Genomic DNA, 72089 nt, shown 5'->3' with positions numbered 1-72089 from the left:
CTTTGTATCTAGATGGACAAGTTCCAAGTATCTAGATGGCAGGGTCTAACTCACTCTCTTCACTTCGCATGAGCTTCCCAGGTAGGCTGCACAGATACAAAACCCAGGGAGCAGCCCCAAGTAGTTCATTCTGCACTACTGTCATTCCAGATGCCAGATCCAAGGCCCTGATACATTTTATCTTATTGGTACAGGATGTTCACTGGACTCGCTATTTCCATTTATTCTCTCCAGACAAGCTGTCTCAAAAGATATTTTAAACCAGGGATGGTTTTATAAGCCTATAATCTCAGCACTGGCATGCTGAGACAGGAGGATTATGAGTTTGAGGCCAATGTGATGAGAGCCATCTCACAAAAGGAGGGAAAAAGAAAAGAAAGAATAATACCTTTGAAAAGTTGTAAGATGCATTGATTTACTTTTAATTTATGTTTGCAGAATGTAAGTGTGTGTGTGTGTGTGTGTGTATGTGTGTGTGTGTGTGTGTGTGTGTGTGTGTGTGTGTGTGTGTGTGTCCACAGAAGGCAGAAGGGGGCATCCAGATCCTCTAGAGTGGGAGTTACAGGTGGTTGTGAGCCACTCTACTTGGGTGCTGGAAACTGAACTCCAATTCTCTGGAAAACCAATGAGGCATCTCTTATGTCCCCACAAAAATAATCTTGAAAGCCTAAATGGAATCATATCATCTCATATCTAAATGGGGCCAATGACTTCTCTCATATCAGAGCAGCCCCTTCCAGATCTTCTAAATTTTTCCCTCTTCCCTCTGTTTATTATATCCAGGGCACATCAACTTTATTATTATCTTATGCACAAGTCCAGTTTCTTCCCACCTTAGTGGTCTTACACGTTTGTTTCTCTCTGCCCAGAATGCAATCTTCCTATAAATTCTTGTTTCATCACCAAAGTCTCTGCTCAAATTTATGTCCTAATAAAGAGGGCTCCTCACTATCTCATCACTATCTCAACTAAACCATCCTCTCCACACTGTCCCTCAACAAGCATTCCATTTCACATCACTCTGCTTCCTTTTCTTCTTGTCCTTGTCACAGCTGGAATGAAGTCGCTTGCTTCTTTATTCAAGAATGCACATATGCTCTGTGAGCCCACCCTGCTATTTTCCACTTCTATCAGGTGTCTAGGATATACCTGTTGCTCAAGCAATGTTTGTAGGTTAAATTAAACTCTTTAACTCATTGATGTGAAATTAAAGATTCATAAGGTGAAAGTCTTGTTGCCAACAAATAAACATAAACAGGAAACATATTCTGAGTTGTATCTAATGCTGTGGGAAAAGACACTTTCTTTTATTCATACCTACTTCTCCCTTCCTTTCCCCTGCCATCCCCTCCCCTTCTATTCCCTTCATTATGTTCCTTTCCATCCTCTTTTTGTTTTGTAAATAATACTTTAAATTTATTTTTGGAAAAGTTCATACATTTATACAATGTTTTTTGAATGTATACATCATCATTATCTCCCTCCAACTACCCCTAGAACTCCCATCTTCCCTCCCTCTCAACTATGTGTCCTCATTTTTTGTTATTGATTATGCCCTGAGTCTAATTAGGGGTGTCCTTATGCACATGGGTGTGGGGCCATCCACTGGATCATAGACAACCTGCAGGCAGCCGAGCCCCCAGAGAAGAGTGACTCTCCCTCCGTCAGCAACCATCCATTATTATAGCTCCTTAACCAATGAGGAAATCATTGTTGACATTTTGAATGGCTTGATCTTGCACAAGCCTTGTGCAGGTAACCACAGCTGTGTGTGCAATAGCCATGTTTTGGCCAGGAGCCAGCACTTCACAGCTCTCCTCATCTGCCAGCTGGTACATACTGTCCCCTTTGTTCTAATTTTAGGGGAACTATCTTACTGATGACATGGATATAACCAGGTAGGGGATTCTATGTTGCACAAAATAAGCCAAGCAGGTAGACTGCATTTTAGTCTTGCTAGATTGATAGACTCATTCATAAACAAGAGGGAAATAGAGAGGAATGAAAAAAATGTATCTGGCCAATCATTTCTATACTTTTGACTATCAAGTTTTGATTTTTGTAACTCTTAGGAATGATGATTTAAAATAATCCATGGTGGGGTGTGTCAGGGGTGATAAGGAAAACCTGTTTTTCATGCTCGTGCACTCAGAAGAAAGAAGGTAGACTTTACAAATGAGTAGCATTGCTCCAGGAAAGACAGAGCCCCAGTAGCTGATGGGCAATGAAATTCCAAGAGTACCACTACACTGCTTAGAATAATGTGCCACAATTACAAGAAGGAGTCTCACTAAAGTTGCTCCTAGCAAGGGGTAGATCCTCTAAGTATATTGCTTAGAGTCACAGTGGCAAAGGCAAGCAAGGTTACTATTATTACATAGCATTGTTATAAAGGTCACAGGTGTGCTATAATGGGCATGGTATTGTTTTCTCTTTGCCCCTCTTTCAAATGCCCATTCTTTAGACCATATGACCATGGGATTGTAAATCACAATGCCTTTCCTGTCCTATTCCAAAAGCATGGCTTCTCATCAAAGCCCAATACATTATGCTTTCTCATTGTTCTGGTCTCCTCTCTGTTACTGTGATAAAATGTTCTGACCAAGAGCAACTTAGAGGTGGAAAGGATTTATTTGGCTTACCCTTCCAGGTCACAGTCTATCACTGAATGAAGTCAAGCAGGAACTTGAGCAAAACCCACAGAAGCATTCTGCATGCTGGCTTGCTGTCAGCCTCATTCTTAGGTAGCTTTCTTATATAACCAAGTGCACCTACTTAGGGATGGTGCCACCCACAAGGGGCTGGGTCTCCTATATCAGTTAACAACCAAGACAATTCTCTCGTAGACATCCCACAGACCAATATTATCTGGGTAATCCCTCAGCTGTTTCTCAGATGAGTCTGGGTCTATCAAGTTGACAATAAAAGCTAACGGGGACATTCACTATCCAGTCTACATTTGATCATTTCCTCAGTATACATGAGACAAAACAGGGTCAAACAGAATACACATAAGGTAGTCATGAATTACTGGGTCCAGAGTCTCCCAGAGATACCATGAAGAAAAATCCCCACAATGAAGGCAAGAACACACAAGGAGAGCCCAGTGATGCAGAGAAAGATGAAGACATAGTAACCGATCTCTAGACTCTCAGCATCTCTATGCCAATCTGCCCAACTTAAACCAATGATTCAAGTAAGTAGTCACTACCCACCCTTCAAACCAATGGTTTGTTTGGTGACTGTGGTTTTCTATCAAATAAATTGTTATTCATGTGATAGTGCTAAATATGATAACATTGCATATTTCTTGAAGATGTATATTAAAATATTTATATTTCAGTGAAACTGTACCTGATTGATTTATAGTAACATGGCATGTTCTTAGGTGTTTTATTTTAAGTGAAGGTTATTTTAATTCAATTTTTGGTCATTGTATTTACCATGGATATATGTTTTGTCTCACAAAAGAAATTATACAAAAAAAGAGCCATTTTAAGCATATGTTGTTCATTTTCAAAGCACTATTTAAAAAAAAAAACTCTGTGTGTGTATGTGTCTGAATGCATGCTCATGCATGCGTGTGTATGTTTGTGTGCTTGTGTATGCATGTGTGGATGTGTGTGTGTGTGTGTGTGTAAGTGTGGGTATATAGAGGTCAGAGGAAACCCTCAGGTGTCAGTCTTCATCTTCCACCTTGTTTGTGACATTGTTTTGTTATGTGTAGCTGTGTGCCAAGCTAGCGGAGACTCCTGCCTTCCAGAGTCTCTCATCTCTGACAGTGGGAGCACTGACTACAGATGCTCACTTCTGTGCCCGTCTCTAAGTAATGCTCTTAATAATCCATTTTCATGGTTGTAGAACTCAAGAAGGTGATCTTCTCTCTGGTTTTAACAAACAAAGCTCAATTTCTTCAGGAAAAATAATTGTAAATCCCAATGATAAATCTCTCAGAGGACTTTGATGGCTCTGTACTTTGAAGCAACTAGTGCTCTACCCTCAATTTTATTTTTATTGTTTTTGAATGATTAATGTACAGGCATTGACTAACAATTTTGTTTGCAGAATAGGATTGCACTATTATTGATGGATTTAGAAATGGTACTTGAAGATCTATTAGAATAACTATAGAGCTTAAAACATTAAGGCAATGATGCTAAAAGAAAATAAAAACATATAAGTAAATCTGAAGCTCAACTTCAGAATAAAAATTATGTATGACTGTTTTGACACTAGATGATAAATTGTTATTGGTACAGTGCTCAGTCATTTAAAAACATCTCATTTAGATGGAGAAGCAGGACACATATAAACTTCAACCAGACCCTCTCTGCTGGCCTTTCAATCTTCCAATGAATTGGGTGTGAGGCAGATGATGGCAGTCACGTTGCTTCTAATAAAAGATTGGTTTTAAATGGACCTTCTGGCTCAATTCCATAGAGAAAATATGTACTGTGGGGAGTTGGGAAGACTCCAGAATGTTGGACTACGAGAGGATTTTTGCACATAAGCCCATGGATCATTTTAAAAATAATCAAGATTACATTAGAGACTTTCCTGAAGTGAAGATAACATTAGAAGGGGTGATGGCCTCTGTCTATCTGGGGATGTTTATTAAGATTGTATTTGATGGGTGCAGGAGATACAGGCTTACACTGAAAGTCAACAGTCTATTTCCCCCAGCGTCAGACAATAAACTGTGGAGAACAAAAACAATATAATTAATAATGGCATTAAAAATCTGTCACAATTGTCTCACCTGTGCTCCTTTCTCCCCACAGAGAGGCAAGGACACAAGGCATTTAAAAAACGTACTTGAAAGAATACTTTACCACCACCATAAATTCAGCCCTGTGTATTTTTCTTAATTCCACATTGTAATAAGGCAGGATGGCTTTAGGAAACAAGGTCAACACACACCAGAAATAGCAGGCAGGAAAGCAAGAATAGAATTTAACTTCTTATTATCTCTTATCATAAGGAATTTATTCAGATTTTTTTTCTGAAGTTCAGAGTTTTTTTTTCAACCTATAAAATCAAGAGTGGATAGAATTGATTTTTCATTTTTTTCCTCTGTGTTCTAAAAGTGGCTGGAAACTATATCCAGATGCTGGAAGTATTTCATAAACAGAATATACAGAGATGAAATGTGTTATAAAACTTCATTTAAACATATAAAGAAAAGCAAAGTATGTAACAGAAATCAAATCTATTTTTTATTCTTTTAATTGTATAAATTTATTTTAACTTCCATGTTTTGTCCAGTGACTATCATACACATGTATTGAGACACAAGGCTTGACACTGAAGGACTTTGCCTTTTTTTTCTCTCAGACTTCTCAGCTTGAGATGATGGGATGTATGTGGGGGGGGTGGTTGCTTTTCTGTGTCCACTCTTCAAAATCATTATATGAATATTAAAAATGTAATAGTGTTCCAAAGTCTGACTTACCTAAATTCCAAAGTGAGTCAGAAAAGAGCTTCCATGTGCAGGCAACACCTGCACGTGTACTTGACGTGCCTGTTTGAATGTGATGACCTTGAGTACCACGCAGTCAGGTAAGATAGAGTCCCATAATTGACCCAGTAGGGCTACAAACTATATTCATTATCTATGTATTTATAAATGATCTTTTAAAGTTCTCTGCTGTTTTTCTAAAGTAGTCTCTGTTTTTTGAAATTAAAATATAATCACACTGTTTTCCCTCTTCCCTTTTCTCCCTTATCACTTCCCATGCACACTCCTTGCTCTCTATCAAATTCATTGCCTCTATTACTTTGGTCTACAAAGTGAGTTTCCAGGAAAAGCACAAAACTACATAGAGAAACCCTGTCTCGAAAAAACAAAAACAAAAAAAAAACCTACATATATAAATATATATATATATATATATATTACATGTATTCAAGAATATATATGTACATATATATGTGTATATATATATATACACAATCTTTTCAGTCCATGTAAAGTTACTTGTATGTATTTGATTTTAGGGATGACCACTTGGTGTTGGATAGGTAATTCAGAGGCTCCTCCCTGGGGAAGACTATTTCTCCTACTTCCTGCCTTCCCTCATTGCCTGTAATTCTTGGTGTGGAGAACAGTCCCCATGAGATTTCCCCCTTCCATGGCAGCATTTCTATTGGTTTCATCCTTGTTTGGGTCTTGTTTAGGCATCCATGCTAATGTGACTTCATGAGTGTAGCTTCTCTGACATTTTTAGAAAACAAAAATCTCACAATAAACTTCCTGTTCTTCTGGCTTATACAATCTTTCTTGTCCCCTCTTCCTCTATGATCCCTGAGCTTTAAGTTCAGAAGCTGCATCATAGATGTATCAGTTGGGGCTGGGCACCACATGATTATTTGTTCTCTGCATTTTGATCAGGATTTGATTTGATTTCCTGTAATGATCTCACAGATAAATATACATCTCAGTCCTCATCAAAGAAAAGTGTCCTTGCAGCAGATGGAGGCAATTATAAATAAACTCTGCAATTTTGTTGAAGAAACCTGATGATGAATTGGACATTGTCACAGCCACAGTCTCAACCTGTGATTCTCATGAGTGGCAGAGAGGAAAATAGGTATGTCAAGGAGATACTGGACAAATGCCACCTTAACCAGTGGTCAGAATAAATATCACCAATGATGGAATGAAGTGACATTATGCCTTTCTCATAGACCTCGCTGACAAAGGCATCATCAGTTCTGTGATACTCTTGCCCAGAATACAGAATGTGAATTTAAGCACAATGAAGCAGCGGGCACAGTCAAATAAGTGGCCTGTGTGCTTCCAAGACATCACAGTCATGCAAAACAAAAGACAGTTGAGCAATGGTTGCAGGCTAAAGAATGACAAACAGACATGACAGCTAACTAGGATGTGTGAGCCCAAATTAGATTCTAGCCTGAGAACCAAAGTAGCCATAGATATTTTGGGTGCACTTGGTGAGATTTGATTATAGGCTGAGGTTTGAGCAGCTATACACGTGGGTAGTAAATCTCTGCTTATTTCAAAAACTACATTTGCGCTTAGGAAATATAAATGGAACTTTGGGGAGGTAAATGGGACCATGTCTACAACTTAGTCTCTAAATGGTCAAATGATGTAGAGAAAACAAAATGTGTGTAAAGTGCTGTGAGAGAGAGAAGAGAGAGAGAGAAAGAGAGAGAGAGAGAGAGAGAGAGAGAGAGAGAGAGAGAGAGAGAGAGGACAGAGAGGTCAGAGAGGTGGAGGGGGAGGAATAAAATAATGAGAAATAATGCAAGTGAAATTTATCAACACATTCTCAGATCACTACAAATGTATCAATATTTGGAACCAAGCTCAGTACAATCTAAGATTTATAAGAGGTGTCTGTTGTTATATATAAAATCCCTGACACCTGATAAGTACTAAAAAGAAATATTACCATGGTTATCATAAAAAAATACAATTGAAAGCTACTGAAAGGAGTCATTGGGCAAAGCTAGCTACTGACAAGTCTGACAGTCTGAGTTTTGCCCCCAAGACTCACCTGGTGGAAGGAAAAAACTGGGCCTTTAAAGTTGACCTGTAATTGCCACACATGCACCATGGTGAATACATGAACACAAAACTGAGTTCAAACTCACTTACCAAACATACACACACACACACATACACACACACACACACACACACACACACACACACACACTCATGCACACACACAAACTCACATACACACTAAAGAAATAATAATAGTAATAATAATAATAATAATAATAATTTAAAGCCAATTGAGTGAGAGGTCACATCATTATTTCACTGTGAAGTTTAAGAAACCTGAGGAAAACTGGAGCCGTGCTGACACTGTGCCTTTTAGATTATTCCAGTGCATGAATTTAACACATTAAGTAAAAGACAAGGACTCTAGCATATGAGACCAAGTCTGTGATTAAGTAAAGGGTACAATAGACATTAATTGTTTTGAATGCTTTGTAATGCTTTTAAAGCTCTTAAAAGCACTCTCATTTTAAATGATCAACTCATACAGAGTAATTGGAGTGTCGCCTTAACTCATTGAATATTACTTACATCCTTAAAGCATCTATGTCAAAGTAAGCACACGGATTTTTATGAAGCTATTTTGTAGACACTTGGGAGTTTCCTTTTTAATACCTCAATATAATTATAATTAGTTCAGAAGGCCCAGTAACACTTTGAGATAATTGTGCATAAATTAATTGCTAAAGGGCACAATTAACTTTTTATTAACGCTTGCGATAATAAACATTCAACTCAGTTTCTAATATTTCATAAATTATATTCCATATTTTAATTGTTCCTATATTAAGTTTTATTACTTAATGTCCTTGAATATTTGCCTTGGGGACCAAAGCAAACACTGTAATATGCTTAATCCAAGAGAAAACCTGCATTTAATTAGACAATGTGAGACAAGGCATTGGCTTCAGTCTCAGCTGCTGCCATAGGGCAAAGAGGAAGTGTTCTAAAACCAAATGACAAGCCCACAACAGTGCAATGCTTTCATGACACAGTATCTCTTTAATGCTCAGACTCTTGAAACACCATCCTGCCAATGATTCAATTGTGTTCAAATCAGAACTGAATGGCAAGGGCATCTCTGATGATTAATCTTTGAGAAAAGTAACTAGTGAGGCATCATAGTCATAGGGTTGTTCACCTGTGAGGCTCACAGTCGTTATTCATTAGGCTGAATACCTCTGTCCATTTGTTAAAACTGTACTTCATTCCTCCAAAGGGTATCTTCCAAGCTCCCTCTTTTGGGGATACAGCTGTCATCAGTGTATACAGTGGAGAAGGATGGCATTGCCAAGCTTAAGAAGACTTCAAGGAATCCTGCTACATGTGTTAAGAGTCACTGTACCCTCATTTCCACATGAGCCCAAATCCTTTCTTTAATGCTGCTGTTAAGGAATAAAATACAAAAGTCCTCTGCCCATAGACATCTTTGTGATTGGCTGATATAATAACTGAGTATACTTGTACATTTGGTCACAAGGTCATGTGAGCACTGTTACCAGAAGGGCACTGAGGAGCAGAGATATAGATACAGAGGTTTGGGGGCTTTTCCTCAGACACCATAAAAGAGGACTAACAGAGAGGAGAATTGAGAGAACAGGAAGGCAGAGGGAGACACTGCCAGCTGCCGCCATGACAAGCAGCATGTGAAGATGCCGGTAAGCCACGAGCCACATGGCAAGGTATAGATTTATAGAAATGGATTAATTTAAGATATAAGAACAGTTAGCAAGAAGCCTGGCACAGCCATACTGTTTGTAAGCAATATAAGTCTCTGTGTTTACTTGGTTGGGTCTGATCGACTGTGGGACTGGCGGGTGACAGAGATTTGTCCTGACTGTGGGCCAGGCAAGACTGGAAAACTCTAGCTACAAATGGTGCTCAATGTGTTGGCAAGAGTTTCCACCTAAAACCTGAGTAAAAAGATTCTAAAATGGAGCTAAAAATAGTTCCTAGTTGTCTCTCTCAAGTTAGCCGCAGCTTGCATGTTTGAGCTACTATGGTGGGTTCCTGGCGTGCGCGCTCAACCTGCAGTATGGTGGGAATGAGACCTCTGCAAGTGGTACATTAAGCTGGGCCTCTGCAAGTGGCACATTAAGCTGCATGGTAGATTTTGCCTTTGCTAGTACAAAAAAAAAAAAAAAGAGGTTTCTGGGCTACACTCTGCTTTGATAGAAGCATAGACCCACGATGGCTCCCAGAGCTGGCTGTAAACATACCACTGGCATGTTGGGAAACTGAGGTGGGCGGAGCCAGCAGCCACAGTGCTGTTTCAGTCTAAGAATGCTGCGGTTTAAAGCAATAGGTTCAAGGAATATAAAAAATAAGCCACGTAAAGATGGCTATCACACAGAGAATCTGGATTATGTTCTCTTTGATATTTGTAACTGGAGAAAAACATTTGATTGCAAAAGCTGTTGAGTTATGCCAAAATGTATATTTTAAAGGTACCTTGACTTCAAAATCTGGATGTAAGGATATGTTGCTTTGGAAAGGAGGCTCTGCTTTTGTTTCCACAGAAAGCCAGACACCATAAAAGAGGACTAACAGAGAGGAGAATTGAGAGAACAGGAAGGCAGAGGGAGACACTGCCAGCTGCCGCCATGACAAGCAGCATGTGAAGATGCCGGTAAGCCACGAGCCACATGGCAAGGTATAGATTTATAGAAATGGATTAATTTAAGATATAAGAACAGTTAGCAAGAAGCCTGGCACGGCCATACCGTTTGTAAACAATATAAGTTTCTGTGTTTACTTGGTTGGGTCTGATCGGCTGTGGGACTGGCAGGTGACAGAGATTTGTCCTAACTGTGGGCCAGGCAGGAAAACTCTAGCTACAGACACCTGAAACCTGAATCCTTCTCCACAATGTAGGCATCTGGGTTGTAGGGGGTGGGGCATCCAGACAAGGAGGTTCTGGAAGTGGATGTGATGGAGGAAATGGATCTCTGTGGAATGCAGTGAAGGTTGTAGGGGGTGGAATATCCAGACAAGGAGGTTCAGGAAGTGAATGTGATGGAGGAAATGGATCTTCAGGCACTGCAGTGAAGGAAGATGACATGGACCAGACATGAAAGTCTTACCAAAGCCAGAGACAGAGAGTTTTATTATTATTATTATTGAAAATAGATTCTTTTCTCATACAATGTATCTTTATTATAGTTTCCCCTCCCTCTACTCCTCTCAGCTCCTCCCCACCTTCCCTCCTCATTTGAGGGGTGTTGAAGTCTCCCGATTATCAGTGTGTGAGGGTCAGTATGTGATTTAAGCTGTAGTAATATTTCTTTTATAAAGTTTGGTGCCCTTGTGTTTGGGGCATAGATGTTAAGAATTGAAATGTCATCTTGGTGGATTTTTCCTTTAATGAGTGTATAGTGTCCTTCCCTATCTCTTTTGATAAATTTTGGTTTGAACTCTATTTTGTTAGATATTAAAATGGCTATACCAGCATACTTCTTAGATCCATTTGCTTGCAATATCTTTTTCCAACCCTTTACCCTAAGGTAATGTATATACTTGATGTTGAGGTATGTCTTTTGGATGCAGCAGAAAGATGCATCCTGTTTTCTCCTCCATTTTATTAGTCTGTGTCTTTTATTGGGGAATTGAGACTATTGATATTGAGAGATATCAATGGGCAGTGATTCTTGATTCCTTTTATTTTATTATTGTTGTTCATGGTGATGGGGGTGGTGGGGGTTGCATGCGTGTGTGTGTGTGTGTGTGTGTGTGTGTGTGTGTGTGTGTGTGTGTGTGTGTGCTTTTTTCTTTTGTTTTTCTAGTGTGAGATTAATTATTTCCTGTGTTTTTGTGGGTGTAGTTATCCTCCTTAGGTTGGAGTTTTCCTTCTAGCACATTTTGTAGGGCTGAATTTGTAGATAGATATTGCTTAAATTTGACTTTATCATGGAATACTCATTTTCTCTATCCATGGTGATTGAAAGTTTTACTGGGTATAGTAGTCTTTGCTAGCATCTGTGGTCTTTTAGTGTCTGTAGCACATCTGTTGGGGACTTTCTGGCTTACAGAGTCTCCACTGAGAAATCAGGTATAATTCTAATAGGTCTGCCTTTTCATGTTACTTGGTCTTTTCCCCTTGCAGCCTTTAATGTCCTTTCTTTGCCCTGTGGGTTTATTATTTTGATTATTATATTGCAAGGGGACATGCCTTTCTAGTCCAATCTACTTGGTGTTCTGTATGCTTCTTGTACATTTATAGGCATCTCCTTCTTTAAGTTAGGAAATACTCATCTATGATTTTGTTGAAGACCGAGGCCTTTGAGCTGGGTTTCTTCTCCTTCCTCTATACCTATTATTCTTAGGTTTGATCTTTCATAGTTTCTCAAGTATCCTGGATGTTTTATGTCAGTAGTCTTTTGGATTTAACATTTTCTTTGACTGATGTATCCTTTTTTTTTCTCTCGTATCTTCAACACCTTGTTTTCTGTTGGTGAAGCTAACCTCTATAGTTCCTGTTCCAATTCCCAATTCTTTTATTTCCGAAATTTCTTCAGTTTGTGTTTTCTTTATTGATTCTATTTCCATTTTCAGATCTTGAACAGTTTTCTTCATTTCCCTCAACTGTCTGAGTTCTGGATACCTTTAAGAGATGTATTCATTTCCTCCCATTTTCATTTGTGTTTTCCAGAATTTTTTAAAGGGATTTCTTCATTTCCTCTTTAAAGACCTCTCCCATCCTTATACAGTTTGTTTTAAGGTCTTTTACTTGTGGTTCAGCTATGCAGGAATATTCAGGACCTGCTGTGATAGGATAGCTTTACTGTACTGGAAACATATTACCCTGGCTCTTTTTGACTGTGTTTTTGCATCAGAGTCTAGACATCTAGGTTTGGGAAGATATGCCTAGACACTGATTTCTACTTCTGGATTTGTCTTTGCTGGGTTGGTTTTGTTCCTTGGTTTATGTTTCTTCTCTTGATTTTAGGAGAGTGTGATGGCTGTTTGCTACCTGTTTTCCTGGCCTGCTCAGCTGGTGTGTTCACAGGGATTTCCTGCAGGTGTTAGAGGTTGGGATACTGGGATGAGTTAGGAAGAAGGAAGGTTAGAAGTGAAGATCTTTGTGATCTTTTGGGAATGAGGTCAGAGAGGAAAAGGAGACAAAAGCAGGTTTCCTTCTACAGAGCTGGGAATGAGACTTGGAGGATTGGATCTCAGGAGCAGTAGGAGAGGTGCGAGTCTGCCTTTAGCCTAAGCATTGCCCTGGAAAGAGGGGCCCGTGGGTTAGAAGGGGATACCTGCTCGAGTTGGGGTCTGGGACAAAGAAACAAGTTAAGGGAGGAAGGTTAGAAGGGGAAGATCTGTGAAATTCACAGTGAAATTTGCCATGGGTATTCTGCTGCAAAGATGGGGGTGAGACTGGGGAATTGCATCTGGGGGAACAGAGAGAGTGGTGAAGTTCTGCAGGCAGTCTACCTGATTTTCCAGCAAGCATGGCCTGTGTTTTAACAGGGGGTGCCTGCTACAGTTGAGGGCTGGGATACAACCCAATGAGTGAGGGTAGGGAGGTTAGGAGGGGATGGTCTGTGGGGTCCACAGGACACGTGGTCAAAGAGAAGGAAGACTGCAGCTATTTATCTGTTGCAGCATAAGGGATAAGACTGAGGGACTATGTCTGGGGGAACAGAGGGAACAGAGGGTCTGCAGCAACACTGAGAGGACTAAGGAGACTCTATGAAGATGCTCACCAGAAAGTGTGCCACAGATATCACATACTTTGTGGGGGGAAAAGTGAGGGGGAAAAGCCTTAAAAGGGTCATGCTTATGAAAAGATTATCATTCAGTCACCTTACATGTGAAAGTCAAGTTGTGAAACTCCATGCATGTTTTATTATTTCATATGTATACAGTTTGTGATTAGAAATATTCATGTGCATTTTCAAGTTTGCAGAAAATTTCACTTCTTCAAAGAGTGATTGGGGCTATGGTGGGGGAAAATATGTAAATGGAAAATGTGTTATATTATTTTATTTTATGTTTATATTATTAATTATGTTTCATGCTTCTAAATAATTTTGGTCCAAGACAAGTATGGAACCACTTATAAGAGTTTTAAGGTTTTGATGGCCATGGTAGAAAAAAAGAAACATGTAACATTTAGCTTTCTATATACATTTTTACACATATTAACCAAGCATTAGTGCCTGAATGCGTGATCAATGTAAAACTATTGAGATGCACACACACAGTTTTAATTTAAATATGAATTTTAATATTAAATATTAACAGTTATGTTCAAAAATGGCTATGTACAATTAAAATGAATATTCCAGCTGCTTTATTTTGCATACTTTTTATTTTTAAATTTTTATGTGTGTGTGTGTGTGTGTGTGTGTGTGTGTGTGCAGAAGCATGTGAGTGTCTATGAAAACCAGAAGAAGGCATCAGATCCCCTGAAACTAGAGTTACAGGTAGTTGTGAGCTGCCCCGCGTGGGTGCTGGGAAATGAACTGTGCAAGAGTAGTGCACACTCTTAGCCATTGAGCCATCTCTCTAGTACATCTACATTTTTCCATGTCTTAAATCAGCATGTGATCTTAATCACTGAGCCCTCCCTCCATCACGTCTCTCTCTCTCTCTTTCTTTATGTTGATGGGAATATAGCTGAAACAGATCTCTTTCTCATTCAGGGATCTTATTCATTAGAGTAGATCTCTTTCCTTGTCAAGCTCCACATCATTTTGGTAACAAATAATGACATGATTTGTAATCTTTTTCAGCTTGAGTAAATGCCAGATCTAGTAAACATGTGCATTTCTCATTAATATTGATAAACAGGGAAGGCAATAAATCACAATGCCTATGCTCTGGGAACAGCATGGGGCATTAAAAAAAGTGCCACCACTATCTCTAGGAGGCAAATTGTGGGGTTGTTAGCAAGCTGAGTCTTAGAGTACATGGAAGAAAAATCGATGTCTCGGTGACAGGTAGGAAAGTTTGAAATGGGCAGATTATATTGAAGGGCAGTTCATGGCTGTCTGTAAAGAGAGAGACCTTGTGTCCTACAGGGAATGTCAACTGAGAGCCAATGTTACTCCATTTGTTTTCACTGTCTGTGATTTTAGTCACTGGTAGAAAATGACACTGAAACTAGAGAACATGCCTCCATGGAAACACATGCCCACTGAAATTCTCTTCCCTCGTGACCAGAGCAGTCTATGAACAGCCATGTTCTTCCTTCTAAGAAATACCTTCTACAGTTTGACAAATGTCCCCCACAAGCTCATATTTGGGCACCAAGTCTCCAGCTGGTTGTACTGTTTTGGGACATTGCAGTGCCTTGGGGATGTAGGGTCTTTCTAGGGGAGATGGAGTGACTATGGAGAGGCCATTAGAGGATATGCTAACTTCTTGAGTTGGGTCAAACTCCCTGCTCTCTGTTCCAGCTGTTGTGCAAGTTGTCCCATAGGAAGCTCCCACTGCCGTGGATGGAGCAGCCCCACCACCATGCTTCTCCTACTATGACTGAGATCACTCGGAAACCATGAGTCAAAGCAATACCTTCCTCTCTTACACTATTCTGGCAAAGAAATCAGTAAAACTAACCACACAGTCAATGGGATGAAGCAAAGCAGGCACTGTTTGTCATATCAACTTGAAGTTTTTCACTTTGTTCCAAACCAAAATCCTATAGTTTTTCTGAAGACCTTATGGGAAAGGAGAATGTGAGTCCTGCCTGGGTTCCTGCACTGTAAGTATCATGGCACTATACACTTACCAACTCTGCTTCTTAGTTTTAAATATCAATTTGCTATCATCTAGAATCACCAAAAAGAGAGTCTCAAAGAATTATATAGGTCAGGTTGGTCTGTGGGCATGGCTGTGGAGGATTCTCTTGACTTTTGACTGAGGTGCAAATTCCCACCCTGCACATGGGTGGCACCTTTTAATGAGCTGGACCCTGAGCTCTGTGAGAGTAGAGAAAGCTAGCTAGGTAGTCAGCTGTTAGCACACAAGGGTAGGTTCCTGTGTTCTCTGCTGTTGACTGTGGGTAGATGTGGGACTTTAAGTTCCTGCCTTGATTTCCCCACAATACAGGATTGTAACATGGACTATAAGCTAAATAAACCCCTTCCTACCTTACATTGCTTTTGGTCAGGATATTTTAACATAACAACAGAAATGGAACTAGAGCATTGAAGAATTTCGTCTGGCTCAGAATGCTTTACATCCTTGAACATACATGCACATCACATAGCACATCCAATAAACATCTGCATATATGTACTTATACTACAAAAAGCACGCAGACACACCAACACTATATGCTCATGCCTAAGCATCCTAACATATTAAACTATTTTTCTGTCTTTTAGTAAATTTCATTTTCATTCATAAATTAAGATGAAGCCCTACCCAATGTGTTAGACAAATTTAAATACCCGCACTCCTACATCTATTTTGTTTCTTTGGAATTAATATTTCCCATAGATTTTTAAGATTAGAAAATCTAGTTATGTGGATATGTATGTCTAGGTGTGGGTATGTGCTCATAAGTACAGGTACCCACAGAAGTAAAAAATGGGCATCATATCTCCTGACTGGAACAACAGGCAGTTATGAGCTACCTAATATGGGTGCTGGGAACTAATCATAGGTCCCCTGCAAAAGTAGTATGCATTCTTCATAGCCAAGCCATCTCTCCAGTCCCATAGATATTTGGTTTTTATTCTGCTAACTTATTTATTCCACTTAAAAATGTAATCATTAAGATAAAAGAAAAAATATCCTTAAGAACTGCCTCCTCATCACACATGCTACATATATGATAGGCATATAAAACACATGAAACCAAATAATATGACTTAAATTCGTATACATGCAACAATATACCACATATTTATGTACACACACACACACACACACACACACACACACACACACACACACACACACACACACAAGAAGAAACAGACAATTCAAGTTTGGATACCAAGAGCTGAAAGCACTTCTTTTTCTTCTTCCTCCTTTGTTTTTCTGAGTACAAAGAAGACGAAACCTGTCCCAAACTCACACATCAAAACCTTTCCTTTCAGGTGACTTCAGCAACATTAGCTCTTGTCCTTATGCAGGAAATCTTTGATCTTCCTGAAAGAGCCTTCCTTACTCCTGAACATGACAAGGTGGCAGAAAGTACAGCAAAAACAAGGTAAGGGCGCTTGTCATTGACGACATGACACTCTACACACTGATGTCGAAACGTGGTCCACATCCGCTCTGAAGGACTGTTCTTGTACACTGTGATTTCTTGTTTTCATCAGTATTTCTCTTTGGATCCTCAGGTGTCTCTGCTGCCGTGTGTGTTCTGCTCCTGCTGAGATACGATGTCTGTGCCTGGAAGATAGTTTTTATCTTGTGTACTAGTCTCTTTTCTCCTCACACCCCAATCCATGTGCATTTGCCTATTTCTGTGTCACTGTCTTTATATCTGAGCCAAACTTCCTGCTATATTAAAGCAGGAAGGGCTTCATTCAACAAATGACTGATACAAGGGGCTGGGCCTTCTTTTGGATGGTTGTATGACTGTCTATGCTATTGACCAAAGTCTGGTTAGCATTTTCCCTTTTACCAGGAACACACACTTGATATTTTATAGCCACATATAGTCTTTATGGTCAGGTGATACATTGGATCATGCAGAAGCAACATTCCATATATCTGGGGTGTGTTTGAAGGTTTGAAAGACTGGAGATATCACTAGGAAATACTTTTTTAAAAAATGAAGTAACTCTTATACATGAGTCATGCTAAATGAACTTCAATAAGATTGTCTTATTGAGAAGTAAAGCTTGATAAAGCCATTAGGAGAAAGGAGACAAAGAGAAAGAATTTGTCTGTGGACCAAAATGTTTTATTTTATTCACTGTGTGTGTTTGTATCTGTGCGTGTGAGCATGTATACATGTGTGCAGGTATGTGGGCTTGTAGCTGCATGTGTGCATGTGTATGGAGGCCAGGGGTCAACCTTGAGTGTTATTCCTCAGAAGCTATTCATCACCACCACCACCACTACCAGCATCATCATCATTTTTATATTGAAACAGGATATCTCACTGTGACCTAGGATTCATTGGTTAGGTTAGACAGGCAGGCCAATAAGCTCAGAGATTTACCTGTCTGTTTCCTGAACACTGGGATTATGAGAAGCTGGTATTACTTGGCATTTGACACGGATGCTGGGGGCTGGACTTAGGTCTATGTGCTTGAGTGGCAAGTACTTTAGTGACTGGGTTAGCTCCTCAGGCCCCATGGACAAACAGTTTTGGCAGAAAGAGATTTAAGAAGTTGGTTTTGCTCTCCTTACTCACCTGAGGACACTTTTACCCAGAGCATTGATGCCCTTGATCAAGTCTCATATTGTATATTTTTGTGTATGTGTGTGCATTGTTGTTATAGCTGCTGTTTGTATGTATAGTTTGTGTGAAATTGTTTGAAGTAGTATGTCATAGGGGCTGTACTTTTCATCAAATAAGGTAGAAATGTCAGCAATAAATAAATGACATGGCATGATGAAGAAGCAATGAAGAAGCCTCTGCTTCACATCCATTCCATGCCACACATCACCAGTTTGTGAGTCTCCTGGCCATTCTACTGAATACCAGAATATGCCAGTTTTTCCATGACATGCTATGGGAGACAGTTATATCCTCAGGACACACTCTGCTTCTCACACTTGGGCAAAAATTCCTCTACTAGAAAAATAAATGACCTTTCTTTTTAGAGGTCCTTTGTGCAATCAGTCAACACTTCAAAACTACAGACAGAGGTTACATGAAAATCTGCTCTGCAGGATGCTCAATCAAAAGTGGCTTCTGGGACTCTGGTTGGGCAGTTCCTTCAGAAACGTGATTGTCCTGGCAAGACCATGCTGCCTGGGCAGACTCTGGTAGGTGGGCTTTCTTCAGACATTGGATCTTCCATAACTAAATAACACAAAAAGATTTGGGGTAACAACTGCATTTTTAACCAGGAAAAAAATAAGAAAACATATTTTAATTATATAGCAATGTTATAGTTACATATTTTATATAACATGTCATTGCACATAATTGTGTATAATAACATAATATATATAATTATAGATACATAATTAGATATAAGTGAGTGAAGGGGGAAATAGAATTTCTAACAGAGCCTTTTAGCTCTGGTTAGCTACACAGGTTTCAATTACCCTGACAGGTGTATGAAAGCCACCTGGATCCTTCTTCTGAGATTTCTACATCTCTCTGGCATGCTGGGTTGAAATCTTAACATTTTCTTCTTTTCACACGGTGCTTAAGGCCAGTTTCTTTGGTCTATTAACTGACTTGTAAGAAGGGAGAGTAAATTGTCCTTGACTGTACAAACACCCTGACTTTTTTTTCCCCATGAATACAAATGGAAGATTTTTAAAGCTTGGCAGTTTGCAAAGACACGACTCCCAAGATAAATTAAAGATCACGAAACTTTCTCTTGTTTATTATTTAAAGCTAGGTTTGGGGAGAGATAGTCCAGGTTGTAATTATGATTCTGACATTGCTTGGCAATCTTAGGCAAGCCACATAATCTCCCTTGGCACAGTTTTTTCACATTAATTAAAAAAATGTGTGAATTTGATGTAGGGAGGATAAACTAGATGACCTCAAACACTTATCTAGTCTGAACAACTGATGGGTTGATATTCCAATATGCATGGACTTAACACTCATCTTCTCCTCCTCCTGCACTTAACAGCTTATCGGTTTTATTTTTATGGGGATGATTGCTTTGCCTGCATGTATGTATATTACCACATACATGCCTGGTGCTCACAGGGTCAGAAGAAGACATTAGATCACCTAGAGCTAGAGTTAAAGATGGGTATAAGCCACCATGTAAGTGCTGGGAACTGAACTCAGGTCCTCTGAAAAAGTAGCAAATGCTCTTTACTGCCCAGCCAGCTCTTCAGGACTCCCTTCCTGCACTTCTAACCGATGCTTTTAACATGTACTCCATGTAGCAGTGCACAGTAGTAATGACTTGATCATCTTGACATTCTGCTTTGGATGTCTATTTTCCCAGTACCTTGTTCATGTGAAGCCAAGGTCTAAATCTCTGCTGCCTTTGACATCATTACATTCCAAATTTCAAGCATAGCTTATACCACAAAGTGATCCTAAATATGAAATTATTCAACGAATATGAGTAATTGCTTAGTAGTATTAAATAATTAAAATGTATTTACTTGTGGTTCTTAATTTGTGTTTGAGGAAAAAAAAAAGTGTTTGGCCTTACCCATAGGCAGCTCACGGGGACACAATTCAAAGAGACCCTTCAGTGCTTCCTGCCTCAGTATATAAACACGGGAGCCGTAGAATTCCCCAACATGGTATCCCAGAGTTAATTAACAGCTTTTAGTCCTCAAGTACCACTTGTAAGAATGCAAATATCTTTGTAGGACAGAATGGGAGGCACTTATCAGAAAGTGGTAACGTAGACCCGAACGTGATAATGACTCGGGGAAAGGAGCTCTGCAGAACTTTTTTTTCTACTTTTATTGATTCTTTGTGGATTTCATATCATGCATACCGATTCCACTCATCTCCCCCTCCCATCCGCTGCCCTCCACCCTTGCAACCTCACCCCCAAAATTTAAAAGAAAAACCAAAAACAAAGCAAAGCAAAACAAACAGAAACAAAAAAAAAAAAAAACAAACAAAACAAAGAAGGGGGGATTTCATCTTGGAAATGTGGCCTTGAGTTACACCATTAACCCTTTAGTCCTTTCATCTGCCCATGCAAGTGTTCGTTGCCATGCGTCATTGGTCTGGCTCAAGGTCTCTGGAATCTGCTACACTATCAATAATGGGCTCTCATGGGGTCTCCTCTTGGACATCCTGTTGTTGTCCTATGTCATGGGAATCCTGCAGGTTTCGGTCTGTAAGTTCATCCCCTTCACCTGTTCCAACAATTTATAGATGAGGTGGATATTGGGGTAGGACCACTCATAGTCCTGGTTCTGGGCCTGGGTGGTGGCTGGGCTGGTCAGCCTGCCAGCTTTCCCCCATTGTCACCACTCAGCTGAGCCCTCCAGCACTGCCTTGGGCAGCCCACCCAATGCAGCCTGCAGCAAGGAGTGGGCCAGTTCTCTTTCTCTCAGGTCCTCTGGTCTGGCTCAGGTGGTAGTGTAGGCCCCTGGTTCAATATAGCCCCAGGGGCAGCTTGGCCATCAAACACCAACGTGGAGCCAGGTGGTATCCACGACCCCTAGCATTGGCATGGCCTTCAGTGGTCTCAGGAGCTATAGACATCAACACAGACCCTGGCTACTGTAGAGCCATGGACCCAGCATGGTCCTCAGCAGTAATCCTGGCCTGGATGACATCCGGGCTTCAGTTGACAATGCTGACCACTCAACTTGGCATGACCCTGGTGGTGGCACAGCCCTCCAGTACCAACATGGTCACAGGTTCTGGCCTAGATCCTGGGCATCCATGAGGTCTTTGGTGGCACCATGGGCCTATGGACATCAACACAGATCCTGGCTATGGTAGGACCAGGGACCCAGACATGCTCCTTGGTAGCGGCTGGGACTGGATGCCTCCATGGCCCCAGGTGGGAGTGCAGGCCACTCAGATAGGCACGGCCCTCAAGGCAGCATGGCCCTCGGGCACCTAGCCAGCCCCAGGTGGCAGCCCAGACCACAGGCCTCTGCACAGCCCTCAGTGTTGACAGGAGCCAAAGACACCAACTCGTGCCTCCTCAGCTGCTTCAGAGCCTCAGACCATGATTGGCCCTTGACAATAGCCCGGACATCACCTTGGACTCAGGTGGCAAGCATGCCATTCCCATAAGCCTGTTTCTCAGCACCTGCACCTCTTCAGACCTGCCTCTCCCCCCAGTCCATGAACCACTGCACTACTCTGTCTCTCTCTTCTCCCTCCCTACCCTATACTACCTCACCGTAATGGTGTCTGACTGCCCAGCATCATTGGCACCAGGTGGCACTTGGTTAAGTGGTACCCCTGCCACACACATGGCATGGCACAGAGCTGTTGCCTTATTGTGGATCTGAGCATGGCACAGAGCTGTTTCTGAAGATCTCTTGTTTCCTTCTCTCTCTTGTTTGTCTTCTGTATTCCAAAGGATTGTTAGAGCCTGGCCCTCAGGAGGCTTTAAGGGCTGCTGGGGAATAGACATGTTTAAATTGCAATACAAGCGAAATAGATTTTGCTCCAATGGTAATAAGAGAGAGGATTCTGAGCCAAATGGGATTGAGTGGGGTCTGCGAACATGGAGTCAGTTTGCCCTGAATGGCAGACTCCATTGTGGAAGAGGTCAGATGGATTTTTATAGTCACAGAACAAAAGAAAGTCATCAACCAATCATTCTCCAAATACATTGGCATGGGCATCAGAGTACAGCAAATAGGGACAGTCTCTCGTTTAGCTGTCAAATGCCATCTGATGGTATTCTTAGCTTGGAGTTGGTGGATGCTAACTCTGCAAACATTTCAAGTTTTAGCTAAAATTTTCAAAGATAGGTCAGATATGGATGCTTGTAGTTAATGGTTAAGGAGAAGGCAAAAGACAGTCTGAGGTGACTTTGGCTCCCAAAAGACAGCATTTCATCATTTCACCATGAAAAAATTCAAGTCATCAGCCTGCAACATCATCAGCACAGATATAAACCTTTTAGGGAACCTTAGTTCACACAAGCAAGAGAGTCTATTCCATAATGATCTGTACTGGGCTAGGGAAACACAGGGGATGTCCTTACAGTGGCCAGGGAAAGCTTCCTCAGGCAGTGGCATCTCATAGAGAACCAGTGAAAGCCAAAGGCATGATGAGGAGAGACACTGTTCCACTTAAAAATGAAGTACCTCTGTAGAAAGGGAGACACAGGCAAAAATGTTAAGTCCACGTCGTGAAGTATGAACAGCTGTGGAAATAAGGGAGGAGGGACACATGATGGGTGGCTTAAGCAGGGGCCAGTTTGCTTAGGTCCTTGTAACCTACAGAAAACATGACCAGATAAAGAATACCATCTCGGATCAAAGAGAATTCCTCACAGGGTTTTTGACAGTGGAGGTGACAGATATGGGACAGCTGTTTGAAAATTCTCTGTGGACTCCATGCAAAGCAGTAATGTCTTGGGGGAAATGAATGGATCAGGAGCTACCATCAACAATTCTTTTTTTTTTTTTTTTTTAGAGACAGGTAAGAGTTGAAAACGGTAAGACTACCTTAGTGGGCAGGGTAATGAAGGGAAGAGGAGGTATTTGGCAGTCAGGAGGGGCGGGGCTTGGTGATTCAGATAATTTGGAATGAATGACAGGCTTGGAGCAGGGTGTGATTTTAAGACCATTTGTTGATGCAGAAAATACCCAAAGGAAATAAATCAAGTGTCTGGAAGACACTGGTAAAAATGTGTTTTGAATGTGTTGGTTTTTAAATGCAAACAGTGGATTTTTAAATATTCTATTATACTTCTTTATTTAGTGTGTGTATATGCATATCTGTGGATGAACATTGCCAAGGCATTCAAGCAGAGGTCAAAATGTAACTTTTGGGAGTCCACTCTCTCCTTCCACCATGTGGGTTCAGAGGATCAAACTCAGGTCATCAGGTTTGGAATCAAGTGCCTTTACCTGCTGTACCATCTCACCTGCCCCCAAAGTTTTATATTTGAGTGGTGGGCAGGAAAAAACAGATTAGAAGTTTGGGATGATGGTAGGTGAAGGGATAGTACCCTTAAAGACACATTTATATCATCTTTATTGGATGCTTTGATTAATGTCTCAGGGTTCTATTGCTGTGAAGAGACACTGTGACCACAGCAACTCTTATAAAGGAAAGTATTTAACTGGGCTGGCTTGTAGGTTCAGAGATTTAGTCCATTATCATCATGGCAGAAAGCATGGTAGCATGTGGGCAGACATGGTGCTGGAGGCGTAGCTCAGAGTTCTATATCTGGATTGGCAGGCAGCTAGAAGAGAGGGAGAGAAAAGCTAGGCCTGGCTGGAGCATCTGAAACCTCAGAGTCCAACCCCAGTGACACACCTACTCCAACAAGGCCACACCTATTCAAATAAGGCCACACCTTCTAATAGTGCCACTCCCTATGGGCCTATGGAGGCCAATTTCATTCAAATCACCACAATTAAGCTATAGTTTATTCTCACACTTCAGTGTTCAGATGATAACTATTTATGCAGCATCAACAGGAATCAAGAGAGGGAGGCTGAGAGAGCCTAGAGAGCCCTGGCCTGTAAGCCATGGGGAGAAAAAGCATCTGACCAGAGAGATTATGAAGAATAACTAGCAAGCTAAGGGGAGATCCACAAGCAAAGCAAATGCTCACCTTGTAAGGACAGCAAAGAGACCATTGATTTATGGAACATGCTTTGGGGCTGACCACAGGGATCCACACTTTCTGGCCTCTTTTCCTCTCACTTCAGAGCTCCAAGGTAATGCCCAAGCTTTAACGCTGGATGAAATACAAGCACTGCCTCAGGTCCTCTGTGGAGGCCCAGGTAGTAAATACTCTAGGCTCTGCTGGTCATACACACAGTCCCTGTTGCAACTATATATCTTTGCCTTACTGTCTCAGAAGCAGCTGTAGATAACACACAGAGGAATGTAGTCCTGTAAAACATTACTTACCAAAGCAAGCTGAGATTAGATTTGACCCATAGGCAATAGTTTGTAAAACTTTGGTAACAGTGTATTCTCTGAAATCACAAATGATAATTGATAGAATTGCAGCAGACTCTGTGCCCAGCTCTTTTTATTTTTTCTATTCTTTGACATTTTTTACTGAACTAGAAATGCAATGATAAAGACCAAGCAACTGATTATTAGTACAGAGACACCATCTCAACCTCCAACCTGACTTGATGTTTATGACACGAAGAGTGACAAACCCGGGCTTTCCCACAAATGTACCAGCTTTTAACTTTCTGTTTGCTTGTTCTAGGATTCCACCCAGAATCTTCTCTTCCACTTGATTCCTACGTTCTCTCACTTGTGGTGATTTCTAGGTCTTTATTTTTCATGACGCAGACATATTTGGAGAGGATTGGTTACTTATTTTGTATGACATCTCTCAAATGGGTGAGCATGGTGAATTGAAGCAATCGTATAGAAATGAGCACACTGTAATCTAAAGAAGGTGTCTGTGACATCAGTGGGAACAGGATTTGACCATCTTCCCCCAGGTGGTATGAACTTGACATCTTGGTTAGGATGAATTTCTTCACATTAAGATTGCTGTGTGGTTAATTTTGGTCAGTGACACAAGCTAGAGGGCCCTAGAAAGAGAGTACCTCAGTTGAGTCATTGCTTAAAACAGATTGGCCCGTGGGCTTGTCTGTGGTGCATATTGATTGAAGCAAGAAGGCCCAGCCCACTGTGGGCAGTGCCAACCCTAGGCAGGCAGTCCCAGACTGTATAATGAAGCAGACTGAGCAGCAGGCCAGGGGAAGCAAGCCATAAACAGCTCAGTTCCTGCCTCCAGGTTGGACTGTAACCTGTAAGCCAGATAAACCCTTTCCTCCCCTAATTGTTTTGCATCTGTATTTTATCACAGCAACAAAGAAGAAAACTAGGACAAACACGAGTTTTGCTTTTGCCATTAATACATATTTCCAGGAAGACACTTTAAGATCTACACAATTAACCTACCCTACCTTAAACTTTGACCCACTGTCCAGCAGTAAAATGATTGTTGCTTATAGTAATTATCACCATGGTGTTTGAACTTTTCCTTTAATGTTGAAAAGATGGTAGGACTTATGAGAAAAATAAGGTTCCCATGTCTACACAACATGGTTGCCAGAATGCAAATGAAAAATGTAATTGCTTCATGTGGAAATAAGGCTCAAAACCCAGGCAGGCAGGCAGTAGGAGGCCACCATCATGGAGATTAGTTGCTTAGAAGTGCTGGAAAGCCTGTGCTTAGAGCAAGGTTGGCAGATGCTGAGACAATGCAGGTGAAGCACTGTCCCCAAGGTGTCCTGGAAGGCCATGCAAGCTGCCAAGGCGGAGAGGAGCATAGGCTGCCTTTGGCAAAGGTCATTTAAATGCATATTTGAGAGGTTCTATGGAGACTACGCCTTTCTCCTTCACTCACTGTAACCTTGCCTGTGTAATGTGAAGACTCTCTTGTCACCACTTTGCAATGTGTGCGGAGAGGCTGTGATGAAAAGCAGAAGACAGAAAAGAATGAATGAAAGGAATGAGGTGTGTGGGTGCATCTAGAAAAGGTGGAGCCACCCAGACCTGAAGCTAATGGTGGTTATGCCAGAAAACCACCCCCGATCTGTGTGGAACACTGTGCAAAGTATGTGACCTTAACTTGGAGCTCGATATTTATTGGCACCTACTGAATACAGTCTGGGGGCTATTTCACAGGACAAGTGTGTAACTTACTAATATCATAAACCACTTAGAAATGATCTGGGTTTTGTTTTTGTTTCCCTTTCTTTCCTTCTTCCTCCCTTCCTTTCTTTTCCTTCCTTCCTTCCTTCCTTCCTTCCTTTCTTTCTTTTCTTCTTTCTTTCTTTTTATTTTTCTGAGATAGGGTTTCTTTTAGTAGCCCTTGCTGTCTTGGCACTTGCTCTGTAGACCAGACTGGCCTTGAACTCAGAGATCTGCTTACCAGTGTCTCCAGAGTGCTGGGATTAAAAGCATGTAAAAAAAAGATCTGTTTTAAGGTGATGTATGTTCTTTTAAGTCTGCAGAGTAGAGAGACATAGAGTCAAATAAAAAGAGATTGATTCAATGGAAAGAAATGTGTTGTGTTTCGAGTAAGAATAAATGCATTATCTGAAGATACACCCTGAAAATAAAATGGAATTCTTTTTACCCTAATTTACTTTTAGTTTTATAAATGTTTTACAAAGAACGATGGAGAGATGGCTCATGGTGAAGAGTGCTAGCTTCATAAGCATCAGGACCTGAGTGCAGAGACCCACTGCCCTTATAAAAAGCTAGATGTGGCTACACACCCACCTGTTGTCAGTGTAGGGCATTGACAGGAGAATTTCTGGAGTTTGCCAGTTGACCAAAGAACACTGGAAATCTCTGGGTACACTGAGAGACCTTGTCTCAGAGTAATGAGTCAGAGAGTGATAGAGGAGGGCACACAAAGACCACCTCTGGCCTCCACCTATGTGGACACTGGTATACACATACCCGAACACAAATACACATGACCCACACATACACCACACACAGAGACAAAACCAAAAACCAAAACAAGAGTATTAACATGTAGATATGTGTGAAATCTACATGCAACTATTTTTTAAAGGTTTCCACTTCTTACATCCATTGTGGTTTGACCTGAGATTTTTTTTTTTTTGTTGTTCTTTTTTTTTTTTTTTTTTTTTTTTTTTATTAATTTATTTTGCAATACAATTCAGTTCTACATATCAGCCACGGATTCCCTTGTTCTCCCCCCTCCCGTCCCCCTCACCTTCCCCCCAACCCCCCCCCCCCCATTCCCATCTCCTCCAGGGCAAAGTCTTCCCCACAGACTGAGGTCAACCTGGTAGACTCAGTCCAGGTAGGTCTAGTCCCCTCCTCCCAGGCCGAGCCAAACAATCCTGCATAGGCCCCAGGTCTCAAACAGCCAACTCATGCAATGAGCACAAGATCTGGTCCCACTGCCTGGGTGCCTCCCAAACAGATCAAGCCAATCAACTGTCTCATCCATTCAGAGGGCCTGATCCAGTGGGGACCCCTCAGCCATTGGTTCATAGTTCATGTGTTTCCATTCATTTGGCTATTTGTCCCTGTGCTTTATCCAACCTTGGTCTCAACAATTCTCGCTCATATAAACCCTCCTCATTCTCGCTAATTGGACTCCCAGAGATCCACCCGGGGCCTAGTCATGGATCTCTGCATCCAGATCCCTCAGTAGTTGGATGAGGTTTCTAGCACAACAATTAGGGTGTTTGGCCATCCCATCACCAGAGTAGGTCAGTTCAGGCTGTCTCTCGACCTCTGCCAGCAGTCTGAGATTTTTTAAGACTAAGTGAGCCTGAGGAGACCACAGCTGTGTACTGTTATTTAGAGCACACATACAAGTCCCATTTGTCCTGAGCCCCTTGGTGTGTCCCTGTTCTTGCTCTGTGAAAAAGTCGGTTCAGAATTTCCATGCTGCTATAACTGCTTCCCTTGTCTGTGGGACTCAGAGTTGAAGGAAAATTCAGCTCAGGTTGATCTGTGGGAATGAGAAAGTAATACAGCTCCTGTGGTTTCAGGGAAGCAGAAAGGTATTCTATGTCAGCCATGTCTGTGTCTTCCTTCTACATCTCTGCTTTGTTCGTGTGTGTGTGTGTGTGTGTGTGTGTGTGTGTGTGTGTGTGTGTGTATACACATTGTAATCTAAGGAGGTGGAGTGATTTTACATATTACATTGCATAAGCTTAAACCTGCCAGCTCTGATAGGTGTCACTGTTTGGGATTTGATGGAGGCAATAAAAGTAGGAAAATAAAAACTTGGCACCGAGAATCTGTACAAAGGAGGCTGGATCTCACTACAAACCACCAACCATCTGATGATTTTGGAGACAGAGCAGTGAGATGGTGCAAAGTCAAGAGAAGGAAACAGCAAGATCTAGTTCTATTCAATTAATCACTGGGAGTTACTACAGTAGTTAACTTTGGATTATTTGCTGTAACATTATTTCCTAAAGGCTGTAGTGATCATCTTGTGATTTTCAGAATGTTCTATAGCACAGCCTTGAAGTTGTCCTGGAGTAAACAGTGAAAATAATTCCTGAGTGTAAAACAAATACAATAAAACAGTGATGACGTGTAAGCCTGTTTCCCACAAGCACCTGCTGATTGATATAAGCATGTATTTTCACATCTGCACTGATGGCATTATTTACAGTTTTTGTTTGAGAAGTAAGGTCTCATGTAGCTCAGTCTAGATTCTAACTTGATATGTAGCCAAGGCTAGCCTTGAACTTCTGAGCCTCGTGCCTGCACCCCCCCAACTGCTTGAACAACTGGGTGCACCATCAGGTCTAAGCTTCTTAATTTTTCAGTCACGAATGCAGATGAGCATGTTCACTTTAAGCTTACATGAATGTTCTTGGAAAAAAATGAAATTATAAGGAGGAGTTAATAGTGGTTATTCCTAACATGGCATCCTAAATTATAAAACATTTCCTCAGGCATTTCACTCACCAAGGAACCCCTATTAAAACCAACAGTGCAGCCCAGTGACAGAGATTCCTAAATGGATAAATTTGAATCCAGGTACCTTGTTTAGAACCCAAGCCCTGGCCACTTCCCAGGCAAACTCCAGATTCTGCACAGGCCAGCCTCTTTACTGCTTTGTCCTACTGAAAACCAACATTTCCCTCTTGGGTAACTCCTCAGGAACAAACAGGTCAAGTAATTAATTCCTTGTTTGCTCGCCTTTTCTGAAATCTGCTTGTAAACCTGGCTGGTTGTTTGTGCAGGGTGTGGACTGAAGGAGAGTGGTTAGGGGAGAGGATCCTAATGTCTCACAAGAGGCTCCGAAGGCATAGGGTCAAGTTTTAAAACAGCTGTCCCTCTCGAGCCCTGGGTGGTCGCTTTATTCTTGTCTTAATTGTGCTCCTCCTCCTACTGAGTCTGCTGAACATGTGACCATTCAAGAGCCGGCTCCGATCCCACGGTTGCATGTGGCCATTGGTTGTCGCTGACGTTTTCCTGGTCCTGCCCGGCCCACAGTCAGGACAAGTCTATCTCACCCGCCAGTCCCACAGCCACGTAAACACACAGAGACTTACATTTCCCAAACTGTTTGGCCCAATGGCTCAGGCTTCCCACAATCCAGTTTTCACATGTTAAATTAACCCATTTCTATAAATCTATACCTTGCCACGTGGCTCATGGCTTACCAGTACTTTACATCCTGCTCCTCATGGTGGCAGCTGGCAGTGTCTCCCTGACTCCACCTTCCTGTTCCCCCAAGTCTCCTCTCTACTAGTCCTGCCTATATTTCCTGCCTGGCAACTGGCCAATCAGCATTTTATTTATCAATCAATCATAGCAATACATTCACAGCATAGAGAACATCACACAGCAATTGGTTATAGATAAAACCTCCCTATATAACCAAACTGAAATAAACCATAAACACTAATAGTTTATGGCCCAGGAGAATTACTGTCTTGAATTTTTTTATTGAGCCAGGATCTCTGTATGTTACCAGTGACAGCTTGAAACTCACTACATAGCCCAGGTTGACCTCAAACTTATGACCCTTCTCCCTCAGCCTCCTGGATGCTAAGTGTACAATGAGAGCCACCACGCTTGGCCTTGTCTTAAAATTTTCTATTAATCTAACTGTGCTAGGTATCCCCAGTTCTATTTCTCATATCCACTTCAAGTGGTTGTGGCTCTCTATGAGATTATTTGTGCTCATTTCCGGTGGGACCAGGCTAATACGATGCATTCTTATGGTATCAATATACTAACATAGCATAATATCAAACACACCTGTAAGTGTTTGAAATTGCTTGATGAAGTCTGTAAGCCATTCTTGATAGCAGTCAGTGAGGTGACAATAGATGATAACTACACACCATGTATCTTAAAAAACTCAGAGAAGGATAATGAATATTCTTATTACATAGAAAAGATAGAATATAGGGAATGGATATGGTTAATCTGATTACAGTGAGATTCAGCTGGAAGTAGAACCTCACTGACTGTAAGCTTTGGATTTCACAGCCTGGCTCCACTTCTTCCTTTCTGAGTGCTGATGGAATGTCATCAGCCAGCTTCTTGTCTCTGCTACCATGATGTCTCTGCCTGTTACCATTTCTTCACCACCATAATGGACTCCATCCCACCAGGAGTGCTGGCAGTGTAAATAAAAAAAAGACAACAACAACAAAAATAACCAAAAACAAAAAATAAAAAAAACCCTTTACCTTGTTTCTTTTTGACAGGGATTTTATCAGAGAAATAGAAAAAGAAACCTTAAAAGACAGACAGACACAGAGATGTTACATAGTAGATAAATAGATAAATGACTGATAGATGATAGTAAATTATTGGTAGATAGATAATGGTATGTTAGTTACAGATAATATACAGCGGCACACAATAAATATAGTATTGTAACTTTCTGTGTGTATCAGAAAGTCAAAGGTTTCACTGACACGTACAGCTGTACCAAAATAAAATTCAGAGCAAATTTTTGTCTCTAGCTAGGTCTCTGTTGAGTATTTTTAAATATTTTAAAATTCATGGGAATAATCAACGCCCAGAAGAATTACATCTTTGGCAATGGAAACTTCATTGAGGGATTTTAGAGCCTCTGCAAAGTGCCACTCAAGCTTATTATTTATGAACTCTTTGCTCTTTCAAATCAAGAACAAAGCAATTAACTACAATTTCACACCTTTAGGAAGACTAGGAACACAGTCTGCCGTCTATTGTAAATTCCAGAGTGTATCCTTTCACTTAAATTTATAGTTCCATTGTGTGTTTTTTTTTTCAATCCAAGAGAACCTTCAAAATGAATCTTTCATTTTTTTTTTCAGAGTAAATGGGAAGCATGTGCCAGTTTTGTTCTTAAAACAATAAGCTTAATAGATCCCATTGTGAAGATAATTGTGAGTGTGATTCTTAAGAACACTATACACACAAGAAGACTGTGTGAGGTGTGATGATATAGTCCACTGCAGTTTGTTCAATGTGGTGATCAGAATTTTGGAAAGATGACCTCTTGATAGCAACTTACACAGTAGTTACCAAGTACTTTCTATGTTTTCAGGGCACCATGCACAATCCTCCCATCTTCCACAGTGACTGCACTATATTCACACTATATATCATCTCATCTTCTTCAGTCTTCTAACATGGAGGACAGTAAGGAACTATGTCTAGCTTGCCCAGGTGTGAAGGTTTGGGTTTGAATGTAGGTCATCTGACTATAACTAGAGCACATCAGTTCCTTTCTGCCACATTCTGTCCAACTGTAAGTAGGAATTGGGGATGGAGAAAAGCCAATCAAAGTTTATGACATCCCAGAAACCTCAGAAACTCAACGCTGTTGCCCCCAAATGGGAAGATGTTTCCTTTTGAGACTGGTGACAGAAACAATGCCCTCCATGTTCATACTTGAGAGCTGAGCAAAGAAGGAGTTAAAATTTAAGGTCTTTTTCTTATGTGCTTTGGATCTCAATAGGAAAATAAAATGTTGTCAGTTCCTTTTCTTCCTATTCCTATGCCTGCCATTGGCTCTGGACTCCTCCTTCAAAGCTATCACACATCAAATCAGACCATTTTCCTTTAGCCCCCTGCTCAAAGCTGACGAAAAGAGCAGCTCTGTACATGACCACTCTCTCAAAGCAGCTGTTGTGTTTCTGCTCGTGACTGTACAGCAAAGCCCGTGCACCCCTGGCTTCCTGTGGCTGGTCTCCAACTGTGTTGTCTACACTTCCCCTTACTCTCCCATCAGATAGTAAATTCTAATAGAAGTGTTTCTGTTCCCAGTGCTCCAACTCAACCCTAAGACTATGTAAAAACAAAAATAAACCCTAAGATTTTGCCTATTGAATCATCATGAATGATCTGTGCCAGGTACTGTTTTGATTTCTGTGTTTGTTTACAGTACTGGGGATTCAACTCGGGGCACCTCCTATGCCAGGCAAGTGCTTAACTGCAGAAATGCATCACTAGCCCTCTTCCTACTTGTTATTTTTAGATGGATATTCTTAATTGCCCAGGCTGTTTTGATCTCACTATGTAACCCAGGCTACACTTTTGTGGTCCTCCTGACTCAGCCTCCTAAATAAAATTTTGTTTTTCCTCCCTGAGACTTCAATTCTCTTCTCCTTCCCTCATCAATTATTATCTCCTTCATAAACATACCACATCTGATACATCTGTAATCTTGTAGATGCCTAGACTGAGGACCTATTTGTAAGCTCAGAGAACGTTTCTTCTTCAGATACCTGCTGCCATGCCATTGTTATCTCTGTATTTTTATTTTTAAATCCTTTTTATTTATGCTTAATTTTCATTGTTTGCTCTATCCAACTTTCCAGCATCAAATGTCTCAGTTTTCTCACCTCTGCATTGAATACAGTACTATCTCAGACATCCAGTTATTGGGGAATCAAAACTAATATAGAAAATTTTCACTTGGCTACAACTGAATAATTGATGAGGACAGGAAAAGAGAATTGAGTTCCCAGGGAGAAAAAACAAAAGCCATGAAGTCCAATTACAGCTGCCCCATATATGCAGGGGTGTGGGGCCATCCACTGGAGATGGTCAAACTACTAAGGACCACACCTGTAAAGAAAACTGACCCACCTCCAGCAGTCATCAGCTGTTGTAGTTCCTCAGCTAGAGATGGGAGCTTGTAACTCCATCCCCCTCACATGCTAGAGTATTAACTGGATTGACCTTGGCCCAAATCACATGCAGGCAAGCACAGATACGGTGAGCTGAGAGCAACGATTGTGTCATGCATGTCTCAAAGATATTGTTTCACCCTAGACCTCCTTGATGTTATCTCATAAACACTTAAGCCACAACAATTCAGCAGATAAAATGACATGGACTCAAATAAAAAGTTTGAGGTTTGCATATAAGCATAAATTATACTGCATCATGCAAATCATGCTTGTTTGTTTAAATGTACCCATCATCATACGTCCAACAGATTGATAATGAAAGTCATTCATGAATAGCTGGTTGTGAATCCTTTCTGATGAATGGAAGTAGATTATTATACCCCATGGAAACTAACCCAATTCACTGGGTACAGGACTCCTTCCCTACCAAGGTCACATCTTCAGTGGTGTTGGGGTGGTGTGCTTTGGCTGGAGAGTGAACCCAAGACCTCATGTATGCTATGATCTACTATTGATCTATATCCCATGGCCCCCATGATCATGTCTTTTTATAATACAATGCATGAACTCAAAGACAACTGACCGAAAATGATCTTTGCTTCCTGCTCCCCTTTGGTTTATCTGCATATAAAATCAAAATAACATGTGTGAACATATTGTAGCACTTTTTATAATTTATTATCTGGAGAGAAAAAATGCATGTGGACACCTTCCCATGCAGTGTTATAAAAATCAGCAAAGAGGGGCTTGTTCTTTCAAAAGAAATTGCTTCACTTATATTTGTCACTGTTTTTGAAAGAATTTGAACTTATTTTGAATAGCAACAACAAAGACATAATATTTTATTATCAAAAATAGGAACAAATGTATAAGGTTAGGAGCGTGGATAACAGTAAATATAAATCTCAAAATGTATTACTCTGTCATAGCCAAGTACTAAGCTATCAGAAAATCTAGAAGCTCAGTTGACTGTTGTTCAGGCCTGTAATTCCAGCTAGTTGGGAAGTTGAAGCAAGAAGATCACAGTTTCACAGCTCAAGGACAACCGGCATGACAGAGGATGTCCTGGCCAGCCTGGGTTCCTTAGTGAGACTCTGAAAGGTAAAAAGAGTTAGGGCTATAGCTCAGTGGCAGGGCATTTGCTTAGCATGTCTGAGGCCTTACCATTAACCCTCAGTACGGGGGAAAAAACTTAGATCAAACAGTGCTTTCCCCCTGTTTTTTTTTTTCCCATGGGTCAGGATAATAGGTATGATCTAGTTAGTCTCTGTTCATGGTCTTTTAAAGTATTAGTCAAACATCAACTGAGCTACATTCTCATCTAGATGCTGCACCAGGGAATAATTCGCTTCCTAGATCTTGCAGGATTTATGGTGGAATTCACTACCTCATGGCTGTGTGAGGTCCTGGCCTTTTCTAACTGTTGGCTAGAGGCTGCCTTCAAGCTGTAGAAGTCACCTGCGGTTCCGTAACATGGTGAGGGCATCTCAAACATGGCCATTTACCTCCAGTCAGCTGAGAAAGTCTTTCAGAATGCTGTATCACCATGGGAGTGACACCAGCATGCTTGCTACACTCTATTGGTTAAAAGCACTTCACAGATCCTTCTTGACCTCGAGGAAAGGAGGACTACACACAAGTATGAACATCTGCAGTGGGGATCATTGGGCACCACTGCCAGGTTTGTCTACCTCACTCAGTTACATGGGTAATTTACAAAAATACACTGACAGTGGTATTTTAGTATTTTTAATTAGTGGGTCAAGACAGATGTAAAATAATGTTCAAAGTCTCCATCTCATTTTCATTGTGTATTTATCTTGTTTACTTTGTGTGTCTGTGTGTGCTACCACTGAGCTACACCTCTGGCCTGTCTCGTGATATTTAGGTGGTTAAAACAACATAGCCTCCTGGAAGAGAAAGAGATAGACATTAAAAACAAAAGTGGTCTGTGTTTGCATTTCCATGTATACTCAGGTATTTTGCATTTGAGACAAAATATTTGTAAGGTCCTTTTTGCTATCTTCCTTATTTAAAAATATGTACATGTGATAGAGTGATGTGATGGTACAGTTTCTCTCTATATGAGATGGAGCCATCTTATTCCACAGCCAACACCTGTATCTGAAGGGCAGGGACTTACCTGGAAAGGAAGTGCCCTGAGTATTTAATAATTAAATACATTTAAGACTTTATTAACTTTAAGGATGTTTGAATTTCATCTGGTTTCTGTATAGAGAAGAACTATGTTTTCTTAGGAAAAAAAAAGTAATTCCTGATGAATAACATAAACAGTGAGCATGCCATTTGGAACCTTTCAAGATATATGTCTTATGTTAGATATATTGTAGATGTTGGTGACTAGAGTATCGATTGATGCTTTCAAAAATATGACTCTAGGGCTGGGGATATAGCTCAGGTGGGACAGCACTCGCCAAGAGCATAGTGAGTACTAGATTCGATCTGCAGAATAGGATAAAGTGGTGTGGTTGTTTATACTAACAATCACAGAACTGGGGAGCTAGAGGCAGGAGGATGAGGCATTCAAGTACAGAGTGAGTTCATGGCTACCAGAGATCTATAAGACCCTGTCTAAAATTTTTTAAAAAAAATCAATATGAACATTAACACAGTTTTAAAAAATTAGAGATTCAGAAAGGATTTAGCTGAGTTGTTTTGGCTCAGGATCTCCCATGAGGCCAGGGCTATAGTCTTCTGAAGGCTTGCTGTGGTTTTAGGATAGATTCACAGGTCACTTATGACTAGGGTAGTGTTCATGGTTCCTTCCTGTGTCTGTCCTTCCTGGGGCCACCTATGATATCACAGGTGGCTTTCCCTAAAGAACGTGGCCCAAGGTAGGAGGAGCAAACTAACAACACAGTTTGTTATCTTCATTTTGGAAGTGACTGGTGGCATTGCTTCTACATTAGAGATCAGACTTGGGACAATGTGAGAGCAGACAGCAAAAGATTGTGAGTCACTGGGAAACAGTTATGGATGAGCCAGGCTGGAATAAGAATCTTCATCTCATTATGTGAATTTATGTCTGATGACAGCCTAGTCTTTTAAGACCAAGTAAAATGAGGAATCTGAGTCAGCCAGTTGGATGATTCCAGCTTGAGTCAAAGCAAATTGTTTACAGCTATTCTCCTCAGCTTGAGTCAAAACAAACTTATTTATTAGCCATTCTCCTCAACAGTGGGATAATGTATGTTTCCTTTTATCACTAGAACATATTAAATTGAACCAAGTCATGGGTTTCACTAGGACATCTGCATGCATGTACGTGAGGTGCTTTCATCACACCCGTCCCCCTTGTTCCCCACTCCTGCCGCTCCCCCTCCCACTGGCACACTGTCTTATTCCCAGTAGTCCCCATCATTTCCCTGCTGCTTTCATGATTTCTTATTTGATTCCACACAGAAGATGAAACATGTGAACTTGGCTTTCTGAGTCTGGCTTGTTTTGTTTAACATGATTTCTGGTTCTATTAAATTTCCTGAAAATGAAATGCTTTAGCTTTCTTAAATGGCTGAATAATATTCAATTATATATATATATATATATATATATATATATGTGTGTGTGTGTGTGTGTGTGTGTGTGTGTGTGTGTGTGTGTGCATAATTGTGTGTGTTATTTTCTTTATCCCTTCACTTACAGGCACCTCTCTGGGTTCCATGACTAGATTATTGTCAGTAGTTTCCGAGTAAACATGAACAAACAAGTATCTCTATTTTACTCTGCCTTTAATTCCTTTGGGTAGATACCCAGGAGCACTACAGCAGGAGCCTATAATACTTCTAACATTGGTTTTCTGAGGAACTTCTACACTACTTTCTATAGAGGCTGCACCAGTTGATACTTCTGAACAGTGTGTGCAGGTGTTGTTTCCTGACATCCTCGTCAATCTTATTTGTTTAGCATTCTTGATTATGGTCAGTCTCACTGTAGTCAGATGGAATCTTGATACAGTTTTAATTTGCATTTCTCTGATTTCTAAAGATGTCGAATTTTTTTTCAAGTTTTTCTTTTTTCGTGTATCTCTTCATTTGGAAAATGAAGTTCTCCTCAGTTCCATCTTCCATTCATTTATCAGCTAATGTGTGCTTTTGCTGTTTAATTTTAAGTATTCTAAATATGAATTTCCTATCAAAAGAATAACCAGAAAGTCCTTCTTTATCCTCTATAGGTCCCCATTCTGTCCCAACTCTGGTAATTGTTTTGTTTAGTACAAAGATGTTTTTGGTTTGATGTAAAGTCATTTGTTTCTTTTGTTGTTGTTGTTTTGTTTTGTTTTTGTTGGGTTTTTTTTGTTTTTTTTTTTTTGTTGTTGTTTTGTTTTGTTTTTTGTTTTTTGTTTTTTTGTTTTTTTTTTGTTTTTTTTTTTTTTTGGTTTTCCGAGACAGGGTTTCTCTGTGTAGCTTTGTGCCTTTTCCTGGAACTCAATCTGCAGCCCGGATTGGCCTCAAACTCAAACTCACATCTGCCTGGCTCTGCCTCCCCAGTTATGGAATTAAAGGCGTGCACCATCACCACCCAGATGTAAAGTCATTTGTTAATTCAATTCTTTTTTAAATTTTTACTTATTCTTCAACATTTTCAGACATGTTTACAGTATATATTGAAAATACTCCTCTGGGGATCCCTGTTCACAACTTTCAATGTCATTCTTTTATAATCTATTTATTTATATGCTTGCTTGTTTTTAACCTGCTCAGTCCAATTAGTGCCACCCATATGTATATGAATGTAGGGTCTTCCACTGGGACAGCTGACTCTCCCAGTGGCCACACTCACCACACCTACCCAACCCCCCAGCCAAGGCTCAGGAAAAATTACAAAGAGGAAGCATTAAGAATGTAAGATCTGGGGCCGGGCGGTGGTGGCGCACGCCTTTAATCCCAGCACTCAGGAGGCAGAGGCAGGTGGATCTCTGTGAGTTCGAGGCCAGCCTGGTCTCCAAAGCGAGTACCAGGAAATGCGCAAAGCTACACAGAGAAACCCTGTCTTGAAAAAACCAAAAAAAAAAAAAAAAGAATGTAAGATCTGGAGAATAGGGAGGAGTGCTGTGAACTGCTGGCTTCTGGATATGGCATGGCTGTGGCACCCACTTATCAATTCTTTCTAGTATTTTTTGGAGTGGTTAGAGTCCCATTCCAAAAAAATAGAAAACATCACCTATACTTAGATATCAAAATATTCTCAGTACTTTCCCCTAAGAATTTCAAAGTTTGGGGTATATATTTCTTGTTGCTGTTGTTGACCACACTCTATCATCTGGTCTTCATTCCAAAATGCAAACATTTAATGTTAATTGTTAGTTATAATGTTGACCTATCCCAGTGTCTCTACTGATTTGGGCACATACGCTGTTTCCCATAATCAGAATCATGTCAAGGTACAACACTCAATTTTAACACTTTTGACATATATATGAGTTGTACTCTGTGCATTTCATAATATTTTGGGGTCATACTCATTTCCATTTTCTTGTGAAAATATAAAGATACAATTGGAAAACTATTTTATCTCCCTTACACTCTCCTTTTCTGAGTTCTGCTTGTCATGCTGTTTTATTATAGAGCATATAATATCACATTACATCATGAGACATCAGTAAATCCAGGGTTTAGTTTGGGAGCCACTAAAGTTCAACAAATTCTTGTTAAAGATTAAACAGGAATTGAGATATGAATCTATTTCTACTCTTTAATCTTGGCCTAAGTCATTTCAAAGTCATTACTACTGCCTTTCACATGCAGCCCTACCAAAATAAGTGTTATTTCCCATTGATTGCTCTGAGATAAACTATCTCCAGTATGAAAGCAGATATTAATTAATTTTTATTGAGTAATAAATATTTTATCCAACACTTTGTATTTATTCAATATTTTATATTGAATAATATAAAAGAAAAATGGAATTTCCATGTCCATTTTTGTTTTTACAAATTCCAAACATTCGGTTAAAATTTACTAGTACTTGAATAATCCAAAATGTGCCTTTGCAAACTTCAATGCTGGCTCTCAGCACACTGAGCCATTTCCATTTCTTTCCTTTAAGATTTACATTATTTTCAATTGTGTATGTGTTTGAATTGTACATGTGAGCACAGTATGTGGAGGCCAGAAAAGGTTGTCAGGTTCTCTGGAGATGGAGTTATAGGGAGTTGTGAACCACCAGACATGAGTGCTATGAACTAAAGTAGGGTCCTCTGCAAGAACAAGAAGCACTCAGCTACTGAGCCAGTTCTCCAGCCCCATTTCCATCTCTTAAAGGGGCTAACCTTTGCCCACCTCCAGACTTCTGCTCTTGTCACTTCTTCTGCTTAGCAGGATAGTGCCAAATTTCCCCAAGGTGAGATGGTCATATCAACAAGTCTTAATATAAATGCAAACTTGAGGGACTGACCATGACTGCACTCCCTGCACAGGATCCCAAACAACTTAAATTATTCTCCACAATATAACTTTCCTACCATCCATAACTATAGTATGAAATAAAAAATTAAATTCCTGCTTTTAATTTGTTCACTGGACACTGGATAGACTAAGCTTTTATGAAAGTATACAATAGTGCCACAAGTGTACTATAGTGTCACAAGCACACTATAGTGCCACAGCATTCAATAGAGTCACAAATATGGGAGGACTCTAACATTCCTGGTTTTCTCTGCATTGCTACTTTTCTGAGGAAACATTTAAAGACAGTTTTATGGAGTTTCTGTGTGTTATCGTTTACCTAAATGATCAGTCTGTCTAAATCATATCTTGGGAATAAAATCAAAGCCATTCCCAGGACAGTATTCATCACACTTACCGTCAGTGGACACACAGGGGAATAGCATGTCATCACCAGCCCTAGGACAGTGAACAGCCGCCACAGTGAAATAAGCAATTTCCTGAAACTGAAATGCAAAAGCTACTAAGCATATGTCTCTTTAAATGAAATCAGTTTGCAAAGCTGCAAGTTAAACATCTATTTCAAAAGACAGCCACATGCTGGAAAAATTCCTTGTTTTTGCTAATCCGTATGGGAACTGCTGTAGAGACTCAAGTAGGCTGGAGTGCATAGCAAGAGAGATTGGAATACGAAATCGGCATCCTTTCCTTTCCTCTCATTTGCAGCCAGTGTCTACATTCTCCTTTATACAGCCAGAACTAAAACTCTTCTTCCCCTTGTCTCCAGTGGAATGGAGTTGTGATAATCACTTGTCTCTATGTGTGTATGTGTAGGAATGTACATTAATATACAATAGAATATATATTGTGTTGGTTACTTTTCTACTGCTGTGATAAAACACCATGGCCAAGTCAATATACAAAAAGAATCATTTAATTGGGCTTCTGGATCCAGAAGTTAGAATACACGATGGTAGAGGGAAAGCATGTCAGAAGACAGCTGAGAGCCCACATCTCAAACCACAGCCAGGAGTAGAGAGAGAACATTGAGGATGGCAGAAGTCTTTTGAAACCTCAAAGTCCACCCTAGTGACACACCTCCTCCAAACAGCCAAACAAGGCCAAAGCTCCTAATTCTTCCCAAACAGTTCCAACAACTGGGGACCATGGATTCAAATATGTGAGCCTATCGGGTTCATTCTCATTCAAACCCCCATATATTTATTGCACACACACACACACACACACACACACACACACACACACACACACACACATATGTTGCACATATAGTGGCAATGTGTGTCCCGCAGTTATAGTGTTTCTTTCCCCCAATCTGTTGTAAACTCTGACAAAATTGATTGGTCATTGTCAAACACCTTAACACCTGTAACTAATAATTCCTTGGTCCTCATCAAATGCCTTGACCATTGAACCTGACAACTCTCATGATTATATAAACAACCTCAGAAAATTTTGCAGTTCATTTATATAATGTTTTTCTAAATACAGGAAATGAACTTAAGCCATCCGGTTCTATTCATATGGTTTAGAAACAACTTGTAGGTGCTGTAAGCTGGCTCAGAGGTTAAGAATGCTTACTCTTCTGTCAGAGGATCTGAATCCCAGCGGCTCACATCTGACAGTTCACAAATGTCTGTAAGTACAGCTCCAATGAATCTAACACTTCCTTTTTGACCTCTTGAGGTACATCCCCCCTCTCACACACTAGAATCATGTAAATCAATAATAAATAAAGTGAAGTAATTAATTCTAGATCTGAACACACATTATGTCAGCCTAAGAATTCCACCCTTCATTTCTTTCAACCAAAAGATACAGGCAACAAAAAATCTGATCTATCCCAATAGGATATATTAAAAGATTAATTGTGTACTTGTAATGGTAAAAAGGCAAGAACTAAATCTGCACCTTGTGTGCCACATTTACACAGACATACCCATCATAGCGACAGGCTCAGATCCTCTTTAATTCTAGCACACAGACTGAGATGAGTAAATTTCAGACAGCCCTATGAGTCACCGTCTGAACGTGATTTATGGGATGTGAATTGCTCTCCTGGAGTGACTAATGCGAAGAGCCAAAGGAATCCAAATTCTGCTGCAGGGTCTCAGCTCAAATGCTGGCTTGCAGATCCATCTCTGACTGTTAACCTGATTGATGCTCATGTGTGATGCCTATCCAAGTGATCTGGAGAGTAATTGGGGGACTGTTTATTAGATGTTCATACTTAAACAAGGAAAAAAATCTCAACTATTTCCTCATTGGTGAGTGTGCATAGATAATGTAACTTCAGGGACTTGGTATTGTATATAGATGTGTGTCCTTGCATCACATTTTGTGGAAACCATCAAAGCTAGTGAAGTCTTCTTAAATCCCTAACCAAGATTTCTGTCCATAACAAAAAAAAAAATGCTTTATTTCTCTGAGTATTTTTTTATCACTAAACAGAGCTAAATTATACCTATATCATATGGAAAGTGGTACACAGTGTATCACTGGAATAGATTATTGTAATTTATATGTATATGCTATTTACCTACCATAAGCAAGACCTAATGCAACAAAAGAAAAATTTGTAACCCATAAACCCAAAATTGAGATAATCTAGAATAAAGAATTGCATATGAATTCAACAGAATTCACACAGAGAAGAAAAATAAGTAATTACCACATATGAAAAAATGTTTGGATCAAAACCAAAACATTCCTATCAAATGTAAATAATCTGAACATGCCACTGAAGACAGACACTGAAAACAGGCTAGGAAATGGAATGTCCACCAAAATTACAGAGAAAGTGAAAGTCTGGGAAATTAGCAGACAGGGTAGATTTTGGAGGAGAGAATTTATCCGAAGACCAAGGGCCATACACTAATGATAAAACTGTAAAAATGAAAATTGCACAGAGTGACCATCAACCCTCAACCCTTATCCAGCTAATAACAAAACTCCAAAAGGCATGAAGATAAAACTCACAGAACTGCAAAGGAAGTAGATAAACTCACAATTACAACCAAAAATTTTAAATGTTTATTTATTCAGTGTGTGTGTGTGTGTGTGTGTGTGTGTGTGTGTGTGTGTGAAAGAGAGAGAGAGAGAGAGAGAGAGAGAGAGAGAGAGAGAGAGAGAGAGAGAGAGAGAGTTTTTGCCATGAAACATGAATGGTGATCAGAGGACAGTCTGTAAACTCAGATTTTCAGGTGGCACGCACCTTCACCTGCTGATCCATCTTGCTGTCCTTATATCTAAATATTTAGGCATTCTTTTCTCAACCATTGATAAAGCACACAGAAATCTGGAAGGATATAGAAGATATCCATAGCAAACTTGGCACAAATGGCATATATTAAAAAAGTGTGCTAAATATGGTGTAATACCTTATTCTCAAGTGTAAATATCTGAATAGAAATTCTACAAATATACAAAAACATCTCCTGAAATTCTAAGTAAGTTTGGTAAAGTAAGTGCAAGATCAGCAACCAGAAATTGATGGCATTTGCACACAATAGAGGCTAACAAAAATTAAAATTAAAAGCAATATCACTTATAATGATGCCAAAATTTATAATTAGGGATAAACTAACATATGTCATCAACAGAGAAATATGAAGTAAAACTGCTGTATACAGCTCTGTCTCCATTAGAATATATTTTTTAAATTGTATGTCACACACACACACACACACACACACACACACACACACACACACACGAGTGCTATGCCTATGGAGATCAGAAGAGGGCATTCAATCTCCTGGAGCTAGAGTTACCAAGGGTTGTGAGCTGTCCAACCTGGGTGCTGGGAGTTGAACTTGGATCCTCTGTAAGGAAAGGTCATGCTATTAAATGCTGTGTCATCTCTCCAGCACCTAGCATATCTAGATATTAAGACTGGGCAGCCAATTTGGAATACTGGGACCATCTTTAAAAGTGATGCATAGTCTCCTCCATCCTTCACTGCTCTTTATATGTGACAGTTATATTCATTGTAATTGTTTGCTTTTTAGTGATCCATTCAGGGAACAGGGAAATCATTACCTTCAGTTGTGTGTGCACCAACATTCCACCAAATGCGACTGTGTGCTTGCAACCCAAAGTTCACACAGATAGCCTTGACTATACTTAATAGGTCACAATATAAAACTAAAAGTTGTGAACCTTGGGAAGGGTCTGGTAGGGATATGGGGGGATTGATAGTGATGGGACAGAGATAAAAGAGGATGGGGGATAGAAAAACAAAAATACACAATGTACATATAGCAAATTGACAACAAAACTTATCAAATAAAATATTTTTTCAAAAGTGAAATCTGCATCAAAATATAACTGGGCATACTGTGGGAGACCTGCTCCCACTTTTTCTCCCAAGGTACTCTTTTTTTAAACATTTTATTTATTTATTTGTTTGTTCGTTTATTTTAAATTTTATTTTATTTTACAATACAATTCAGTTCTACATATCAGCCACGGATTCCTTTGTTCTCCCCCCTCCCGCTCCCCTCCCCTTCCCCTATGCCTGCCCCCCATTCCCACCTCCTCCAGGGCAAAGCCTTCCCCACAGACTGAGATCAACCTGGTAGACTCAGTCCAGACAGGCCCAGTCCCTTCCTCCCAGGCCGAGCCAAGCAACCCTGTATAAGCCCCAGGTTTCAAACAGCCAACTCATACAATGAGCACAGGACCCGGTCCCACTGCCTGGATGCCTCCCAAACAGATCAAGCCAATCAACTGTCTCACCCATTCAGAGGGCCTGATCCAGTGGGGACCCCTCAGCCATTGGTTCATAGTTCATGTGTTTCCATTCGTTTGGCTATTTGTCCCTGTGCTTTATCCAGCCTTGGTCTCAACAATTCTTGCTCATATAAACCCTCCTCTTTCTCACTAATTGGACTCCCGGAGCTCCACCCAGGGCCTAGCCGTGGAGGGAAAAGTGAGAAATTTCAGATAGAAGCACAGAGGAAGAGAGACAGACAGAAACACAGTATAGCCTCAGGAGGGCCTAGATCAAAACCCACGAGCCCCTTCTGTCTCTGCTAAAGGGCTTTTAAAGAAAATGTCAAGGAATAGAGCAAAAGACCTCCCCCCAGCATAGCCAAGTGCAGAACATTCCAAACACCTGGTAACCACACATGTGGTCAAGCCATCCTCTAATGCAGCCCTGCTGTGTAAAGCAAGCTCAGATCTCACTAGGGAACCTCTATGGACCCTAAAAATTCCCTCTTCTTAATTTTTTAAAGAGCCCTTCAGGGCCCTCAGATAGACTGAGGTCTGTCTTAGGTCATTCTCTTTGATTATTACTTCCATTACCCATCATAGATATATGATTTCCATCAAGCATACTCTTATTAGGTTGGAAACCATCAGGAGAAAGTTGCCTGTTCCTGACTTTCAGCCTCTGGCAGGAGTGGGTACTGAGCTTAACTCAGCTCTGGACCAGGTTCCTACTGAGCTTACAACCACCCACAGCAATCTCCATAGCTGCCACACCTCCCTGTACAGGAGTAGAGGATAATAAAGATGGCATGTCTTTTTTGGAATGGGTCTTAAGATGTCTATAACAGCTTTATCTGTGCCAAGTCCTTTTCTAAATGAATAAACTCTTGCTGCAAACTGCATCAAATAAATTACATCAAACTCAAAGATTCCCTTAGCTTATACCAAACTCTGGTTCATTAACATCAACATAATTCTAGTATGAACATTACATATTTACAACTATTATGACTATTTACTATACACATTAACAACTCTAGAAGAGATACCTTAATTGAACTATTATCATTATACATATTTATAACTCTTTAAAAGCTTAATTTATACTTCTTACAAACATAGGCATAAGGAAACTCTATAGGACTACCTTAGCAAATATCTAGAAGAGATTTCTTAACTATTTATCAAGCTTATAGAAGAGATTTCTTAACTAACATCTAGAAGATATTTCTTAACTAAACTATTAACAAGACAGGAAGTACACAAATTATTTCTAAAGTTCAAAGTTTATAGTAAAGACCAGAGTTTATAGTCAGCTTTGATATCATTCTGAGAGTTTTCTTGAGAATTTGAAACAAAAGCCTAATTTATCAATGGCTCTAAACTTAATTGAGGCTAAAATAGGGTAAAATTTCCTTTTCTCAAATTTTTAAAACTGCATTTTTTAAAAGATCACCATGAGCATTTTAAAATGATGTTAATGTTTTTATCTTATATCTTAAGCTCAACTCAATCTCATAAGCTTTTCATACCTGAAGACATCTCACAGTGTAAGGACCATTTTTCCTTGTTTTCTAAAGCTTTTGTAAGGCAAAGGACACAATCAGGCTCAGAATGGGAAAAGATCCTCACCAACTCCACATCTGACAGATGGTTTATCTCCAAAATGTATAAAGAACTCAAGAAACTAAACATCAAAATACTGAACAATCCAATAAAAAAAAATGGGCTACAGAGCTAAACAGAGAATTCTCAACAGAAGAATCTCAAATGGCCAAAAGACATTTTTGGAATTGCAATTTAAGGAATTGCTCAGCATCCTTAGTCATCAGGGAGATGTAAATCAAAATGACTCTGAGATACCATCTTACACCTGTCAGAATGGCTAAAATCAAAATCACTGAAGACAGCTTATGTTGGAAAGGATGTGGAGCAAGGGGAATACTCCTCCACTGTTGCTGGGAGTGCAAACCTGTACAGCCACTTTGGAAATCAGTATGGCAGTTTCTCAGAAAATTGGAAATCAATCTTCTTCAAGACCAAGTTATACCACTCTTGGGCATATACCCAAGTAGTGCTCAATCTTACCACAAGGACACATGCTTAACTATGTTCATAGCAGCATTATTTGTAATAGCCAGAACCTGGAAACAATCAAGATGCCCCTCAACTGAATAATGGATTAAGAAATGTGGTAAATATACACAATAGAGTACTACTCAGCAGAGAAAAACAATGACATCATGAAATTTGCAGGCAAATGGATGGAACTAGAAAATATCATCCTGAGTGAGGTAACCCAGACTCAAAAGGATAAGCATAGTATGTACTCATAAGTGGATACTAGATGTAAAGCAAAGGATAACCAGACAACAACTCAAAACTCCAGAGAAGCTAGTTAACAAGGAAGACCCAAAGAGGGATGCATGGATCACCCTGGGAAGGGGAAATAGATAAGATCTCCATGAGTAAACTGGGGATGAGGGGTGGGCAATGGAGGGTAGGGGATGGGGGATGAGAACATAAGGGAATGGGATGGTTGAGCTGGAACAGGGATGGAGTAGGAAAGCAATGAAAGAAATACCATGATAGAGGGAGATATCATGGGGATAGAGAGAAACCTGCTGCTAGGGAAGTTGCCAGGAATCCCCAACGATGACCCCAGCTTGGACTACTAGAAGTAGTGGAGAGGATGCCTGAACTGAACTGTCTTACCCTGGTAATCAGACCAGTGAATACCCTAACTGTCATCACAGAGCTTTTCTCCAATGACTGATGGAAGCAGATGCAAAGATCCACAGCCAAACACCAGTAAGAGCTCCAGGAGTCCAGTCAAAGAGAGAGAGGAGGGATTCTATGAGCAAGTGCATCAGGATCATGATGGGGAAATCTGCAGAGATGACCAAACCAAACTAGTGGGAACTCATAAAAGTTGGATCAATGGAGCCTGGATAGAACTGGACTAGGCCCTCTGCATGGCAAGACAATTGTGTAGCTTAATCTGCTTGGGGGTGGAGGGGCACTGGCGGTAGGATCAGAATCCATCCCTGGTGCATGAGCGGGCTTTTTGGAACTCACTACCTATGATGGGACACCTCGTGCAGCCTTGAGGCAGGGGGAAAGGCTTGAACTTGCCTCTACTGGATATGTCTCCCCATGGGAGGCCTTGCTTTCTTGTAGGGGGGAGTAGGGGGTGGGTTGGGAGGGGGAGGCTGGGGAGTGGGAGGAGGAAAGAGGAGAATCTTTGATTGGTGTGTAAAGTGAATGAAAAATTTCTTAATAAAAATAAATAAATAAAATGACTTGTTGATAAACAATATTAGCATTTTTATTATCTCCTGAGAGGCAAGCTTTTGATCACCTGTTTCTTATTTTTCAGGAAGCCAAACTTTCCAGCAGCATTTAGGAAAAAAACTTCACTTTCAGCTGAAAAAAGTTTTTTTCAGGCACTACCGCCATTTTGATCTGAAAAACTATGTTTCCCATGGTGCCTTTCTCTATATCTTCCCACTGTTATGAACAACCTTATGGACTATGTTTCCCATAATGCCTTTCAAATACACCACTTCCATTTTCCTTTACACAGCTAAAGTCAAGTTTCTGTTTTTAGCACAGGAAGTTTTTAAGTCAAGCGTTTTGCTTTTTTACCATGGAAGATGGAGCAACTTCTGTTCTCCCTGAGGTGGCATTAATAGGTATTTTTCTTTCCTGAAACTTTCTCTGGAGCTGACTTGTGCCTGCCCACTGACACATATTAAGGTAGGCAGTTCTGTGCCCAAAGCAAAATTCCCTTGGAGCTTGCTCTTCCACCCTTATTGGGTTGATGAAAGTACTTAAAACAAAGCTTTTTTTCACAACCCTGTCAGAGAGATTCTTTCCCAGATATATTTTTGTCTTGTCCTGGCTTGTCTCCTCCCCAGACACAGTCTCTGATGCTGGAGCTGCAGCTGCAGACAAGGCTCAGTTTTACTGCTTCCTCTGTACCAGCAGCCCCTCCCTGTCATGGAGGAATTTGCCTCACTGGGCTCTCTGCCTGCACTTTCCCAAGTGTCTATGGCTAGGTTGTAGCTGCAGGGGATTTCTGGCTGCTGTTTTCACTGGCTTGAAGGCCAGACTAGGAGAGAGGTTTTGCCCTGTTCCAAGGGGTGTGTTTTTGTTTTTTTCTTAGAGCAAACCACAGGTGGTTTTCCCATAGATGTTACTTCCAGGTGAATTAAATTTTTGCCCTTACAGAAAGAGAAAATCTCTGAGAAGCAAAGGTCTGAAAGGCTTTTTAGTTTTTTAGAGAAAGATTAAGTTTTCTTTTTTTTTTCCCCAAGAAGCTTTCAGTTTTTGAGACAGAAAGACCACCAAGTTTTCCCAAGACTTCTACTCTCTAAACTTTGGCTTCAATGGCCAAGAGGAAACTAATTCTGATGGTATGATGTTTTCATACAGTGGCAGCATCAGCAGAGTGAAAAGTTTTATTTTACCTATATCCACCTCAGGAAAAAATTCTTTCCCCTGCTGCTTGGGACTTAAACTGTTCACAGGTCAAAAGCTTTCCACAAGAATTTTTTTCTCTCCATTCTTTCTCCTCTTTGATAGTTTTTTTTTTCTCTGATTTTTTCCAGTTAGTAAATTAAGGACATAGTTCCTCTGTCTTTTTGCTTATTTTATATTTTTCTTATGCTATATTCCTGCATTCTACTTTATATTTTTTCTTCTTATTCTAAGATTTTTCTACACTATATTCCTACTCCACCTTACATTTTTTCCTTAATTTTTATAGATGAAATTTTAAGAGAGAGAGAAAAAAGAAAGTACTCTAGATAGAGAGAAATATATGCTGCAGCTTCATTAGGGCATCTTTCAGCCCCTTTCACTCCTGAAAATAGATTGCTGTCACCTTAATTTCCATAATTGGACATGCCCTAACTTTCCACAGAGCCCTCTAACTCCCCCTTCACTAAGTCCCTGGTCCCTGTTTCTGGCGCCATTGGTAGGAGACCTGCTCCCACTTTTTCTCCCAGGGTACTCTTGAGGAGGAAGAAGTAAGAAATATTTAGATAGAAATATAGGGGGAAAGAGGCAGATAGAAGCACCTCGGGATAACCTCGGGAGGGCCTGGATCAAAGTCTACCAGCCCCTTCTGTCTCTGCTAAAGAGCTTTTAAAGGAATGCCAAGGGGTGGAGCAAAAGACCTCCCCCCAGCATAGCCAAGTGCAGACCATTGCAAACACCTAGTAACCATGCACATGCTCAAGCCCTCCCCTAATGCAGCTCTGCTGTGTAAAGCAAGCTCTGATCTCACGAGGGAACCTCTGTGGACCTCAACAGCATACTACTTTTATGTGTTTATAAAGAAAAATTGAACATCTATTTGAATAAAATGTTTATGCATGAACACTCATAAAGTAGTTGCTTTATATAAAATAGTCCCAGAATAGAAAACAACTGAAATGTTGATCAGTTGGTCCATGTATGAACACACCTGATACAGCCAGACAATGTCTTACCACTCAGCAATAAAGAAAATGAACCACTGATGTAAATAACACAAATGAGTGTCATCTGTAGGTGCCTAAACTAGGTCTGCACAAGAATGGACCAATTAATAGTAAGGCATGGATAGAGGAAGGGCTTAGTGGGTCCCACCCTTCACTGCTGAATTATTTGCTACTGATAGATTGAATGAGATGGGGAGTCCTTCAGCTTTGTACCCACTGGTGACTCTACCAGGCTCCAGGGGGTAATTTCACTGGTTCAAGTTAAACTAGATGGGTCACAAAACAAAATCTAAAATCATGACTCTTGGAAGAGACTGGAGGAGATAGAGGTGAATGATGATATGGATGAAGGGAAATAAGAGAAAGTGTTTGGAGGTGGTAATCAGAATACATTATATACATGTATGAAATAGTTTAAAAATACTATAAAATGGGGGGGGCGGCACTGGAAAAATGGCTTAGCAGTTAAGAAAACTGGTTGCTCTTCCAGAGGATCTAAATTTGGTTCTCACAGCTCACATACTGTCTTACAACCATCTGTAATTCCACTTGTAGGATAGCTAACTTTCTTTTTCTGGCCTCCATGGACACCAGGCACAGTCATTCATATGTTGCACAGACACACATGCAGGCAAAGTACTCATATACATAAAAGAAACAAAAATAAATAAATCTAATGAAAATATACCACATATAGAAGCTAGAACTTCCTTCTACACACATACACACACACACACACACACACACACACACACACACACACACACACATGACTACATCTTGATACCACTTATATAAAATTCTGTAATGAAATTTATTATCAGAGAAATCCCATCAGGATTTGGCTATGGATAGAGTTATGAACAATTGAGGTGGGAACTTGGGAATTTTTTTAAATGAGCATGGAAATACAGATAGACACATACAGGTGTATCTTGGCTATGATAGCAGGATGACAGCTTCATGGGTGTATCTACAACTTGGGGTTATCAGATTGTAACGTTTCAGTTTGCACCATTTAGTGTGTCTCAAAAATTTACCCATTAAAATTGTTCTTAGAACCCTAAGAAAAGCAATGACAGCAAAACCGGTAAAAATTTATAGCCCTCAAAGTGTATATTAAGAAAAAGAGTTGCATGTTTGCCCCGATGATGAATAAACTCCATTTCTGAAATGTGATTAAAGGCAGGTCTTGCCCATGGACACTTCACAGCTCTCCTCTGTTTTGAAATGAGGTGGGTAGCTTTTCACCCAATAAGCACACAAGTCAGATTTCAGAAGGGAATTGGAGGATGTTGGTGTAGCCAGTGGCTCCTCTGGTTTCTAAGGCTCCCTATAATCAATAAGAGCTGAAATCAAGACGTTAGGCACCTGTCACGGAGTTCGACCTAAGCCAGCTTGTGCATGGCATGCAGAGAAAGGGCTGAGCTGATGACTTGGAAAAGAGTTGTTTGAATTATATTCTGTGGATCCATCTTCCCAGATCCTACGAACCCAGTCATTTGACTCAGCCAGTTTTCAGATATATTCCAAAAGTGGATACTGATCCACTGATCAGTCATGTGGTTTTAATTAAGTCACTTCACCTCTCTGAACCTTGGCTTTCTGTTCTGTAAAAGTGGATAAAATATTCTCCTATCCTGTACTTCAGCCAGTTTAATGGATCTGTCCATCTTTTGCTTGCATCCTTCAGAACACAGCAAGCTGCAATAATTCCCATTGGAAAACCTATCTGTTGAAACCACATCAACCAACCGTCGCCCCCTGTTTTACTGTCTTCTCACAAACTCCTTCAGGTTATCTCTATTTGCATCTCTCTTCTCTGCCCACGATCTGCTATGTTCACTCCAACCAGGCCATTCCCTTCATCCTCCAACGGCAGCTACCAGTGACCCAGGATCCAGAATCCAAATTCTTTGATACATTGAAGGTTAGGCACATGTAGCCTAAAACCAGATTCTGGTTTTGACTTCGTTTTATGAAAATACTCATGACCCAGAACTCTGCTAGTGGACTTGAATCTCAAGTCCCTCATACAGGTATTCCCAGGAGAATAATCAAGAGTATTCTGGAGAATTATTAAATGAGGTTTAAGATTTAACCAGTTTCTCTCACGGTGCTTTTCAGAACCTTTAAGTCATGGGAAGTCACTGAGAGTGACATGGGACACATGCAGCTCTTCTCAGAGTTTACTCACGAGCAAGTTTTACAAGATTTCTGCAGTATACAGTTGAGGATTATTTAATGGGTTATTAGTGATGATCCTGGAAGGTTGTTATAATTAACTAGAGCAATTGGGCCATTTACTTAAGTTAATTCACTAGAAAATTAAAACCCTGGGCTTTTTTGTTGACTAGATAATTTCCCAGAGAAGAAAAAAAAAAAAAAAAAGATATGAGTTCTTGCCTTGTCTTATGTCTAAATTAAGTCTGATGCTTAACCATTGCCAACACCATGCCAACCATAGTTTTGTTATTTGTATAATATGATTCTCTCTATAAAAATTCTTTACTGGTATATATGCACTGCACATCATGCTGAATTTCATGAAGACAGTTTTTTCAAGGATATCATATACTTTGATATTTTTACCCTCCCATCATTCTCACCTTTTTGATTTCCTTCCTTACCTTCTCCTATCAGTCTCCTTCCCTCCCCTAGTTTCCAGTGTGTGTGTGTGTGTGTGAGTGTGTGTGTGTGTGTGTGTGTGTGTGTGTGTGTGTGTGTGTGTGTGTGTAAATGGTTTCTCTGTCTTTAAAACATATATAATTTATAATTGAGTGGAAACATGATATTTGTCTTTCTGAGCTTGGTCATCTTTCTTCATCTGCAAATCTACTAAACTTGCTAGGGGGAACTTTCTACAAAGGTGTTCTTCATTTAACTCAATTTTAGAAAGAGCTACATGTCCCATGTCACTCGTGGTGACTAGCTGTGATTTAAAGGTTCTGAGATTCTACGTGTTCTATTTTACCTTCCTTGGGAGATCCCACTGTCCCCCTAGTCCCTTACTCTATACTTAAGCTCTGAGGCTGTATGGATGGTAGAATGCCTATTGAAGGCTTAAAATCTAGCATCTACATATAATAGGATACATGCTATATTTGTCTTTAGGGGTCTGGGTTAGCTCACTCACGATGATGTTTTATCTAGCCCCATATATTTGCCTGAAATTTTCATTGTTTAATTTTTTCAACAGATGAATAATACTCCATTGTGTAAATGTGCTACAACATCGTTATCCATTCATCTGTTGATGGACATCTAGGCTGTTTCCAATTTCCAGCTATTATGAGTAGAGCAGCAATGGACATGGATGAGTAAGTGTCTCTGTAGTAGGATGTAGAGTCCTTTGGGTTTATGCCCAAGAGTAATACAGCTGGATGTTGAGGTAAATCTAATTCCAGCATCCTGAGGAACCAGCACACTGATTTCCACAGTGGCAGCATACCAACAATGGATGAGTGTTCCCCTTACTCCGTCTTACTCATCTTTGCCTGCATGAGCCCTCATGTCACTTGTTTTATTGATCTTAGCTATTCTGACTGGTGAAAGATGAAACCTCAAAGTCATTTTGTTTGTATTCCCCTGATGGCTAAGGATGCTGAACATTTCATTAGCTGTTTCTCAGCCACCGTTTCATCTTTTGATCTCTGTTTAGCTCTATACTCCATTTTTAAATTGTTTTTTTCTTGATTCCAGGTTTTTTTTAAAGTAATTTATATATTTTAGGTATTAACCCTATATCAGATGTAAAATTGCCAAAGCTCTTTTCCTGTTCTGTAGGCTGCCACTTTGTCTGAGTGACAGTGCCTTTTGCCATGCTATTCAGTTTCATGGGGTCCCATTCATTAATTGTTATTCTTAGTGCCTGTGCTATCAGTGTCCTGATCAGAACATCTTTCCTGTGCAAGTGAGTTCAGGATTATTCCTAAGTTTATCTTCTATCAGATTCAGGGTATCTTTTGGCCTTATGTTGAGGTCCTTGGTCTATTTGGAATTGAGTTTTGTGCAAGATGACAAGTATGAATCTATTTGGCTTTTACATGCAGCCATTCAGTTTGACCATCACAATTTGTTGAAGATGTTGTCATTTTTCTCAGTGTGTATTTTTGACTTCTTTATGAAAAATCAAGTGTCCATAGATATCCATTCATATCTTGGTCTTCAATTTGATTACATTGATCAAAGTCTCTGTTTTTATGCCAATACTATGCTGTTTGTATTACTATAGCTCTGTAGTACAACTTGAAATCAGGGATGGTGATACCTCCAGCAATTCTTTTATTATTCAGTATTGTTTTAGATATCCTGTGTTGTTTGTGTTTCCACGAGAAGTTGAAAATTGTCCTTTCAATTTCTGTGAAGAATTGTGTTGGTGTTTTTATGGGGATTGCACTGACTCTGTAGATTGCTTCCTGTATGATGGCCATTTTCACTCTATTAATCCCACTGATTAGTAAGCATGGGAAATTTATCAATCTGATGTCTTCAATTTCTTTCTTCAAAGGCTTGAAGTTTTTATCTTACCAGTCTTTCACTTGCTGGTTTAAAATTATCTCAATCTATTCTTGAGGCTATTGTGAAAGGCATTCTTTCCCTGATTTCTTTTTGAGTACATGTGTCATTTGTGTATAGGAGGGAAACTGAGTTTTGTGAAATAATTTTGTATCCTGCTATTTTGCTGAAAGTGCTTATCAACAGTAGAAGTTTCCTCGTGGACTTTTTAGGAACTTTTCTGTACAAAACCATATTATCTTCAAATAAAGGTATTTTGGCTTCTTCCAAGAAGCACTACAATGCAGAAACATTTTAAATTTTAAACCTTATTTAGTCATTTCTCAGAATATTTTTCCCCTGGAAATAACTGTTTGAGGGGCTTGGGATCCAAGTCCTGAAAATGGCATAATTTCATTCTTCCTAATGGCTTGACAAAATTGCATTGTGAATATCATATTTTGTCATCCATTCATTTGTTGATGGGCATTTAAGCTCACTCCATATCATGACTCTTGTGAACAATGCCTCAATGAACATGGGTGTACAGGTGTCTCTGCTATGTGCAGACTCAGATTCATCTGTATGTTTACACAGAAATGGTGTATATCTGTGTCATATGGTAGTTTAAGTTTTTTGATTTTTTGAAAAACCTCATGCTGATTTCCTATAGCAGCTGGATCAATTTATTTTTCTGCCCATAGTATGCAAGGATTAATATCCAGAATATATAAATAACTTTTAAAATATAAAAACCTTCCACAATTATTACAAAGTAAAGCTCCATGGAATCTTTTATGCAAGGTGAATAGATGATTATTAAAAAGGGAACAGAAAATAAACAGACTTCTAAAAGCAAATGAGATGAGGCTTCTTACCTGACTGTGAGTACCTACAAGAAAGAACCAAACACAGGCAGTGTGCAAAAATGACCAAGCGGATATTACAAAGCCCAAGATAAATGAGGAAAAGACATGACCTCTGATTAACAAAGTTAAATTCAGAGAATAATAGTGTCCTGTGTGAACACTACTTCCTGGAATATTTGAAAGGACATTGCATATGCAAATCCAAAAAAGATGCTTTGAAAACTAAACCACTACTGTAGAAAAAAGACTTGCAAATTAAACACTTCATCTGGAAAAGAGCAAACATCAAAACTCCACACAAAGCAAAGACAGCTCCCCACAGCACAAAGAGGAAGAGTGAGCGTGGGGGAGATGACAAGGAAGGTAGAAAATTGTTTCAAATGGCTCATCCTTCCACTAATGGGAGTTCTAGAAAGAACAAAGACAATGAGCAAATGAAGGTTGGGAAATTTGTAAGACTGAAATGAGACATGAATAGTCAGATTGGAAAAGGCCTATTAAGCAGGAAAAAAAGCCATTCATTGATACAGTCTTGTCACAGTTCAGAAAATGGGAAGATGCTAAAAAAAAAAAGAAAAAAAAAAGTTGTCAAAGTTAAAGAAGGTGGCCACAAGGACTGAAGGTCTCCTGGGTATGAGCTTCACCATCATCATCACTAGTTGCTAGGAAACAAAAATACTTTCTTAATATTCTAAAGGAAAAAAATGATTTGCAACATAAAATTTTATACCAACAGCAGCAAGTATGGTGAAATAAAGATGTTTTCAGCTCCATAGGGATGTAGAAAACTGATCTTTCTTCACACATCTTAAGAAATGACGTAGAATCCGCAGATGGGCATACACACACTCACAAACATACATATACACATTAGTGAAGTGCACACACAGATGTACACATGCACATACACAAAAATTTCACACAAATTCACATGCATGTCTACATGCACACACATATATACACAAATATACCCATGCACACACACTCAAAAACACATGCATATCCTATCCATATGAACACACAAACATACACACATGCATTCGTGTACACATACATGTGCATGCATGCCAAGCACACAACACATACACACATATGCATGCATGCACACACATACATGCATAGACACACAATACACACACATACTTATACAAATACATGCACATAGGTGCACACACATGTGCAAACATAAACATACATGCACACATACACAAATGCATACATGTTTATGCACGGACACATACACATGCATACACACACACACACACACACACACACACATACAGGTTATTATAAGAATGGTGAGCCGGGCGGTGGTGGCGCACGCCTTTAATCCCAGCACTCGGGAGGCAGAGCCAGGCGGATCTCTGTGAGTTCGAGGCCAGCCTGGACTACCAAGTCAGTTCCAGGAAAGGCGCAAAGCCGCAAAGCTACACAGAGAAACCCTGTCTCGAAAAACCAAAAAAAAAAAAAAAAAAAAAAAGAATGGTGAATCTAGTTTCAGAGCTTACTGATAGGTAACAAGAAGATATTCACCTGGCTAGATTCGAGCAGCACCAGAGGGCCATGCTGAGAATGAGCCTGAGGTGGGGATGGATGATTTCAGCAGAAAGAAGAGATGAAAGACAAGGATCCTTTGCGCTGTGGCAAATAAGCCCCGCGTTTGTATTTCTTAAGAAAAGGTCAGTCTGAATTTCTGGAGGAGAGTCCGTTGCTCAGACACAGAGCCAACGAAACAGATGATTTTTTGTCCTTTTCTAATGATGAGAGGAAAAGACAATGCCTTTGATCTTGATCAGCCTGTGCTATGAGTGGTGCCAGGGTCATAAATTGGATTCTCTGAGAAGAAAACTAAATGCAAACATTTTAATTAGCTTGGCCTGAGCAACATTTGCATAGTCCTAATAGCATAAATGACATTTATTGATTTGTAGTGGTTAGAATCTGCCAATAGACAAACCACAGATGATGAACGTAGTCACAAAATAGGCTCCCGATTGCTATCCAAAAAAGGGAGAGTAACTAACAGAAGATGCAAAGAAGTGGAGGAGTGGAATGCAGATTGTCAGAAGCTGTGTCCCAAGTCTGCTGAAAAGTGTATGTAGCGTGACCAGGATACCTAGAAACATAGACACAAGATTATGTCCCACTGGGGATCTGAGAGAAGGGAGGAGCCACTGCTTTTTATGAGTCTTCTATGGCGTCTCTTTTATGGTTGTTTTTGTTTCTGCGGGATTCCATAATAAACTACCACAAATGGTGAGGTTTTGAAGAATAGACATACACATGGTTCTGCAGGGTAGATGCTAAAATCCAGACCTTAGAAGGTTGATTTGTTTTAGAAGTGTTAATGGAGGCTGCATCATGCCTCTCCTCTGGCTTCTTGTCAATTGATTGCTCATAATCCTTGATATTGTTGGCTTGTCTCTGTGTCACTTCAATCTTCTTTTGACTTCTTATACTGTCCCTAGTATCATGTGTGTGTGTGTGTGTGCCTCTGTGTGTGTGTGTGTGTGTGTGTGTGTGTGTGTGTGTGCACATGCACTCAGGCACACACATCTCAATTTGGTAAAGGAGCATGCTGGAATGCCTGACCACCTGCGTTTGATTCCCAGTACCCACGTGGTGGAAGCAGACAACTGATTCCCCAAACTTGTATCCTGATCTTCCCCCACATGCCATGTCATGTGTGTCTCCTGCCTCTCCCAATAAATACAGATGTGATTTAAAAACTTAACTATAGTTTTAAAAAGTTTTTTTTTGCCACATAGGGTCACCTTCTGAGGTTCTAGTTTAGTAGTTCTCAACCTGTGGGTTGCAAACCTTCTGGGGGTCAAATGAGCCTTTCACAGGGGTCACCTAAGGCTTTTAGAAAACACAGATATTAGCGTTATGATTTATGACAGTAGCAAAACTACAGTTATGAAATGAAAATGAAAATAATTTTGCAATTGCGGGCCACCACAACATGAGGAACTGTATTAAAGGGTCACAGCATTAGGAAGGTTGAGAACCACTATTCTAGGTTATAGGTCGAATGTTAAAAGGTCTTATTAATAAAAAATACCCAGAGCCAGATAACAGGGTGAAAGTTGAAATATCAGAGAAGCAGAGCAATTCATAGTCACCACCCCTTACCTCACCAACACCCCAGTCTGAAAAAGCCTCTAGTTCCTGTCTCCTCACGCCTTATAAACCTTTCTCCGTCCAGCCATCACTTTCTGGTATTAAAGGCATATGTGCTTCCCAAGCAAAGGCATGAAATCTCAAGTGCTGGGATTAAAGGTGTGTGTGTGCTACCACTGCCTGGCTCTGTTTCTCTCCTAGACTGAGTCAGTCTCATGTAGTCCAGGGTGGCTTTGAACTCACAGAGATTCAGATGGATCTCTGTTTCCTGAGTGCTAGGATTAAAGGTGTGCCACCACTGCCTGGCCTCTGTGTTTAATCTAGTGGCTTGTTCTGTCCTCTGATCTTCAGGCAAATTTTACTAGGGTACACAGTATATCACTACAGTAGGTAAACACTATTGTGCATTTGTGTGTGTATGTGTGTGTGTGTGGTGTGTGCTTGTTCCATCTTCTATTCTACCAACCTGTCACCGTTATCATATGCAAATATGAATTGATATGAATATTTGTACATGGAGAATACTTTTTAGAAAGATTCTATTTTAAATCATATGAATATGTTTGTGTGAGGATACATGCTTGTGAGTGCACAGGTGCCCACAGAGGGGGAAGAAGGGGCTGGGTCCCCCAGAACTAGAGCTACAAGCCATTTAGAGCTGCCTGCTGTGGGTTCCATGAACTGAACTCAGGTCTGCAGGAGCACCACCTGACCTTAACCACTAAACCACCTCTCTAGCCCAGAGAATGCTTACCTTGTGCTTCAAAGTGTTTTTCCAACCGTATTTTAGAAGCATGTGTGTTCACTTGGAATCATTTAACTACCCTTAGGCAAAACCACAGGGGACCAAAGGCTGACAAAGGAAACAGCCAGATACGTGTGCCTTGTGCCTTTGTCTCAGCTTTTGTTCAAAGTGTGGTCTGCTGCGTAGTTGAAAAAAAAATCTTCATGTAAAGATTGATGCCATTCATTAATTTGACATCAAAAAGTTTCTCTATATTTATAATAGGACATGCTTCCTTTTATTGACTAATTAAGAAATATATGATTCATTTTACCTCCCATTCTGCCTTCCCTGGCAGAAAAATGCCCTGCCACACTTCATAGCAAGTTATAGAAGCAATAACTGTGTGTTTGTTGGGAAACTATCTACCATCACCTCTTAACACAAATGTTTTTTGATAAGTCCCCTTGTTTAATCTATTAGGGTTTAATGGCATAAACCCAGTGTGCTAATGTGGGTAGAAATTGATCATGAGACAGAGTGAGTGGGAGAACCTCCACAGCAATAGGAATGAAGGTGACAGACAGTTTAAAGAGCCTATTAGGGGCTATATTGGAAGGATTTTGTTAATGAATGGAAGAATAAGTGGGAACTTGTAATAAAAGATGAGCAGCAGGAATTGGTCCACAAAGAAAGTGGGCACAGTTTCCTGCCAAGAGGTTTGTAAGAATGGGAGGGCTTGGCAGGAAGAGCGTTAGACAGAAAGAAGACAGTGTATGCAGGTCTAAGTATGAGAGTCTCAGAGGGAAGGAGAGAATTCCCTCTGAAACACAGAAAGGGCCTTCACTGATGGTGAGACTAAGAGACGGATAGGGAGAGAGAGCCATAAGTAGCCACCAGGAGAGGGATAGGAGCGGTGGGTTAAAAGGGCAGAGGAACATCTTCAGAAAACAACCTTCAGAGCAATCTTCCCAGAATCCCTCCTGAGGAGCCTTGGACCCATCCTTAGAACAAAGGAAAGACCTGGTTGTTTATAGCCTTTTAAGAGTGATGGGAAGCTTCATATCATGCAGTTTAGTTCAGTGTAGAGCACCGAGGGCCCACCTGGTTAGGAGCCTAAATCTATTGCTGCTGTGAAGTACAGTACAGATGCCTTACTAACTCTCTGTCAGAGAGAGCTGCAGAGAAGTGTGGCCTGATACAAACCAAGAGCTCAACATGGAAGAGCAAGAGCTCTGAGACACGTGCCTTAGCAGCCGCTGCACCTGAGAGCTGAGTGGGTACAAGGGATGGTTTGGGGGGGACGTCAAGGAGGCAAAAGGAGCCAGGTATTTCCAGGTTTTGCACGTCACAGTCAAGTCTGATTTCATTCCCAGTATATGTTTGCTCCTCAGAGAACTTGTGTACCTGCTGTGACTTAGATGTGGTTTTCCCCTCCCAAAAGTCAATTTTAATTTGATCTCCAAAGCACCAGTGCTGAGAGAGATCATTAGATCATGGTGGATCCAAACTCTGAGGGATTGATGTCATCCATCCTCACAAGAGTAGGTGAGTGACAGAAGGCAGATGTTGGGAAGCAAGGCTGTCTCTTCCCTCGCACTTCCTCCTTTTCCTGTGCGGTCCCTCCTTGTGCACTTGTGTGTGCATTCTCCTTCTTCAGCCAGAAGATGCAGCATGAGGCCCTCACCAGGAAGCGAGGAATCCAAATAGACACTTTCTCTATGAACTTGGATTTCCCCACCTCCACAAACACTAGCTCTAATGCAAACTGTTTTCCTTACAAAGTACGCACCCACAAAGCACACTAATATCTTCATTAAAAAAAGACTGTAGCATCTCACTGACAATTCTGCTCTAGGCATCAATATCTCTTTGTGGTCTAGAAACCTCTCACAGTAAATATTCAAAACAACATTTTTGCTTCTTCTTCAGCACCCTTGCCTATACCACCTTCATATCCAATAAGCTATATTGTGCATGGGCGTGTATGATTTTATGTACCCAAGTGGCTCCTGATCCCAGAATTGCGTTTGGGTCATACACATTGTGATTTCTGATGAGCGATTTCCTAAAGAGCCAAGATGGGTGTGGGGAATATGTCCCCTACAGCTTTAAATTTGAAACTTCAAATCCCAAGAGTGGCAGAAAATGTTCAGAGGACATGTCTGGAGTCAAGAAAAATATTGCAGTGCCTGACTACCACCTGACTGGACAAAAGATTTTGAATCTTTTTAATAGCTACACGTTTCAATTTTACCACATGTGAAGACAGGGCTGCAACTGACACTCTGTGTGTTTGTCCTAAAGAAGAAAGAGGGCTAGGCCAAGTTCAGAATAATGGACAAATATTAATGATTGTTGATGGTAGGACTGAACTAAGCATATGAATATTACCAACACATTTATTGTCCTTAAATTTTAATTCATCACTTTTAAACTATGCTCTAGAGCAGTGAAATTATTACTTTGATTTGTAGTATAAGTGTGAAATAGGATTTTTATTTATGTTTGACCCTAAATTAAAACCATAAACCATGTGAATTCTTCTTCCCTTTCTCCACTTCCTCCTTTTCTTCTCTTCCCTCCCTTCCTCCCTTCCTCTCTCCTTCCCTCCCTTCTTTCTTTCTTTGGAACAAATCTAGGGCCTTGTACATACAGGCAAGTGCTCTACCATTGAGCTACACCCCCAGTCAAGACATGTATTTCATCGTGTCATGTCAGAAGATTATATACTTTCAGAAATTGTTTCTGTGGTTCATTAAAATCATTTTAAAGCTCACAAATGTGTCTGTATTTTCTCCTCACTTTAATGTTTTTGGAATGACAACCCCTTAAAAATGTGTGTTCCAGTACATCTTTGCATCTGCAATATCTTTCTCACAAATAAGATTAGTACATTTTCGTATCTCTAATGACTCAAGTAAATCAAATGGAAATACTTCCAGTTGACTCAAGGACTCTTTGAAAACTTCTTTTAGCTAGTATTAAGCTCTAGAGTTAAAAACCTTCAAATATTCCAACAATTGAATTATGTGTATGGAGCCTGAAAATTGGAGCTAATTTATTTTGTTTTAAACATTGATTTATGTTTTCTTCTTTGTGTGTATATTGTTTCAGGACAGACTTCTCTGCAATGAACAGCCAGTCAGAGAGCTCATCCCTGGGAGAGGCTAAGTCTCATTCTCCCAGTCGTCAGTAGTTGCCTGTCGCTCTTTGTCTATGGGTGGAACACTAGGAGATTCCTTCCTGCTCCGTGTAGTATTCTGGTCCTTAGAATATAAACATACTCAACAGGTTCTATTTAACACACAGTGCATGTGTGTGTGTGTGTGTGTGAGCGCGCGCATGTGCGCGCACGCGCACGTGTACATATGTGACAAATATAATCAAAGAAAAAGAGAGACTGTCAACTTGAGGGACTGGGCATGGGAAGAATTTGAGGGAGGGTAATTAGGAGGGCTGGAGGGAGGAGAGGGAAGGAGAAGTGATATAATTCCATTTCAATTAAAGACATTTTATTTTTCAAAAGGCATAAAAATGGGAAAAATGAAAAAAAAACTTTTATTTTATGGTATTAGTGTTTGACTGAATCTATGTTTTTATTATGTATGCATGCAGGAGCTTATAGAAGAGGGCTGCAGACCCACTAAAATGGAGTAACAGATTGTTGTCAAACACCATGTGGATGCTGGGAATCAAACTCTGATCCTCTATAAGAGCAGCCAGTGCTCTTAACTACTGAAACATCTCTCCAGACCCTATTGTCTTTCATTTCTGATACAATCTTAGTCAATTACAAGTTCTCCATTTGCTTAGAACTGGATGAACATTTACATTAGCCTTAATCGACTTTCCAATCACGTTGAAAAGAACAGGTTCTCATCACTCAGCTTTAGGAGTTGGTATCTTCAGTGTGGACCACACAAGAACCAATGAAAATACAGTTCTTAATACTTCTAGAAGTGCAGGGACTAGGGGGTGTGGTTTAAGCTGCTTCTAAATACCCATGGGGCTTTCCTGGAAAACCACTGCACTCTATTGTATTTTTATGTTTGTGGCTGTTTTAGCCATCTAACCTGGTCACAGAGGGTATTTTAATGTCTTATATAATTTCATAACTAATTTTGAGACTACTAATTCTGTAGTACGTCCCAAGAGAGTGAAATCTCAAGGCGTCCTGAGCAGTGGGATTATATGGTTATTGCACCATCAGAAATTTATATCCATGTTCCTACACTGAACAGGAAGGAATAAAATTCTTATAATCTAAGAAGGGTAAACTGTCCCTCAATAGCATCCCAGGATGGATTCCCCAGCCGCCTTCAGACAACACTTCTGCCTGCTTACCCTTTAGATTGATGACTATGAGCTGGACACCGTGTTAACACCAGGAAGTCTGCTTCTGAGTGGGGAGAAGCTTCCCAACATTTCCCCAAAACCCTGAGAATACAGAAAGCACAAAAGTCCATAGGAGAGCAGTCATCTCTCCATAAGTGAGTAATTTTCTGTGAGAAAAAAAAAAGCCAAACTACATCAATTTGCTTTAGGATTATAGCAAAACACACCAATATCCAATCCCTTGAGCTAATTGATCCAAGGCGGGCAATCTGTATCACTTGGGATTTGTGTGCTTGCTGAAGCAGTAAGAACTACTGGTTGCTCAATTATGAATATGAATTTTAGAAAGGTCACCATGAGCTTTCATCACCCTTAGATGCAGGATGCCTATTAAGCTTTCTCTGAAGGATGTGCTTGGGGAACAAAATCTAACTTGGATGATAGTCTCAGCACATGCAAAGCAGTTCATTTGAAACCATAACAATTCAAAGGCTCATTGACTCAGCCCTACACAGAAGCGAAGTTACAAGTGACAGAGCTGGGAGCGTGAACCGCAGTGGCTCCCCTCTCACTGAAACACACCTATGTGCCTCCCCTTGAATACCTGGATTAATTTGCTGGCCGCATTCATTTCTCTTACAACCAGACAATCATTAATTTCTGTATCATAATGCAAGCCTAGCACTGTCTTTTGGAAATGACCCTGTTTCAGCCCACAGATACATAGCTTTGCAAACTGCAGAAGGCAACATGGTAATTAGTTCTCTGTCTCCAGTCAAAGCTCCCCTCTACTCAAGCTGTGGGTGGGATAGGAAAGAAAGGGCACAAAGACAAAAGGCTTTGAAAACATCAGAAAGGCTTTGATTTGACCATTGCTGGTACATTGCTTCACAATATTATGCTAATATATGTATTTCTGTTTAAATCAGAGGAGTTCTTTTGATGTTGTTTTTGAATTTGGAAATATTTACTCTTCAGCATCAGAGAGCAGGCGTATGAAACTCTGACTGTCACATGAATCTCCCCTAAGTGTGTCAATAGTGAATGAATATTAAAAGCACAAGCCATGACTAGAGAAGCCTCAGAACAGTAGAGGAGGTGAGTTAGAAGTTGGAGCCCAAGTCTGGAGAACAGAGAGGCTTGAGGAAGGCAGATAGATGGGTGAGAAGAAGAGGAAGGGTCAAATACAATTGTCAGGCTCAGGATTCAGTTTTCTAATTACTGGAGTGTGATGGTGGGTCACTGACTGTGGGATCAAAGAAAGAAAGGAAAAATAGAAGCTCTGGAGTTAAAACTCACCCACCTCTTAGGAAAAGTGAACAGTCAGCCAGGAACACAGCAGCCTGAGGGCAAAGGGCAGGTAACTCTGGCCTCCTTCAGAACGTTAAGGAGTTTGGTGAGTCATGCAAATTTGTGGGACTCCATAGATATTGCTTAGTCCAGGTTATCAAGGAAAGCTGATATGTCCTGAGAAAGAGTCTAATTACTAATTTTAGAAAAAGAAAGCATACAGTTAAGTATATAGGAGACAGAAACTCAGGTTATGTTACAATATGTGGGAGAGGGATTAGAAGAAAAATTAATAATGGAGTGAGTGCCTTATGTATTTCTTCTGATTATTGCTTTAAACCTGGATTCGTTGCTTAATAAAGCTCTGAAATCTAATTTGTCTCCCGCATAAGTTAGCTCGTGCTGTATAAGAAACAACTCCAGAATTGAGCAGATTATGCTGTAGCCATTTGTTCATAGCAGGTTTGACCAATGAGTTTGCACATGTGTCTGGGGCAGCTGTCTTGTTGGCTAGAAGTTAGAAGATCTAGAATGGTCCCAACTTGGATGAATGAGTTCTCCACATGCCGGTGTTCTTGTGGGGATCATAAGCAAGTTACGGCAAAAATGCATTTCAGAGCTTTATTAAGCAACGAATCCAGGTTTAAAGCAATAATCAGAAGAAATACATAAGGCACTCACTCCATTATTAATTTTTCTTCTAATCCCTCTCCCACATATTGTAACATAACCTGAGTTTCTGTCTCCTATATACTTAACTGTATGCTTTCTTTTTCTAAAATTAGTAATTAGACTCTTTCTCAGGACAGGCCTTGTTTTTCAAAGCTGCTTGCATCTGATTTGCTATTTTGCGTTGGCTAAAGCCACAGGAGGTCAGAATCAGTATGGGAATGCCATTGGTAGCAGATTTATCTTGACATTGCCAACATACAGCATGAGCTTGCCTTATACTACGGGAAAGAAGTTTGGGGTAAGTCAATGTGAATCATAAAAAAAATTTATTAAGCAAGGCAGGCAGAGTCTACAGGGAAAGATAGATTTTCAAGGTTTATAGAGGGGTTAAAAGTAGTTGCTTAACCCAAGCTTGGTTCCTAGTATTCAAGGGCAACTCACAACTGACTGTAACCAATTCTAGGGGGTCTCTCTGGCCTCCATGGGCATAGGCACACAGACATACATGCAACTCATACACATAAAAATAGACATAAAAAATAAATCTGTAACAAAAGAGAGATATGTTCTCATGTGGGCATTAAGAATGATACATTCCTACATGTCTTAATAATAGTTATACTTGTGATTTTGTTACTTTTGAAGTTATAGTGTTCAAAGAATGTAATCTATGGTTCTGAATTTAAATAAAGTTCTAAAATTAAACAAAAAGCCAGAGTAGTTTTTTTTAAAAAAAAATCTTTATTAAATCACTTTTTTTAAAAAGTGAAATTGGAGGCAATTTATGAAGTATATTGCATAGATGCAGGATAAAATGAAAGAAATGCTGTTAAGATGTAAAGTCAAAGATCAGAAGGGTTTAAGACATGTGTATGACCTTTAGCACAGTTCATTACATTTAAATCCTCTGGTAGTACAGTCTCTGCACAGGCTGTGTTTGTGGTGGATTGGTCACTTGTGTTGAAATTCTTGACATTCAGTCAGCAAGGGACATAAAGCGGAGCATGGAGTTCAGAGCCTTTTCTGTCCCCAAGCTCTGTCCCTTCTCCTGTCCTCCACCCTTCCTTCAGGAAGTCACTGCAGAGCAGCCCAGATGACTAAGTGAACCACAGAGATAATCAGTCTGCACCTAATTTTTTATTGTGAATTGTAGAAATTTTGGAAATTCTGAAAGGTGTGTAATTCACCATATTTCAGTATCTAGAACAAGATACCCTACCATCTCTCTCCCCTGTCATTTTCTATAATTATATATTTCTCCTTTTCTCAACGATCACACAGCACGTATTTTCTTAAGAGAGTGCTGTTCTTAAGCACCCCAACACTTTCGAGCCTCTGCAACTCTCTGACTTACTGTCTTGCTGTATTAATTTAAAACATTTTCCAATTATGGAACCTTTCCGATATACAAGATTGCATTTTTCGAAGAGCTCCTTAGGAGAGCTCATTTAACTGGAAATTAGTGGGTCAATCATTCTGAAGTTTCTCATTGCCAATGACCAAAGATCTTTCCAAAAATATCTGTTCTATTCCTCATTATCAATTACAAAGATATGGTACCCTCTCCTGTCATGAGTATTCTCTCATTTTACTGTCTTTTGATGATAATAATAAAGTCAATTACTTATGCAGGTTACAGGCAACACTCAGAAAGTTGACCCACAGGAAGGCCTGACACTTCTGGGCAGTAGACAAACTCCATATAAATATTAGTGAAATTCTTAGCATCTTGTGTTTACATGAACTCATGTGATGACTCATAATTGTGTTGCAGTTTTTATTATTGTGGGTTTTTTTTCTGCATTGCCTCTTTTCACCTCTCTCCTCCTTTCTCTCCTTTGTTATTTTCCTTCATCTATTTCCTTCATGTCATTCTTCTGTTTTTTTCTACCAGTTTTCAGTTTCACATTCTGTTTTACAATTACTATGTTTAAAGTTCTTTCATATAATTTTTCAGAGAATTGCTCTGGATTAAGCAAACTAAGTTACGAGTTTCCAGGTCTTCAGGTTCTCACAATGGTACTCAATAATGCAGTGGAAGAGGAAAACCAGAAGCCTAAGGCAAAGGCAGTTCTGCACAGACCTCTCAATATTTTTAAGTCTGTTTCTTTTCTTATGGCTACATTTCTCCTAGTTAATGAAAATTTCCTATTTTCTCTCAATTTTCAAAGATAAAGTTTGCTGAAACATATATATATATATATATGTATATATATATATGTATACACACATATCTATATGCATATATCTATATGGTGATAATAAACTAGGGCCTACTATCAGTTTTCCTCCTGCTGTGTGGCTGTGCTGGCTCTGTAGGGGGATGGGATAGTCTCGCCCACATTGATAAGAAGCTGTAATTGTTTGCTTTGTCAAGAGTGGCACCAAATACCAGAATGACTGCATGTGGAAGATAAATGTCTTCACCCCTCACTTTGTTTTATTGGCAACAATTAAGTTGATTTAAAAATAAATCCATGCTGCCTCTGTGTGCACACCACACTCCAACATTCATAATTGCTCCCCGTGTGTAATGGCCTAGATGTTAATTTTAGATAGTTGGAATGGCAAGTCATATATTTTTAAACCATGGAGTCATTTTTAATTAATGTCTATTTGTTTTAATTTTGAAGCCCTGTTGAAATAATCAATAATAGAAGTTGAAAGCACAAGCTTTGGCAATCAAGTTATGTGAATCCTTCTTACTGGCTATAAATTACTTATGGAGTCTTTATAATTTTTTAAAGAAATTATTACTAATAAACAGAATATTATTTAAAGTATTCCGTTAAATTTGCCTCTAGCTTCTTCCCACAAGAGGCCAATATTGCAGTTCTATTTCATTTTCTATGAAGGTAAGGGACAGAGTAATTTGAAAAACCAACTCAAAGGGAAATATAGTTGTGTCATGAACATCTACTAAAGTTCTACTTGAAATCTGTAGCCACTAATTAAAATGGGGCCCATTGGGATGCTCCAGGTGCTTTGTTCTGCTATAATGAGCTTCCCAGTTCCATAGTCACACATGAAGCAGGTGGAACAGTTAATGTAACCACACAAAAGCCTTGCTAAGAACAGCAATGAAGTCAGAAAGGGGACAGGGAGCTGAGAGCGTACACAAGAGCATAAAACTAAGCCATATAAAGAGCAAAGAGAGCAGGACAGAGTGTGGAGTTAAAAGGATGCTGAGTCCCCAAGGATAAGAGAAGCCTGGGTGGGATGTACTGATGAAGTGGTGGTACCAGTGTGTGAGTTGGAAACATGAGGCTTTGGGGAGAGTAAGACAAAAGCGTCTTGCCTGTTTTTGTTTTGTTGTGGCAGGATACCATGTATTCCAGGCTCATCTCTAACTTGTTCTAAAGCTAAAGATGCCTTGAGCTCCTGATCCATCTGCCTCAACTTCCAAAGTGCTTGGATTACAGGCATGCACTACCACACTGTTCTCCAGAGAGACTGTACAGAGAAACAAGGTCTACAAATGTAGGGTCTACTTTTGGTTTTTTTGTTTATTTGTTTTTTTGTTTTTGGGTTTTTTTGTATTTATATTTGGTTTGTGAGTGTATTTATTTTTAAATTTTATTTTATAATTTAATTTAATTTTACATATCACCCCCCCGCCTTCCCCCCAGCCCACCCCCCATTCCCATCTCCTCCAGGGCAAAGACTCCCTTCAGGATTGAGTTCAACCTAGTAGATTCAGTTCAGGCAGGTACAGTCCCCTCCTCCCAGGCTGAGCTAAGTGTCCCTGCATAAGCCCCAGGTTCCAAACAGCCAGCTCATGCACTGAGGACAGGTCCTGGTCCCACTGTCTGGATGTCTCCCAAACAGTTCAAGCTAATCAACTGTCTCACTTATCCAGAGGGCCTGATCCAGTTGGGGGCTCCTCAACTATTAGTTCATAGTTCATGTGTTTCCATTCGTTTGGCTATTTGTCCCTGTGCTTTTTCCAATCTTGGTCTCAACAATTCTCGATCATACAAACCCTCCTCTTTCTCTCTAATTGGACTCCTGGAGCTCCACCTGGGGCCTGGCTGTGGATCTCTGCATCTGGTTCCCTCAGTCATTGGATGAGATTTCTAGCACAACAATTAGGGTGTTTGGCCATCCTATCACCAGAGTAGGTCAGTTCGGGCTTTCTCTCACCCATTGCCAGTAGTCTGTTGTAGGGATATCTTTGTGGATTTCTGTGGACCTCTCTAGCACTTTGCTTCTTCCTATTCTCATGTGGTCTTCATTTATCATGGTCTCTTATGGTCTACTTTTGGAATGCAGTACTTGAAATAAGTACGAGCAAGGTCTTTGTAAGCTAGGAAGTCGGGGTCACAGAACAACAGTGTATTCGGAAATATTGTCATTAAATGTCATGCTTGGGGCAGGAGAGATAGCTCAACCTCAAAGAGCGCTACTGCTCTTGCAGAGGACCTGACAGCTGCCTAAAACTCACCTGTAGCTCCAACTCCAGAAAGAGCCAATGCCTCCACACTCCCATGCACATACCCACACACCAACACATACATTCACGTGATTAAAAATAAAATAAAAGTTTTTAAATGCCATGTTTAGTGGCAAAAGAAAACCATCAGGCCCAGTGCAAAGTATCAATAAATTAAGGAAGATCAAAAAATATAACAAATACAGGATGTTTTTAAGTCATAAATGAGGATTTTAAAGGAAGTAACAGGGTAGAAATTTGAAAAACTCCATTATAGAAAAGTATGATTTCCTATATTCAAAAGAAAATGCCTTTAAATAGTTGAGGGTTCCTGGGTATATGTGTAATCCAGGTGGAAAATACATTTCTTGACTGGAAAACAGAAGGGAGAGCTTCATTGTTTTTTCTCTAGAAAAAAATGATTAAAATATTTAAATGGTTATAAGCATTTGATTCTTGAATGCAATGTAGGGAGAGATGTGGAAAGGAGAGCGGCACAGCAATGTTGTACGTGGCAGATTCTGTACACATTTCCTGCTTTCTTTCTTTATGTCCTCTAAAATCATTACTTTTAGTTAGCCATGCTTTTAATCTGGGTTTCTCCTTAAAATTAATAACTTTCTAAGTTTGTTACACATATCTTTCCTAACCCTTATTCTTATGCCTTTTTTCTTTTATTGAAAATAGTTTTTCCTCTATACAATATATCCTGATAACATTTTCCCCTCCCCATTCTTCTCCCAATTTGTTCCCACATCCCCTCCCATTCAGACCACTCCCACTATATCTCTCATTAGAAAATGAACAGGTATCTAAGGGATAATACTATAATGCAATATAATCTAATAAGATAAAATAAAAATAAACCAGAATAGTGTAAAACAAACAGAAGAGAATGAGCCCAAGGAAAAGATACAGATGTGGAGACCCACTTGTTTGCACACTCAGGAATCCTGTAAAAAAAGTCATAATATATATACAAAGGACCTATAGTGTACAATAAATAAGAATAAAATATAATTTTTAGTAAAAGAAGAAAAGAAAACTAAAAGAGAGAGAGGCTGTGATATGACATTTTAAGACAAGAAGCCTCCAAAGATGAAGTTGAGTTTGTTTTCTGTTGGCCATCTACTGCTGGACATGCAGCCTACAGTTAAGAATAGTTTGTTTCCTGGTGAGACTCCTTGGAGAAAACTAAAGTTTTGCTTTCAAGTGTTATCAGTTGGAGATAGCTTCTTGTTTAGTCATGGCAGCATGTATCCACTTCTTTCACCTCTAGGATCCCATTTGGTGCATATCCATGTGGGTCCTGTGCATGCTGCCTCAGTCTCTGAGAACTCCTATCTGCATCAGTCCTGCTGTGTTTAGAAATTCTTGCTTCCTCAGTGTCCTCCATCCCCTCTGGCTCTTATACTCTTTCTGCCTCCTCTTCTGCAGAGTTCCCTGAGCCTTCGGGGGAGGGATTTGATGGAGACATCTCATTTAGGGCTGAGTGTTCAGAGATCTTTCACTCTGTACATATCGTCAATCTGTGGGTTTATATATTTGTTCCCATCTGCTGAAAAAGAATGTTTCTCTGATGATGACAGAGCAAGACACTAATCATTAAGAGTCATTTTATTGCTACATTCCTTTAGTAGAACTCGGTTTTCCCTAGATCCCTAGGCTATCTAATCACAAGATTTTGGTCACAAAAGCATCTTTGGGTTCCATCTCTTGGAGTAGGCCTAAAGTTAAATCAAAGACTGACTGGTTATTCCCACTGGATTTGTGCCAACATTGCATTAGCATATCTTGTAGGCAGGAGATCACTGTACACTGAAGGGTTTTTAGCTGGATTGGTGTCTGTGGTTTTTTTTTTTTTTTTCTTTTTTGTTAGCAGGCAGAATACCTTCTGGTACCAATCTGTGGTTAGTACTTGAATGGGAGATCTTCTGGTACCAAGAACACTAGCCCTTAGGTATGAGGGCTCTAGGTAAGCACCAACTTGACTTCTCTAAGTTCAAGGTAGATGTTGTGTGTAGCAATAGGACATTGTCATCAGTTTCTGAAGAGCAATTTATAGCCTTGGCAACAGCCTGGGTTGTTTGGGGTTCCCATGAGACCCCTTTGGCCAACAACTCAATTAGATTTAACCCTTTCAAATACTGGAAGCTTCATTTGGTAACAAGAGATGTCCAGTTGGAGCTCACATGTAATATGGGGAGAGACAGCTAAAACTAAAGGTCATTTGAATGGTAGTGTGGGAAACTATTGTCTTAGGAAGCTTCTACTATATTAGGTTTCCACACTACCACTCAATGGCCCTTAATTTTAGCTGTCTTTCCTCATATTCCCTCCCTTGTCTCCCTCTTTCCTTCCCCTCCTCACCTGATGTTCCCATTTCAGTCCCACCCTTTCTTTTCCATCTATGACTATCCTGTTTCTCCTTCCTAGGGCAATCTGTTTGTTCTTCCTAGCCCCTTACTCTATACCTAACCTCTGTGGTTTGTAGTTTGCTTATCATTGATTTAACAGCTAACAGCATAAGTGAATACGTACCATACTTGTCTTTTAGGGTCTAAGTTACCTCACTCAGGATGATATTTTTTTCTAGTTCCATCCATTTACCTGTGAGTTTCATG

This window comes from Peromyscus californicus, unplaced genomic scaffold, assembly GCF_007827085.1.
Source record: "Peromyscus californicus insignis strain IS unplaced genomic scaffold, ASM782708v3 Scaffold_8__1_contigs__length_139910024, whole genome shotgun sequence".
Classification (NCBI taxonomy): Eukaryota; Metazoa; Chordata; class Mammalia; order Rodentia; family Cricetidae; genus Peromyscus; species Peromyscus californicus.
Note: the sequence above shows the minus strand (reverse complement) of the source record.